The 71,345-nt window shown below is 32.3% G+C and overlaps 8 protein-coding genes across 16 annotated transcripts; 3 read left to right on the forward strand and 5 right to left on the reverse strand.

Moving 5' to 3' along the window:
• Positions 1-3,995: 3,995 nt before the first annotated feature.
• Positions 3,996-5,926, reverse strand: LOC107416342 (protodermal factor 1). Its single transcript, XM_048472071.2, has 3 exons — positions 5,704-5,926; positions 5,089-5,521; positions 3,996-4,667 (listed from the first exon to the last, which is right to left on the reverse strand). Exons 1-3 carry the CDS (start codon positions 5,861-5,863, stop codon positions 4,337-4,339), a joined length of 924 nt encoding a protein of 307 aa, XP_048328028.2. The 5' UTR covers positions 5,864-5,926; the 3' UTR covers positions 3,996-4,336.
• Positions 5,927-11,952: 6,026 nt separating this feature from the next.
• Positions 11,953-14,155, forward strand: LOC107416343 (taxadiene 5-alpha hydroxylase). The gene is made up of 3 exons (XM_016024831.4): positions 11,953-12,964; positions 13,109-13,296; positions 13,454-14,155. Exons 1-3 carry the CDS (start codon positions 12,013-12,015, stop codon positions 13,745-13,747), a joined length of 1,434 nt encoding a protein of 477 aa, XP_015880317.2. The 5' UTR covers positions 11,953-12,012; the 3' UTR covers positions 13,748-14,155.
• Positions 14,156-14,172: 17 nt separating this feature from the next.
• Positions 14,173-17,691, reverse strand: LOC107416338 (probable leucine-rich repeat receptor-like protein kinase At1g35710). The gene is made up of 2 exons (XM_016024827.4): positions 15,072-17,691; positions 14,173-14,699 (listed from the first exon to the last, which is right to left on the reverse strand). Exons 1-2 carry the CDS (start codon positions 17,563-17,565, stop codon positions 14,344-14,346), a joined length of 2,850 nt encoding a protein of 949 aa, XP_015880313.3. The 5' UTR covers positions 17,566-17,691; the 3' UTR covers positions 14,173-14,343.
• A 16,575-nt stretch (positions 17,692-34,266) lies between these two features.
• LOC132803610 (MDIS1-interacting receptor like kinase 2-like) lies at positions 34,267-36,369 on the reverse strand. Its single transcript, XM_060816862.1, has 2 exons — positions 35,063-36,369; positions 34,267-34,795 (listed from the first exon to the last, which is right to left on the reverse strand). Exons 1-2 carry the CDS (start codon positions 35,292-35,294, stop codon positions 34,605-34,607), a joined length of 423 nt encoding a protein of 140 aa, XP_060672845.1. The 5' UTR covers positions 35,295-36,369; the 3' UTR covers positions 34,267-34,604.
• Positions 36,370-45,141: 8,772 nt separating this feature from the next.
• LOC107416346 (phosphatidylglycerophosphate phosphatase 1, chloroplastic/mitochondrial) lies at positions 45,142-50,729 on the reverse strand. 9 transcript variants are annotated; one of them, XR_009638822.1, is made up of 7 exons: positions 50,020-50,729; positions 49,820-49,897; positions 49,598-49,671; positions 49,407-49,514; positions 47,254-47,366; positions 46,893-47,043; positions 45,142-45,490 (listed from the first exon to the last, which is right to left on the reverse strand). XR_009638822.1 is itself a non-coding variant. In XM_060816853.1 (6 exons), the coding sequence occupies exons 1-6, from the start codon at positions 50,690-50,692 to the stop codon at positions 45,484-45,486; spliced, it is 1,053 nt and encodes a 350-aa protein (XP_060672836.1). In that variant the 5' UTR covers positions 50,693-50,728; the 3' UTR covers positions 45,142-45,483. The 9 variants fall into 9 exon arrangements, 8 of the variants coding, with proteins under 8 accessions (XP_060672836.1, XP_060672838.1, XP_048328648.2 ...); XM_060816853.1 differs by lacking the exon at positions 46,893-47,043 and having other exon boundaries at positions 50,020-50,728; XM_060816855.1 differs by lacking the exon at positions 46,893-47,043 and having other exon boundaries at positions 47,232-47,366; positions 50,020-50,727.
• A 3,242-nt stretch (positions 50,730-53,971) lies between these two features.
• Positions 53,972-55,498, forward strand: LOC107416347 (xyloglucan endotransglucosylase protein 1-like). The gene is made up of 3 exons (XM_025072917.3): positions 53,972-54,299; positions 54,439-54,632; positions 54,843-55,498. Exons 1-3 carry the CDS (start codon positions 54,027-54,029, stop codon positions 55,255-55,257), a joined length of 882 nt encoding a protein of 293 aa, XP_024928685.3. The 5' UTR covers positions 53,972-54,026; the 3' UTR covers positions 55,258-55,498.
• Positions 55,499-59,291: 3,793 nt separating this feature from the next.
• On the forward strand, positions 59,292-60,871 carry LOC125421763 (xyloglucan endotransglucosylase protein 1). The gene is made up of 3 exons (XM_048471226.2): positions 59,292-59,818; positions 59,916-60,109; positions 60,278-60,871. Exons 1-3 carry the CDS (start codon positions 59,528-59,530, stop codon positions 60,693-60,695), a joined length of 903 nt encoding a protein of 300 aa, XP_048327183.1. The 5' UTR covers positions 59,292-59,527; the 3' UTR covers positions 60,696-60,871.
• Positions 60,872-64,829: 3,958 nt separating this feature from the next.
• LOC132803615 (uncharacterized) lies at positions 64,830-65,838 on the reverse strand. Its single transcript, XM_060816871.1, has 2 exons — positions 65,144-65,838; positions 64,830-65,045 (listed from the first exon to the last, which is right to left on the reverse strand). Exons 1-2 carry the CDS (start codon positions 65,814-65,816, stop codon positions 65,011-65,013), a joined length of 708 nt encoding a protein of 235 aa, XP_060672854.1. The 5' UTR covers positions 65,817-65,838; the 3' UTR covers positions 64,830-65,010.
• Positions 65,839-71,345: the final 5,507 nt, after the last annotated feature.

The raw sequence follows: 71,345 nt of genomic DNA on the forward strand, positions 1-71,345 counted from the left end.
CTATATGAGCTTGATGTATACCACGGTGCCAACAAATTATCAGCTTAAATATTTGAAATTAATAAACGTAAAAATTATAAAAACTTGAAAAGATAAATCAGCTAATATGTATATTTCAAAAGTTACGTTTATAAGATGAGACTGTGCTGACGTGATAAGTGCAGAGAATGACATAACAACTAATGATTCATATCTAAAATTTAGTTGGATAAATGATAGCCCTTAACGTTTACCTTATCAATAGGTTTTCAAAATAAAGTGGGAATTAAGTTTCCAACATTATCGAAATCCATATTTGAATATTCAATAATTACATTTAGATTTATTGAAAAGGTTGACAGGCGAGTAGAGTACATTTGGGTATAGATTAATTTAGATGTTTCAATAAGATCCTTCTATAGTTATTGTGTTGCTAAAAATGTGATTGGTTGATTATTCTCTTTGGTAAAAACACATATAAATGGGACAAAACGGGAAGGGGATAAAGGAAATAATAAATAATAGTTTACAGATAGTACCGCTAATATTAGAATGGCTATTAGAAATTAAAATAATTTTTAAATGTGAATATATTAGCTATTTTGTATTCTCCTCATTTCAGAAACAATTTATACTGATTAATACTCATAATAGATACATTGATTAATGATGCTGAAATTCCATGAAAGTTAATTAAAAGAAGGAAAAAAAAAAATGTTTTTGCAATGTGATCTTTCCTCATTGAAGCACTGAGGAATGATTGCAGCTTCTAGTATTTGTTTTTTTTTGTTTTTTTTGTTTTTATGTTGTGCTTAATTTCTCTGATAATCATAATTAAAATTAGATATCATTTAAGTTAATTATGTTTAAGGTATTTAGACTTTTATTTTTATTTGTAATCATCATAATAAATAGCAAAAAACTTGATAATTAATAGAAAAATACACTAATGTAATGATATTATCAATATTATAATAACATCATTAATTGGCAAGTATGAAGTTTTTATAAATTTATTATCATTAATTGTGCTAATTTATTTTAATTACAGATATGCTAGGATTGTATAGACTTGTATGATGTTAATTTTAAAAGTATGCATTATGTTATAAGTTTAATACTCTTAAATGATTTAAAAATATAAGAACACCTAGCATATCTAAGTTTGTAGGACTTGAGATTTAACCTCATCGTCCTGTTAGACTTTGAGCCTTTAAAGCTTAATTAGGTTTAAATCTCAACCCATTAATTGTTATTTTATAAGGAAATTATTCTTTTCAGCCTAACATTCTCATCTTGATTTCAAATCTAATATCCTCAATTGCTCAAAATATATAGGTAGGCTTTTAAATTGATTGCAATTTTTTTGTCCATTTTCAAAAGTTGTAGTAGTCAAATATTCAAGTACTCCTGGGAATGGAAAGACCAAAAATAAATAAATAAATAAATAAAATAATCAAATAATTAATGCTAAAAATCCTTATAGGTCGACCAACATTTATGACTCTGTCATCCATCATGGTGAGCGCTCTTTAGCCATAACTATCAACTAGCCCTTGAAACATGAAAAAATCTTTCATGCATCGGTGGTACTTGTTGAGTTGATACCACTTCAAGGAATTAAATATTAGCTATAAAAATTTTGTAATATTTTAATGTCATATGTTAAGATTTGTCATGTTATTTAAAAATTCTTTTTTACTATTTCAAAATGATTTTTATTTCTGTCAACAGCTAAATATTTTGTAGAAAAATAATAAAAATAAACGTTTAGGTTTTTAGGGTTTTATACATATTTTTCAGCCATGGCCAGTAGCAACAGTTGGTGGAGAACATTGGCAGCTGTTGTGAGATCCATAGACGACATTCAAGGCAGCATACTTCGACAACGAATACTGACTTATTTTTGTTTTTATTGTTCTTTTTTCCAGTTTTAGGTATAACTTTTCCATTATCCCTTCAAATATGAAGAGGTGAAGACGATGATGAAAACTCATAAATGTGATCGTCCAACTTCGACATGAAAAATTGCTTCTTCTAATTTCCCTTTTTAAATCAAGAAATGATCAACCACACCTATTCATGGTGATTTATGACGAAAATTCTGTTATATGAACCTTAGATCTAAGATTGAGAAGGAAAAAGATCAAATAAAAAGGTGTTCTAGTAAATTAAAATAAAATAGAGATATTTAAAAATAGAAAAAAAAAGATATAGTAATTTATAAAAAGAAAAAAAATGACATGGTACATTTTTAAACAGCTTAAGTATTTGGAATGGTACTGGCCTAGCACTCTCATTCATGCAAGTTTTCCTCCCGAAATATTATTAGTATTGAACCAATATGGAATATAGAAATTCATGGATACACGACATGTGGCTAGCTGTATTGTGATTTGGTACATAAGGCCAATAATATGAGGCCATGTGGCATTAATTTTACGGTCATTTTAAAAGCCAACCATGTTAATATTGAAAGTAGAGGTGAGTAAAATCCAATCCAACCCGCTCAACTCATCCAGTCCAATTCATTTTTAGTGGTTTGGATTGAATTTTTACATAAATTAGATTGGATTGGATTCAAAAATATCAAAAATTATTTAGATTCAATTGGTTTAGGATTGAAGATATAAAACTAATCCAATCCAAACTATATATTATATAATTAAAAAATTATATATTTTTTATATTTCTTTGTATTCTTATTTATTAATTTTTAATAGTTTTTTAATATTCCTAATTTCCAATTCCCAAATGAAAATATAATGCCCTAAATATGCTTGCTGCCGCCACTACTAGGTCCACCACCAAGTTCATTCTATGCTCTTCAAGACTCGACACTGCCGCATGGTTCGCACCAAATTTGTATTATATATTAATAGACTTATAAGTTTCAAATCGATCATAAATGATTTGGTTTGGTTTGAATTTGAAACTTTCAATGGTCTGGATTGGATTATATATTATGTAAACCGAATAGTATAAATTAGATTGTATTTTGGTCCAAAACAAAAACAATCCAGTCCATGTCCATCCCTAGTTGAAAGTCTTAACGTTGTTTCATTGGCTATTGACTTTTATTTTTTCTTCCCTGTAACAATGTGCATTCTTCCTTGTATATTTGCCAAAAAGTAAGAAAATCCATGACTGAAACAATAAAAAATAATTAAAAAAAAAATCTACCTAAGAGTGAATTGAGGAACACAATGCTCTCATTTTGGATATGTTATAAAGAAAACAGAAAAACAAAAAAAGAAAAAAAAAGAAAAAAAAGAAAGAAAAAAAAACTTAATGAACCTCTTATTCTCTCTTGTTCTTCTTTATTTGTGTCTTTTGAATGCTTTAATTTTTTTTTTCATCTGAATATTTGGGTTTGATTTCTTGTTTAAAAAAAGAAAAAAAAAAAAGAAAGAAAAATAGAAGAGTTATTCATTTTCTATGCCGTTTTCTATTTAAGATTAAGAGCCAATCCATATAACTCCATCAAAAGCAAATCTTGTGGGGTTTTTTGACTTTCCATAACATTAGTTGTGTTAGAATCCAATCCGCATAAGTTTGTGTTAGGATTATCTCATCTCTGAAATGGTCAATTGGATCTTTGTTGCCTAATGAATAAGTCAGAGCCATGGATGAACCTATTCTATATTACAAGTGTACAACTATGAAGGCTTTTATCTTGTATTAGGGGAGGGAATACTGTAGCCGAAAGAGAAATCGAACAAAAAAGGCCTAAGAATCTAACAGATGCATGGATCTGGCTTTAAGAAAAACATTGATGGACAATAAATGCCACTTGGCCAGTTGGCCCTGTACTATTGGTTTTATGTACCTAAACCAAATTCAACTTAATTGTTACATATTGTTCTTGCAAGAATGTCTCAAATACTATAATCTGATATTATTTATTGGGCTTCACAAGCATTTTATGCTGGACGCTTAGACATAAATTGCGGATGGAGTTCAGTACATGAATTCCGTGTATACAATTATTTATATGTTTGGAAAAGATAAAAATAAAACTTTGAATAATTGATATTTATATTATAATTTAAATAAAAACTAAGGGAAGAAAAATTATTAACTAATGAAAACACTAAAAAGTACTTCATGGAATAAAATGTCAACATATAGTATCCCACCCCATCTCATCTTAATAATGCTGTCAAATCACCAACATGGTCTACCAAAAGAAAATTAAACACAATCATCACATGACCAATTATAACTAATAAAAGTATTCAATGAAAGTAAAAGAAGAAAAAGCACACACACAGAGAGCTGGGGAAGTAGTAGCACTAGTACTAGTACTCTTAAACCTTAAAATTAAACACATTTATATAAAAGCTAAATGAAACACTCAGGCTCTGGGCTTGAGTCTTCCTTCATTGGCAAGCTTGAAAAAGCGAGCTTGAGCAGCAGCAGCGTTGTTGGAACCGAGTGCAGAGATGAAACTGTCTCTGACCTGCTTGGTGGTGAAAGGGAACTTGTTGTAAACCATGGAGTTGAGCAACGAAGCAGTTCCTTCCCTGTAGAGCTGTCCAAGGCCGTCTGTACGAGTGTTGGAAAGAGCTTGGTGCAAGTTGAAGTCGGATCCGAAACCTGGAACGCTCGTCACTCCGAATGCATGTCCTAATGTTCCCCACCACCCTACTAGTCCCCATATCATTCCTGGGTGATTCCTCCAGTAACTGCAAAATTTTAAAATTTTGTTATATACATCTTTGTTATCAAATATTAAATTGTTATTTATTTTATAATATTTTAACTTTTAGTTAGGAAAAATAATAAATTAACGGTGTTGAAAATTCAAAATTTTTAATCTAGGATTTTTTTTTTTATTTTTTTTATAGAATGGTCAAGGACAACTTTTTGTATCTAATTTGAAAAATTATTTCCAGTAAAATTTTTCTATGATGGCCGAGGTCACTTAGCTTTTGGTGAGAACAAACGTCCTATTCACCTGTCGAGTAGTGATAGGAGGTAAACATCCATTAAAAACTAAGCTATGTCGTCTACTGTAGCAGGAGAACTGTTTTTTGTAATATATATATATATATATATATATAGAGAGAGAGAGAGAGAGAGAGGAAGGTGAACTTAAAAACTTACTTGCATGTAAAGGGAGGGGTGTTGGGATCAGGAACAGAAGGAGGAGATCCACCAATGGATGGGGGAGAGTAGGAAGGGGTGTTGGGATCAGGAACATAAGGAGGAGATCCACCACTGGGTGGGGGAGAGTAGGAAGGGGTGGTGGGTGGGGAAGTGTTGACAGGTGTAGGAGGGGTTGGGTCAATGGGTGTTGGAACAGCAGGTGTTGTTGGAGTTGTGGATGGAGGGGAGTGATAGTATCCACCACCATGAGGTGGTGATCCACAGTTTGGAACTGAAGGTGTTGGCTCTGAAGGTGTTGGGTCTGAAGGTGTTGGGACTACCGGCGTCGGAACCGATGGCGTCGGTGTCGACGGTGTCGGGTTGTAGCTTCCACCTCCGTGGGAAGGAGTCCCATGTGATGGAGTTGAGTGGTGAGGAGAACCATGTCCTCCTGCATACATATGCATACATATATTTATGTATATACATCAACATTATATATATAGAGGGGGAGAGAGAGAGAGAGAGAGAGAGAGCACATTATTGTGAAAAAAATAGTTAAAAACTTGATATTCTTGGAGAGAAAGAAAGAGAGAGAGAGAGAGAGAGAGAGAGAGAGAGAGAGAGAGAGACCTTTTGGGGGATTTCCAGAGTGTGGGTCTGGACTGTAATAATTCTTCTGATCTTCAAAGCTGGTGGACATAACAATAGGTATGAGCAAGTTTAAGGCGAGGAGAGTCATGATCATGAAGAAAGAAGGAAAATGGGTTCTGGTGATTAGCTTGATCTCCATTTTGTGTTGTTGGCTTTTTTTTTTTTTTTTTCTGTTCGTTTGATTGGAAGGAAAATGATGGAGTGGTAGAGGAAAGAGGATATGAATACATTTATATATAATAGAGATAGAGCGAAAGAGAGTGAAGTAAATATTTGCAGGTGAAGGAGTATGTGGTTAGTTGATGATTTGCAGGGTGCATTTATTCTTATTATTTACTCCTTTTCTCTTCCCTTCTTTGTTTCAATAATGATTCTTATTTTCTAGTAATTTTTAGGCTCCAGCACATGAACTTATCAAATTAATATTGCATTGATTTGTGAAGGTGAACATTTAATCGCCAGGGAGAGAAATGATCAGATTGTATCCGAATTAACAAAGATGATCGTTGTCTGTTTTGTTTCGTTTTTGTTATATTTTTTATTTTTATTTTTTATATAAACCTTGCATAAATTTTCTCATGCTATAGTTAATCTGTCCTATAGCCATAGAAATAGTAGTTTTCTTTTTCATATGGAAGGTGTAAGGATTTAAATTCTGAATTATTATTTAAGAGGCATAATGATTTATTATTGGACTACTTTTGAAAGGACAAATTAAAATAGCTGTTAAATGCATGTATAAGAGAAAAAAAGAAAAACTGCAATACTCCGAAATACTGGAAATTTGTTCGCATAAGAATATGCATTTAAATTGTATAATTCTTACTTGCAAGTAATGAACTAAAACTTTCGTTACAACAATTTCATGAAGAACAAGTCTACCTAACATGTTATATCATATACTGAAATATTTTGAATATGTCATGTCTTATCAAATAGAAGCATGTCACCGACAATTTTTTTTTTCCTTTTTATATTTGAAACAATCTTTAGTTGAATCGAAGCCATTTGGTTCACATTTTGAACTCAAAATTAATCTAACCCTATATCTATAAAGGAAGAAAAATTAGTATCAAGAAATCTCAAACTAATTACTAATTAGGGTGATCTAATTTCTCCACGCTTCCTTCTCGACCTTCTTACCTCTTTATTATTTTTCTATATCCATCTTTCACACCAAACATAGTGTAAGTAAATGACAGTATGGGAAAGAATTGGAAAATATTTCTCTGTTGTAAAATAATAGGTAAATATTTCTCTGTTGTAAAATAATATATTGCAGAACATAAAAACCTGCTGCTATACACTATTACCATATAATAAATAATAATAGTATTGTGCTTGATAAACATATATTTTTTGCATTTTGCATACTTAATTATTAAGTCGTTTTCCACATAGCAATCTAGTCTAATTTTTGGATTTACATATCATAACCTGGCCTGCTGATTTTGACAGCTATATGTATATATATATATACATATATTATATCTATAGCTTTGTATTTTAATGATAAAAGGCAAACTTAATTAAAAGATCCTGATGGACATTTTCAGTAGGGTCCCAACTCTACCAATTCCTGTTTCTTCAACCAATTTTTCCTTTCTTGTTTCTCTTTATATTAAATTAATCTGGACAAGAACTAGCTGGTCCCAAACCAACCAGCAAAATCTTCTTCCATGATGTGCATCTATATGTTTGTTTCAAAAAATTAAACAGAATTATGAATTATTCTCAAGAATTTTCTGCATATGAAAAAGTAACACCATGATTTTTCACTCTTTTTTTGGACTGGATAAGCGAGACATTGAATCCAAGCTACAAAAGCTAGCTATTCCCAATACTCATTATTTATCAAAAATTCTCTTTATTAGCAAACTCTCAAAGTTCATAATTTGTGGACGAAATTTCAACCAAAATTTTTTTTTTCAACCATATACATGATAAAGATCTTTGCCATTATTGTCTGCGTGGTTGTCTAGTTATGGGGTCTCAAATAATGGAAGAAGAAGAAAAGTTTCCATGAACATATCAGCTGCAATTGTTTCTTAGACTTTCCCTGTTTTGGGTGCAAAAAAAAAAAAAAAAAAAAAAGGACTAAAATTTTCTTTACTAGTACCATTAATGAATCCATTTTCATTACTACCAGTTCTGGGAAAATTTTCAATTGGTATTAAATATTTCTATCTGACTTTCTTCACTAGCGGTACTTCATTCATATTTCACAAACGGCATTGCTTTCATCATATCCATTTTCTTCTAATTAGTACTGTTGACAAATAGGCATGGCCTACATTTTATTACTCATATATAATATACATATCCATTAAATATTCTCAGACAATTGTAGACATAGAAAATGGGTGAGAACCAAAATTTGAAACATATAGAAATGGCCACAAAAAAAAAATTGTTGTGTATATATAAAACATGTATATTTTGGAACACATAAAAGAAAATTAAAGGGACCCTCAAAAAGACCAAGGAGACTGAAACTAGAAGTGGGTGCTGTCTAAGATTTAATGACTATTGCAGAGAAGTAGGTGGGGTTGTGCAAAAATGTTAGGAGAAGATAGTAATGAAAGACAGCAAAGGGATTCAATTTTTGGGTCTGTAAATTTAATCACTGTCTCAAACCCTGTCTTTTTGACTTACTAATTTTTTTAGATAATAAAAAAATTTGTATATATAAAAATTTATTAGTTGTGTAAGATAGACAGCTTGATAAAAGCCAAATGGTACTATAACCTTAGCTTAGCTGTCTCAGGGAAAAAGGTGATGAGTCAAAGTTAAAAAAGTGAAAAGATTTTTTTAGCAATGGTGATAATCAAAACACATCTAATATGTTGAGTTTTATGGTAATTTTTATTTTTATTTTTCACTTTTAAGTGGCACTTTATTGTCACAGTTTTGGGAACAGTAAACTTGATAGTTATTGTCACGCTATTTTTTTTGGGACCATTCTTTGAAAACTCTTCTTCTACAATTTATGTAAATTACAGGGAAAAAAATCAGGTGGTAGTTGAAATCCAGATCAGGAAAGGATTTCATTATGTTCTGCAGGTTGAAAATGCAAGCTCAGAATCTTTTAGCTACTACACCGGCTTTGGGTTTGGATTTGGTTTTGCATACATCACAGTTCGCAAAATAAATTTGCTTATTGAAAAGCCTGTCACCATGAATAGTTCAAATATTTGTTTTTGTATTTTGTTTCTTTTTTAATATCTTTTTTTTTTTGGTTTGTTTTTGGTAAAACATTTTATGTTGATAGTATTATACTTTTTGGGCTTCTTATTGTATACAACAGTTGGCAGAGTCCCAAAATCAAAACAATAGGCAGGCCTTAGGCCCGTAGTTTCACAATGAATTTCTATTTTTTTCTTTCAATCTCTTGGAGGGAGGGGGACTTTCAAGATGCTTCCATATAACTATATATATATATATATATATATGCTATCAAGAGATAAATCAACCACCATTTGATGAGGGACAACAATCCACAATTGTCAAATTGCATAGATAGTGTAAATTTAATAGTTATAAATGACTATCATCCATAATAAGCAACAAAATCGAATCGTCATTGGTAAAGAAAATTCTAATTAGTCACTGCTGATGATTTTGTATTGGAAGTAATAATTTAATTGGTATGTACTAGGTAGATAGGACAATGTGTCATATACAACTTGTTATGCAATCAGATTGATATATCCATTATATTATTGTATAACCTGTCATCTAATTTTTAATTTGTTAAGAACATATACAAATTTAGAAATTTAAATTTTGTTTAGCTTTTTAATGATAAAATGAACATTCTTTTTAATCTTTAAAAATGAAACTGTTTTTTTTTTTCTCATATTTTTAACAAACTAAAATAAAAAGAATCAATTAATGCATTTAAATAATAAATTAAATAATTTTAAAACTATAATAATTACATAATTAGAAAAATATCCTTGTTAATAGATTTTTATCATGATTATCCTCTTTTATCTATTAATTTATTAGATTTTTACTAAATTAGATTCGACAAGATATTCTCAATTCGAACACTTGATATCTATTATCATTCGGTGTGTGATTTTGTCACTCCTAGTGCTAAGTTTTTTCTTTTTCTTTTTTTTTTCCTTTTTTTTTTCTTCTGCTTCTTTTTTTTTTTTCTTTGTTTTTAATTGTCGGTTTTTAGTTTTTACACAAACACCCAATTAATTATTGCAACATCAACAGAGATCCCATGAATAACATTCACAAGTGATTGACAATCAGCAAAGCCATTTCGTTAGATTTGTGGAAATAAGCTTAGGATTATAGGTACTGGAACGTAGAAACTAATTCTAATGAAATCTAGCTTTATATTCACTATGAATAAATTCTTTCCAGCTAATAACCATCGTTTTTACAATTTCTATCCATTTATACATCATGATAGTAAAGCTTAGGTTGGCTATATATTTATATATAAAATATTTTGATATGTTAAAAATTTATTGATGTAAAATATTTTGATATGTTGAGAATCTATTGATGTAAAAATATAAAATAATTTTTAATTGTTCGACTAGATTTTTAATTTTAAATTCCTAAATAAGATTGATATTTATAACACTAAACATGTCAATATGTTTTTATATTATATTTCTAACATATAAAGTAAATTAAATTTTATATAAACCTTAAATAGATATTTAAATCAATTACTGCAAGCAATTCAATGATTGATAAAAGAAATCTTGATAGTTTTCAATCACCACAACTTAATAGTATATATATATCTATATATATATAACTGTCATTATTATAAAAATTTAATATTTCATTATATATAGGCTCTCAATATCAATGTATTTAAATCATTAAAAGACTGAAAGTCTAATAATAAAAATTGTGAAAAGAACATGACTGATACATATCTGTATGTGAGATATGATATCATGTTGAACTTTGGGACCGACCAATCTTATATACCCTGAATCCAGAGATAAACTTTAAAAGAACTCCATCCTACAAGTGGTTCTACATAGAATAACAAATAAAATAAACATACTCCATCCTACAAGTGGTTCTACATAGAATAACAAACAAAATAAACATACTTTACTAGGTTTGCCAGTTTCCTAGTTTTTCACACCCAGATCCAACACAAAGAGAGAGAGAGAGAGAGAGAGAGAGAGAGAGAGAGAGAGAGAGAGAGAGAGAGAGAGAGAGAGAGAGAGAGAGCATGTCAAGTTGCATTCATATCTTTGTGGCTAGTCATCCTAGAGAAACTTCAAACGGGGATAGCCTGCAACTTCCATAAATGCATACATAGATTCAGATTTTTACTGTCTACTGCTCTAAATAACACATTTCCCCTGACTATATATGTTTCGCCTCTTTGTTTTGCAAAGTACCAGCATGCAAAACCCACACGCAATTAATCCACTAATTGTATTTATAAAATATGATATTATTTATTATTATTGTTATTATTATTTGTTTCTATACAAAATAACATCATAGATCCAAATTTGCAACTTTTGAATGCCAGGTCAAGTTTCAGTGGCATCTTGCAAACTGATAAATTTATATAATAAGCTTAGGTAACTGCAATATATTCATCTCCAGAGCAACATATATATTTTACGAAAATAAGAGCAAATGGCAGAATTACAAGGTGGATCTTTCTGCCTTATCTTACATATATATTATATACACTCATTCTTGTGAACAGAAATCCTCTGAGGTGTATAAGATTCCAGTTTGTGCAATTTTGACTTTCCAAAATAAATAAATCTCTATCTAGAGAAGCAATGGAATACTCCAGATTTATTGGGATACGATTTTAGATAAAAAAAAGAAAAAAACTATAAGAACATTGACTCTTAGGACAGCAAGAGATTTCTGTGATCCTTCGAGATGTATCTTCTGGCGCATTGTGAGGATGAAGTGGCATTCTATGAGAATTCATATAAATGCAGAATTAATGCACATGCAAGGCACACGGTCACTGCTTTGATACCCTACCTGTGCTACAATTCTTTGTTCCGACTCAACTTAGTTAATAAGAAAATAAGCATTTGATTAATTTAATTGAATGCTGGAATTGTTGGGGTGATCATGGCTTCATGATTGATTGACTTTTAGAATATCAAACTAGGATTTGACTTTCTACTACGTATGTGTATATATATTATTTATGAACACGTTGTATTTATAAACCAACAATCGCTCACCCGATAACAAGCTGAAAAGTATACAATAAGTTCCTATTCTTCCAGTTCATATCCATTTCAGGTCCATCAATTAATGGACATCAAAGAACTTAGCCCATTTCTTCTATGCTTATTCTCTATATTAGCCCCCACAATCTTTATCATCTTGTTCAAATTAAGCCAAAGCAGAAACAATAAAAATGTACCACCAGGGGAAATGGGATTCCCATGGATAGGCGAAACGATCAAGTTCTACAGAGCTCAACGTAAAAACAGGTTATTCGAAGATTTCATCCAACCCCGGATGATAAAACATGGAAAAATCTTCAAAACACATCTTATGGGATCGCCAACGGTGATACTAAATGGAGCTAATGCTAATAAGTTTCTTCTGTCCAACGAGTTCAAGATGGTTGTGAGCTCATGGCCTTCGTCTTCGGTTCAGCTCATGGGGAAAGAATCCATCATGGAAAAGCAAGGAGAGAGACATCAATGCCTCAGGGGTCTTATAGGCACAAGCCTTAGCCATGCAGGGCTTGAAGCCTTAGTTCCAAAAATATGCAACTATGTTCAGCATCATTTGGACCAAAACTGGAAAGGCCAAGACAAGATTAGCCTATACCGTTCCGCAAAAACTTTGACATTTTCTATAGTGTTTGAGTGTTTTGTAGGGATCAATGTGCACCCGGATACTTTGGCAATTTTCGAGAGAGTTTTGGAAGGTGTTTTCGCACCACCTATTCAGTTTCCTGGCTCCAAATTCTCTAGAGCAAGGAAAGCAAGGTTGGAGATAAAGAAGATGCTGGTTGAAGTTGTAAGGGAGATGAGGAAGCAGATGGAAGAAAAGCAGGAAGGAGGAGAAGCAGGAGGGATGTTACTATCTCGGTTGGTTGCTGGTATGATTCGCGGTGAAATCAGCGAAGAAGAGGTTGTTGATAATGTGGTTTTGCTAGTTTTTGCAGCTCATGATACTACTTCTTTTGCAATTGCCATGACATTCAAGATGGTATATCAGCACCCAAATTGCCATGGTCTCCTACTTCAAGGTACAAAGTTTCTCCAAGTTTATGTAGTTCAAGGTCTTAAATTTCAAGCATGAAACAGAATAGAAAACTGGTTTCAGAGAAAGTATGGATTTTATTATCTGATTCTAACTTGTAATGTGATTTCGCATTTTTGTTTTCTTCCAGAACATGCGGATATAATGATGAACAAAAGGCATGGAGAAAATCTGACACTGGATGACATAAAGAAAATGAAGTATACATGGCAAGTTGCTCGAGAGAGCATGCGACTATTCCCTCCAATCTTTGGCTCTTTCAGAAAAGCAATCACTGACATTGAATACGAAGGATTTACCATTCCTAAAGGATGGAAGGTGCATATTTATCCTAGTTCTCTATAGAGAATTTTGTGGATAAGATAATTCAATATCAAGGAAAAAACAAAAAAAAGATCCTGTTTGGAATCTTTACACATACAAATAATGAACAAACGTTTTTTTTTTTTTTTTTTTTCTTGGTGGTTCTGTGCAGGTGTTGTGGACAGCATATGGAACACATTATGATGCAGAGTATTTTCAAGATCCTTTGAGTTTCAATCCAAGTCGGTTTGAAGAGCCAGTCCCACCGTATGTTTTTCTTACATTTGGGGGAGGGCCAAGATTGTGTGTTGGATATCAACTGGCTAAGTTGAATATCTTGATCTTTGTCCATTATGTCGTAACATGTTATGATTGGTCTTTGATCTATCCTGATGAAACTATCACCATGGACCCTCTTCCATTTCCCTCCCATGGAATGCCCATCAACATTTCCCCCAAGTTGTAACAAGCTCACCATACAAAATGAAAGTCATACAGCAGCAAACACTTTACTTTCTGTGTATCTGTTAGCTAATTTTTATTAATTAAACAGCTATTTGAGTTTGCAGCAGCAATAACATGACAAATTTCTGGGTTTAATTCTAAATCAGATGTTAATTATGCTTACTTCTAAATTAATTAGTTGAGATGGATGTGGAATAACTAAGGATTTATCAGACTTAAATAACTGACGAAAAGAAAATAAAACGCACTATAACATGAATGAAAAAAAGATTGAGAATTAACATGAGAAACACAAATGAATTAGCCATGATAAATGCTTTGGCTTTATAAGACATGTAAAGCATCCTTCCTCTTTTCCATTTCTATCTTTTCTTTTCTTCTTTGTTAAATTGCTTGTTGATAATCACTGGCAAATTGATAAAACAGTTGTTAGGAAACAGTTTTGCTTTGATGATTTGTCTTTGAATATCAAGTTCTTGTGAGCTACTTAGAGACAGCATGAAAAAGGTGAAATTATATACAGTGAAATAGCACTAGACCGACACAAAGAACTTACATGAAAAGATGCATTGCAAAAAATCAAGCATTATTAACCAGTCATCCCAAAGTAATCCTGCTAAAAACATTCGATGAAGGAACTCTTTGAACGGATAGCTCCTGTGAAACTTGTTTCATGGTTGGTCGAGATTGTGGATTGATTTGCAGGCATGAAAATGCAAGCTTCGCAATAGAGACCAAATCTTCTGCATCTTGTTTTCTAGGAGGTATAAGGCGTTGGTCCAATACATCCTTCAGTGGTATATCATGGGAAGTTGATGGTGTTGTCAATGATGATAAAGAAAAGAGAGTTGAGACGAGATCTCCAGGGTGCTTTCCCATAATCACTTCTAACGATACCACTCCAAAACTATAAACATCACATTTCTCATTCACTTCTAGTGTATATGCAAACTCTGGTAAGAAAGGAATAAGATCATGTTTTTTATTAGAAATATTTCTTTTTGGACTTTTATGGAATAAGAAACCCCTAGTTGTGTAGCTAGGGTAACATATTAAAAAGCAACAATGGTTTTAAAGTAGCCAGAATCTTTTTGTTTGATGTAACAAACAAGATAGTTCATAAAAATTATTTGAAAACAAGTGGATCATTTAAATGCCTCAGACAAAACAAACAAATTTCGGATGCCTACATACACACAGAATATGCATACATGCATGTATACGTATAAATATATATACTATGTATCATAGATATGTATATATATATTGCATACACGCCATGTATAATGGAGAAAGTGAAGTCATAATAAAACAGGATTGACTACCTGGAGCAGTGTATCCAACTGTGCCTGCAAATGAAGTCCAATTTGAAGAGTTAGGCTCTAAAAGCCTCGCTGTGCCAAAATCAGAAATATAGCCCTCATATTCTAAATCCACCAATATGTTCTTGCTGGATATGTCTCGATGAACCACTGGAGGTAAACAATCATGGTGCATATAGGATAAAGCACTGGCCACACCTTTAATAAGATTCACCCTCTTACTCCATTCAAACATATGAGCCTCTCTGTCGTTGCTTAGTATCTTTTCCAGGCTCCCCCCTTCCACGAATCTGTATACCAAGAATGAGTTTGGTGGATATGAACAAAAACCATAAAGCTTCACAATGTTGCGATGACGAACTTCTAATAATGCACGAATCTCACTCTCAAAAGCTTTAAAATCAGCTACCCTGCCTTCCTCCTGGGTGTTGACTCTCTTCACTGCCACAACCTGACCCGTCTGCAGTCTAGCCTTGTAAACACTTGCATTCCCACCTTCTCCTACACAGTTTCTTGAATGGAAATTATCTGTTGCTTCAACGATGCTTCTATAAGTCATTTTCCCATCATAGCTCCATATTGAAAACAGATCCTCATGCTGTGCTTCTGGTTGGCCATTCAAATTATTTCTTGAAGTCTTACGAATGCAATGAACATAAGCAATCCCACTTACAACTAGAGCAAGAAACAGCATGCATAAGACAAGGACTGTAACCAAAATGACAACGTTGTTATCTTTTTTCCCACTTCTAATGGTTGATGGGCAAGCTTTCAAGCCTATGACCATACCACACAAGCCTTTGTTATTTATAAATGCTTCAATGGGAGCCTCATCGAAGACTTTGCTGTCAGGCAGAGGACCCTCTAATTGATTGGAGGACATGTCAATAGCTGTCAAGCTTAACATTCCAACAAAAGTGGAAGGGATTGAACCAGAGAACTCATTGTGAGAGAGATTCAATACTTCTAAGTTCTTCAATTCCCCTAGTTGTGAAGGCATTTCCCCTGTTAGCAAATTGTAACTAAGATCCAGAACTTGAAGATACTGCAAGCTTCCAATCTCGGGGGGGAGATTCATGGGGAAGCGGTTTTTGCTTAAATTCAAGCTCATTAATTTTGTACATCCATCTAACTGTTTAGGAATTGAACCAGTCAGATTATTTACTGCTATGTTAAGATGTGTAAGATCGGATAATATTCCAATTTCTGGTGGAATACTTCCACTGAGTTTATTGTCACCCAAATTAAGATTGAACAGTGATACCATGGTTCCCAGTTCCTTTGGAATTTCTCCAACTAGGTTATTGGAAGAGAGATCAAGTAAACGAAGCTCAACTGAACCTTCAAGATGAGGAGAAATTCCTCCAGAAATTCTGTTGTTGGACAATTTCAAACTTTGTAAATTCTTGCATTGTCCCCACTTCTGAGAAATTTCTCCATAGAAATTGTTATAGCTCAAATCAATATAATCTAAATTCGGGTATATTCCAAGTTCCTCTGATATATTTCCTGTTAGCCGGTTTCTTTCAAGCCTTACTCTAATTAGACTGGTACAGTTTCTCAAACTCAGAGGGATAAAGCCCACAAAGTAATTGCTATGTGCAGAAAACAATTCTAGCCTTGAATTGATGCATATATTTTGGGGCAAATAACCAGAAAACAGGTTGTCACTCAATGCTAAATACTTCAAGTAAGTGATATTCTTCATGACTAAATCAATGGAGCCATTAAATTGGTTACCTACCAATCCAACATGGGTAAGAAACTTTAGATTTCCGAATTCTGGTGGGATTGAGCCGTACAGTTGGTTATGCATCAGGTACAACTGGGTGAGCTTGGTCAAATTTCCTATACTAGAAGGGATAAATCCATAAAATTTGTTTATAAAAAGGTGTAAAACAGTCAAGTTGTTCAGGTTCCCAATTGACACAGGAATTGGACCATTGAGATTATTTTCAGACAGTTCAAGCACACTGAGGGACTTATTAAGCATAACTATTTCTTCAGGAATAGATCCATTCAAGTAATTTTTACCCAGATAAAGGAATTGAAGACCACTTAGAAAACTTATCTCAGGTGGGATTATTCCAAAAAGTTGATTTGAAGACAAATCAAGGTAGATGAGGCTAGAGAGGTTGGCTATGCTGGAGGGGATAGTTCCATAAAGTGAGTTGTTCCTGAGATCAAAGGTTAAAAGGTTAGGAAAGGATGAGAAAATGAAACCTTGAAGTGTACCTTTTAACCCATAACCTGTGAGATTTAGATGTCTGATGGTTGTGGAATTTTCACAAACAATTCCAACCCAATTGCAAGCTCTGTTGTCTCCAACCCATGAAGATGAGAGAGATGGGTTTTTGTTTTCTAGGCTAGCTTTCCATTTCTGAAGAGCTTCTGCTTCTTCTACTTCACTTGTTAATGAAGTTGCAGGTGGTGCTGAAATGGCAATAACAGTAGAAGTAGAAACCAAGATGAAGAGGATATTGATCATAGACGCCATGATTGTTTAGTGGTTTATTTTCAGTCATATAGTTTGGTTTATTTTGTAGTTCTTATGAAAGAGCTTTTTATCACTTTCGTTTGGTTAAAAAGAAAAAAATAAGAAGTAAAGGACGAGAGCCAATAGATTGAGACACTCAAATATCTATGTTTTTCAGACATTTTTAACTCTGGCTTTTGTATTGACATGATTGAGACATGGCCCATGGAGGACCAAATTTGTGTACTGAAATATATTCATCATTCATTCATTAATTTCTTCGAATGTAATTGAGCATGCATTTCACTCCTTTGAAAAAATAATACTAATAATAATAATAATATCTGACAAATAGTTGAAAACGATATGTGAGATGTTTGCCATGGCATTTATTGCAAACTTTTTTACTTTTTTTTTTCCCCCTTTTTTTTGGGTATGTTTTTATATTTAATTGAGCAAACCGCACGTCAAATACCGTCATTCTGAATAGTGTATGACTACGTTTCCAACTCAAGTCATAGTGTTTTATCCCAAAAAAAAAAAAAAAAAAAAAAAAAAGGAACTCAAATCATGGTGGTACAAAGAGTTGAATTATATCCTCTCAGTCGAAGTTCACACACCGTACAAACCCTTTTTTTTTGGTAAATACCTTACAAACTCATTTGATAGATATTTTTTAAAAAAACTTTGTGATGTGAACCCATAAGTAATGGTGAAAAAGAAAGGATTTTTAATCTCAAATTATGTTTGGTTCTTGTAATGATAATAATCTAGTTTGTATTCAGTAACGTGGAAAAGTTTGACTTGGGCTTTTACTTGGCCGTAAATTTTGACCATCCAATAATTCTAGCCCCATAAAATATCCTCTTGTTTCCTTAAAAAAGATCATATAACCAAAAATCTTCTTGTGATATATAGCCAAAATAAGAGAAATCTCAAAAATACTGAATCCAAAAATCCAGGATTTATTAAAAAGAGTAATTCTATTCAAAAGGGGTCATCAACTAATTTTTCATATTTTGATATAATTTGCAAAAGACTTGGTAAACTAAAAATTTATTTCAGTATCTGGTACTGGTAAACTAGATATTTGTAAAATGTCAAATTGTATACGTCTCTGGTAGACTGGTGACTACAATGACAAATATTTTCCAACAAAAGGAGACAAATTTCTACATTTACAGTTTCTTGCATTACAAGAAAGTCTCCTGAAAACTCTCCCTACTCTTCAAACCTTTTTTCTTTTACTTTCTTTCTTTTTTTTTTTTTTTAATTATTAAAATCTTGGCAAGTATTTTACTTGAGATTAGACCTGGCAATTTGGATCATGACACGGCGACACGACTCGAAAACGACACGGAATAAATGGGTTTGGGTTTATTATAAATGTGTTCGGGTCATAATCGGTCAACCCGTTTAACACGATTATTAATCGTGTCATTTTCGGGTTGACCTGTTTAACTCGAAATTGACCCGTTACGACCCATTTATTAAACGTGTCAATTTCAACCCGACACGATTATATACCTATTACAACCCATTTAAATTTAATTTTAAATTAATATTTTATCACTAATATAATATTTAATAACTAAAAAATATTATAAATTAAAAATTTTATAAAAATAATTTTCTATTACTAATTTTTTAAAAACAAAAAATACATCTTTAATAAAACAAAAACATAAAAATAAAAAATAATAATAAAAAAAATTTCGGATTAATAGGTTAATTTTCGGGTTAACGGGTTAATAGGTTAGTTTTCGGGTTAATAGGTCAATTTCAGGTTAACGGATTAATAGGTCAACACGACCCGTTAAAATAATCGTGTTAAACGGGTCGTGTCGTGTTGACCTGTTTATAAACAGGTCGGGTTAGTGTTTTAGGTACCTGACACGATTAATAAATGGGTCGTGTTCGGGTTAGGCATTTTTGACACGATTATTAAACGGATTGACACGAACACGACCCACCAACCCGAATTGCCAGGTATACTTGAGATTACCTTAGGCACTTCGCTTTAGAACAAAGTTTTTTATTGCAGTAATCTCACAATAGTAGTCATCATTAGTATGGTTCTCCCAAAGGGTTGGAAATGAATTTTCACAAAATTTTTTTGAGCAGAATCCATGTGTTCTGCTTTTACGGATTTTATAGAGTATTTACTATAGGTTATATGTAATTTCTAGAAAAAGTAGATAATTAATGTGACTTTTGAAATCTTATAGGCTTAAAAATAAATAAGCCAACGTGAGGAAATTTAAAAGGCAAGGTTGGAAATTTTGAATGGGTGATGGATACCTAATGTTTGTTTATATGTTCCAACTCATGGTATAATAGTCAATTTTTTTATCATCATATTCTTCTCAGCAATTTCTTTTTTTCACCACCTAAGTTCATGAACAAGATTAATAATCTTTCCAAAGATTTTCTTGGGGAAGAAAAAGAGGCATGGCTGGGAAGATTTTCGTCTTCTTCTTCTTTTTTTGAAGCTTTTAGAAAGAAAGTGAGAGAAATGGAAAGAAAGTATGGGAAACAAAGAGAATAGCTTTGTTCTTTGTCTAATTTTTTCTGTGTGCTTAATATATAATATTTTTTAAAAATGCTTACATATCATATTAGATGTTCTTTTAAATAGTATTATCTGGGGGGTTCTTTATTTTTAAAGCATTTTTAATAGTTTAATTTATTACCCTTTCAAAAAAAAAAATAGTTTAATCTATTACTATATTTTTTTAACGTCATCAAAAAAATAGGTAGATAGGTTATTAAAAAAAAAAAAACTTTTTAATAGATTTGTTCAAATACATTATCATGACAGAAAAAAAAAAAAAAAAACTGACAAGATGACTTTCCCACATTCAAGGAATTTGTTAAATATTTTAAAATTTTCTAAAAAATAATTTTTTTAAAAGTCAAATCTTTCAGGGAAAAAAAAATTAATTAATACACACATATGTAAGTATTAAAAATCTCTTGATACGGAGTTTTTGATTTTTTTTTTTAAATTTTGACTATAAACTAATTAAATATTCCAAAAAGTCTTTTTCTTTTTTCTTTTTTTTTTAATACCGAAGCATCTTTATTTTAAATTTCTTAGACACCAAATTATATATAAAAAAAAAAGAAAAGAAAAAAAAATACTAGGCAACGGTCAAATATTTGAGTTTAAAAAGCATTCTCTCTCTCTCTCTCTCTCATAGAGGGTTTTCTCTGTTTTCTCTGTCTCTCCGCAAAGTTTCCTTACACCGATCCGATCGATTTTGCGGCGATGATTATGGGAATTGCTAGCTTCACGAATCTTCTTCTTCTTCTTCTTCTTCTTCTAAGTAAATGGACAAAAAGGATCGGGGAATCTAGCATCAGGAACCCGAACCATAATCCGACTACCCACCCACCAACAATTACAACCATTGTAGTTGGAAAGAGAGATTTTAGAGATCCGACTTGTAAGCCCTAACCTGGATCAATCCAATCCAATCCTCCAAGGCCCATTGATCCAATTCCTCAGCTAACGGCTAGTTTCGATGCCTCCTACACGTGCTAACGGTTATATCACTATCTCCCAACGGCTAGTTTTTGATTTTGTTGTTAACGGTCAAATGTTCAATAAATCATACTCTTTTATATAAACTATTGTTGTACCTTTTTTTTTTCTTTTTTTAATTTATTCCAATCGTCCTTTGATGAATTTCTGGTCTTTTTTTCTTTTTTTCTTCGAAAACCAAGTTCGTGGTTATGCTTCTGCGAGATCTTCTTCGTTCAGTTTCAAATGGGATAACATTTGAAGAGTCACAACGTTAACTGAAAACATCAACTCTAGGATCGCAGTTGTATCAGGTAAAATTTCTGATCTGTTTTCCCAAAAGACCAAGAAAACCCAGTCGGTGTTTTTTGTTTGTGAATCTATTTTAAGATTGTTAAACTTGGTAGATGGGTTGCCTCCTATTATAGCCATCTTTTTTGTTAGGCTGCTTCAAAGTAAGTAGCAAATAAATAATAGGCTTTGCCTAGTGATCAACTTTTCTCTTATCTAGTACAAGATTATGAATTCTCCTCTATATATATATGTTGGGAAAATATCATATATGAATATATGTAAATACATGTGGACAATTTAATACAAAATAAATAAAAATAAATACAAAATAAATAATATTTTTGAAATTGATCTGCTTTCTAGAAATGTTGATCGAGGCCTGTGTGATACCACAGTGTCCTTAAGACGTTTTACGCCCACCGGTGCAGGAGTTTTGTAGCGAACGTCTCCCAGGATACAACGGCTGCAAAAGCTTTCAGATACAGCACCTCTGAAGCTTTTCTCTTCGAACTCTCTATGTACCTTCACTTTACCACTATTTTTTTTTCTTTCTCTTTTGTTAAACTATGAAAAAACCCTTTTTTTTTCTTTATTTTTTTTTTCCTGTATTTCCTTCCAAAAATAAAAATTGAAAAGAACGTTGCAGTACGTGCAACCTCAAACTCTCACCAAGGAGTTATTTTCCCATAAAACTCTCTCCCACTATTATCAAAAATATTATTTGATTTAAATAAAAATTATTATAACAAAACTCAACAATCGAAAACCCAAATAATTCACACTTGTGGGCCTAGGCTCAACTCTAACAATCCCCCACATGAATGATTTGAGTTAAAAATACAAACATGACTCTAGTGGTAAAGCTTTACAGTCGGAACCTGCATAGGATAGGTAGATGTTACTCTTTAAACCTTCTCTTGAGAGACTACATTTTCTTTACTGACTTATGGTAGAAGCGATATCTTTGAACCATTTCGTCTTTTGTGTAAATGACAACATAGCCCACACATGATTCCTTCTAGGTACACTTCAGTTCTCATTGTTGTGTTCGTTTTGGCCCTGAACACGTCCCTGGATCTGCGAGAGTTTCTAAAGAATTGTGCCCTAAACAATTCTCCTTTGAAGCGGCCACTCTTCTCTCTCCCATAGGTGATTCCTATTTCTTATATAATCAGCATACCTATGCATAGATTACTAAACACACACTTATAGGAATCATTAAAAGCATACTTTTATGCTTAACCTCTTTCTATCACTGTTTCATCATAGGAATGGGCAGAGGATTAACCCTCCACAGTGATCCATACTAGTCTTTACAATTGAGTTGTCCCATTGAACCTAGATCTTGGGATCTCCAGTCAACTAGGTTGGGTTTCCATCGTATTGACTTTATTCACGGGCTTCAATCCCATTCCCCTCGATGACTTCTTAACTAGTTCTCTATTTAACCCTTTGGTTAGCGGATCCGCAATGTTATCTTTTGACTTCACATAGTCTATTGAGATAACTCCAGTTGAGATTAATTGTCTAATGGAATTGTGTCTATGACGAATGTGTCTAGACTTTCCATTATACATAATATTCTATGCCATGCCAATCGCAGATTGACTATCACAATGTTAACTTATTGCTGGCATAGGTTTAGGCCACCTCGGAATGTCCTCTAAAAATTGGCGTAGCCATTCTGCCTCTTCACCACATTTATCTAGAACAGTAAACTCGGATTCCATAATGGATCGAGCTATCACAGTTTGTTTCGAGGACTTCCATGTCACAGCTACACTTGCTAATGTGAATACATAGCCACTAGTGGATTTTGAATCCTTTATATCTGATATCCAATTTGCATCACTGTATCCTTCTAATACAGCAGGATATCTTGTATAGTGCAGTCTGTATTCACGAGTGTATCGTAGATATCTTAGTACTCTAACGATCCCTTTCCAACGATCTTCATTTGGATTACTTGTGTATTTACTTAGTCTACTTATTGCGTAGGCTAAGTCTGGTCTGGTACAACTCATTAAGTACATCAGACTTCCAATCACCCTAGCATATTCTACTTGAGATACACCTTCTCCTTTATTTTTGGATAAGTGTAAACTTATATCTATGGGTGTTCTGGCTATACTAGTATCATTATTACTGAACTTAGCCAGTATTTTATCTACATAATGAGTTTGACTAAGAATGATTCCATTCGAAGTTCTCGTGATTTTCATACCTAAAATCACATCTGCAAGCCCATATCTTTCACGTCAAATTTAGAATTTAATATGGTTTTTGTAGTTCGGACCATATTGTTGTCACTACCTACTATGAGTATGTCATCTACATACAAACATAGAATAACATATCCATTCTCTACATCTTTTACATAGATACACTTGTCACATTCATTTATTTTGAACCCATCTTTTAGCATGGCATTATCAAATTTTTGATACCATTGCTTTGGAGCTTGTTTAAGTCCATATAAGGACTTTACCAATCTACAGACTTTTCTTTCTTGTCCTGGAGCAGTAAAACCCTCAGGTTGCTCCATGTAGATCTCTTCCTCTAGATCTCCATTCAGAAAGGCTGTTTTCACATCCATTTGATGTCCTGCAAGATCCCACAGTGCTGCGATTGCCAGTACCATCCTTATGGAATTTATCATCGTTACTGGAGAATAAGTATCAAAATAATCAAGGCCTTCTTTTTGCTTGTATCCCTTAATTACAAGTCTTGCCTTGTATTTATCTATTGTTCTATCTGCTTTCATTTTCCTTTTAAAAATCCATTTGTAACCCAAAGGTTTACAACCTGGAGGAAGATCTACCAACTCCCAAGTGTGATTCTGTAAGATGGAATCAATTTCACTTTTAACCGCTTCTTTCCATAAATTCCCTTCAAGAGAATTTATGGCTTCTTGGAAGCTTTGAGGTTCACTTTCTAGCATATAAGTAAGAAAATCCGGACCGTAGGAATTTTCCATTCTTACTCTCTTGCTTCGTCTAAGCTCAACCTCAGTTTCTTGTTCTTGATCACTATCATGATTATCATCATCCATAGTATCATAAGTTCATTTAGATGTACTCGGTCCTTCTTCCACGTTATATGGAAAAATGTGTTCGAAAAATGATGCATTTCTCGATTCCATTATTGTGTTCTTGTGTATATCAGAAATTTCTGACCTATACACGAGAAACCGATATGCACTACTATTCTGTGCATATCCTATGAAGATGCAATCAACAGTTTTGGGACCTATCTTCACCTTCTTAGGTGTAAGTACAACTACTTTAGCTAGACACCCCCACACTCGTAAATATTTGTAGGAGGGTTGTCTTCCCTTCCATACTTCATAGGGTGTCTTTACCTTATCTTTCCGAGGCACCTTATTTAAAAGGTCATTTGCCGACAAAATGGCTTCCCCCCACAAGTTCTGGGGTACTCCAGAACTTATCAACATTGCATTCATCATTTCTTTCAAGGTTCTATTTTTCCGTTCAACCACACCATTTGATTGTGGCGAATATGGTGGAGTAACTTCATGTATTATGCCATGTTGAGCACAATACTCTCCGAAAGGAGTTACATACTCTCCACCACGATCACTTCTGATCACTTTAACTTTCCTGTTGAGTTGATTCTCAACTTCCGTTTTATAGAGAATAAATTTCTCTATAGCCTCATCCTTGCTTTTAAGCAAGTATACATAGCAGTATTTCGTGCTATCATCAATAAAGGTGATAAAATACTTATTACCACCTCTAGTCGGTGCGAATTTTAAATCACATATATCACTATGTATTAAATCCAAAGGTTCGTTATTTCTATCAATTGTTTGATATGATGACCTCGTTAATTTTGCTTCCACACAAGTTTCACACTTATGATTGGAATCAATTTCAAATGTGGGAATATGATTTAAGTTAATTAATCTCCGCAGAGAATTAAAATTAACATGTCCTAGTCTACCATGCCATAAAATGGAAGACTCAAGCAAGTAAACAGAAGAACTACTAGCTTTATTCATTTCTTTAGGCTTTACAGTCATTACATTCAGTTTAATTAAACCATTGACTACATAGCCCTTTCCCACAAACATCCCAAATTTAGACAAAATAACCTTATCTGACTCAAACACTAAGCGAAAACCATGTTTTCTCAGCAGCGATCCAGATACCAGATTCTTGCGAATGTCTGGAACATACAATACATTATTCAGAGTCAGCTCTTTCCCCGAGGTCATCTTCAGGATTACTTTGCTCTCACCTTGGATTTCTGAGGTAGCGGAGTTACCCATACTCCTATCCGAACATAGGTGGCGGGTCGCACCAGTATCTATCCACCACTCTCTAGGATTAGACCCCACCAAGTTCACCTCAGATATCACAGCACTTAGGTCAATATCGTCAACCTCTTTAGTGATGTCCTCCATCACTTATGCCTGGTTCCTCTTTCTCTTTGGCAGCCTACATTCAGTAGCTTTGTGACCCATCTTGTCACAGTTGAAGCACCTCCCTTGAAATTTGGCCTTCTTGGAGATTCTTCATTTTGGCCCCAGCTTAGAAGCTTTTCCAATTTGCTTCTTATTCTTGGAGCCCTAACCATGCTCCACAACATTAACCTTCAACACGGCCTTCGAAGTTCTCTTATCAGACTTCCTGTTGTCATCTTCTATGCGAAGCTTGCTAATAAGAGCCTCCATATCCATCTCTTTTCTCTTGTGTTTCAGATAATTCCTGAAGTCACTCCAACTTGAAGGTAGTTTCTCAATCATACAAGCCACTTGCAATGCTTCATTCATTATCATCCCTTCAGCAAGCATTTCCTGAATCAGCACTTGCAACTCATGTACTTGATTCATTATTAGCTTTGCATCTACCATCATGTAGTCCAAGAATTGGCCTGTAATAAACTTTCCTGAACCCGCATTCTCTGTCTTGTACTTTCGGTCCAATGTTTCTCACAACTCCTTTGCTGATTTCGTGCCACAGGATACACCATACAGGGCACCAGACAGGCCATTTAGGACATAATTCCGACATAAGTAATCGAAATTATTCTATGCATCCACCGCCATGAGAGTCTCCTTATCACTCTCTTCATTACTGGGTGGCGCATCTTCAGTTAAGTACCGTGCAAGTCCCAGGGTGGTCAAATAAAATAGCATTTTCTACTGCCACCTTTTGAAGTTTGCTCCATTAAACTTCTCAGGATTTTCTGCTTGACTAGCAGCAGGAGGCATCTCAATTCCAAAAGTCTGAGTGGGCACCACTTGCCATTTCTGTAACATCACAAAACAGAAATTAATTAGCTGTTATTTTCTATATTAACAAACTAATTATAAGCAATTTCCATAAAGAAAACACACACAAAAGTGATTTTTAGGGTTTCTGAATATACGACAAAAATTACTGTATACACCAAAAAATACTATTCATAGTTACTATTCATGGTACTATTTACCGATACTGTTCATGCCACATGTCACTATGCTGATGTGGCAGGTCAGCCACATGGCATCAATGGTTGACGTGGCAACGCCACATGGTAGCTAGGGCTGACGTGGCAACTTGCCACGTCATCATACGCTGACATGGCAACCTCCACATCATCATAAGGCTGACGTGGCACTGCCACGTCATCACTCGGCCGACGTGGCACCATGCCACATCATCAGCCCGTTGATGTGGCCGCCCTGCCATGTCATCATCTTGGTGACGTGTCACATGCCTGATGTGGCACCTTGCCACACTGCGCCGACGTGGCACCGCGCACGTCATCACTTTGATGATGTGGATACGCCACATGGCGATCCTTTTGGCACTATTTATGACACGTGTCACTACTATAGACAGACACGTGTCACCTGTAGCAGGTCGACACGTGGACTGTCCAGAGCGTGACACATGGCCGTCCGATATGGAGACACATGTCACCTGTATCGGGTCGACCCGTGTTCCACCCGTCGTTTACACGTGGCTCGTTGCTTTGGCGATACATGGAAAGCCCATTTGCCATTGGGCCGGTTCTCTTGGGCCTTGATCTCAATCGGGCCTGGGTCCTGGGTTAAACAGTAGCTTGTTCTAACCTGGTCTGGGCTTTGGAACTGGGCCTGACCCAATAGAATTAAAAAAAATCGGCCCAGCCTTTCAGATACAGCCCAAACCCTATTTCTTTTCTTCTTCAACCTTCAACCGGGTCGTTTTGACCCGGTTTCTCTGGTAAACGGGTCATACGACCCAGCAACAATTTTTCTTCTCTTTTTCACTCTTCCAGTGGCCAAAAAATTGCCAAAAATACACCAAAAGGTTTAGAAATTTATGGGCAATTCGATTTTGGAAAAAATTTTGATCAAAAACAAAAAATTAATAATTACCCATAAATTTTTATACCCACGGGTTTAATAAATTTTTTTTTTTCTTTGTTTCTCTTGTTTCAACAGTGAAACACACATGGAAATATTTAATCAATATATATATATATATATATATATATATATATATATATATATATATATATATATATATATATATATATATATATATATATATATATATATATATATAAGCATAAAAATGCAATATATACACAGCAATCAATAACATAATAAACAACTTAAATTTCCACATTATATTTACATATATAAAAATTAGTAAAACGTCTTAAAATTGTTGGGAAAATATCATATATGAATATATGTAAATATATGTGGACAAATTAATACAAAATAAATACAAAATAAATAAAGCATTTTAGAACTTGTAGGTCCTTGAAATTGATCTGCTTTCTAGAAAGGTTGACCGAGGTCTGTGTGATACCACAGTGTCCTTAGGACATTTTACGCCCACCGGTGCAGGAGTTTTGTAGCGAACGTCTCCCAGGATACAACGGCTGCAAAAGTTTTCAGATTTAGCACCTCTGAAGTTTTTCTCTTCGAACTCTCTGTGTACCTTCACTTTACCACTGTTTTTTTTTTCTTTCTTTTTCGTTAAACTATGAAAAAACCCTTTTTTTTCTCTATTTTTTTTTCCTATCTTTCCTTCCAAAAATAAAAATTGAAAAGAACGTTGCAGTACATGCAACCTTCAAACTCTCACCAAGAAATTATTCTCCCGTAAAACTCTCTCACACTATTATCAAAATATTATTTGATTTAAATAAAAATTATTATAATAAAACTCAACAACCAAAAATACAAATCATTCACATTTGTGGGCTTAGGCCCAACTCTAACAATATATATATATATATATATATATATATATATATATATATATATATATATATATATATATATATATATATATTTATATTACAAAAAAATTCATCCTTTTAATTAAATGCTGTTAATTTTACTGTTGTTGAAAAGTGAACTTTCCAGACATCACACCCCTCAATCCTCTCTGAATAATAATCTTATTTGGCTGAATATGGAGGAGGTATTGTATATCTGCAAACGTCATATAAAATACATTATCTTTTCATTGATGTAATAGATTACTATTATATTCTTCAAATTGCATTTTATTTTATTATTATTATTTTCTTTTGAAACAACATTCCGATTTGGCTGAATATGGAGGAGGTATTGTATATCTGCAAACGTCATATAAAATACATTATCTTTTCATTGATGTAATAGATTACTATTATATTCTTCAAATTGCATTTTATTTTATTATTATTATTTTCTTTTGAAACAACATTCCGATTTGTCTGAATTTGGAGGAGGCGTTGTAATATTCTTTTGGACATCACTTTTGGATCGTTAGACTTTCAAACAAAATGATGAATTTTCATTCTTTACTTGTTGCTTGATGGGTCCTCCACTATTGCCATCTTTTGTGTTTGGGTGCTTTCAAGTACAACTGGCAACATACAGATAACCCATCTCCTCCAACTCCCATTCAAGATTATGAATTGAGCTCACTTTAACTTTTTCTTTTTCCTAGATCCTGGTACAAGAAGATTATGAATTTTCCTAAAGCTTATCATTGTGATTTTTCCTCATCCTTTTTCTTATGCTGCTGATTTACTATTACTGAAAACTTGCAGGGCTAAACAACAAGCTAATTTTGATGAGGAAATTGCTGAGTTTGGGACTTGGATACCTCATTATGCATATGCAGATGTTGATCTTGGTTGAAACCTCTGATTTTTTGGAAGTATATCATTGTATCTTTTATATTCCCCATTAAACAAGGCATTGTAAGGAATAATTGTTAATAAAAAAAAAAATTGAGATTTTTTGGTTTTGTGAGGGAAGAGACCGTTCAAGTATTTGACAGGCCCGGCTCTTCCCTCCACTGTGGGTGTGTGGTGTGCGTCCTCTCTCCCTTGTTTTGTTTTTCTCTCTGATTCTTCTCTCTTTTGAATTCTTTCTTCAATTTCTTTTTACTTTCTTTTCTATCTCTGGTTTTTCTTTTCTCTTTTTTACTCTGTCTGCTTGTAATTTTCTTTTTTCTCTCACTTTCTCTCTTTAATTTTCTTCATTTTATCTCTTTGCTCTCTCTTTTTTGATTTGAGCTAGACTTTTTCCTTCTCTGCTTCTTTCCCAAACATTCTCTACTTTTTATCTATAGTTTACTGCTTTGCTTTCTTTTCTTTGCACTTTCTTTATTACTTTTCTTTCTTTCTATTTCTCTCATTAATTTTCTCTTTGCACTTTCTCTAGTTTCACTCTTTACTCTTCACTATTGGAGTGATACTATTGTAATTGGGTATTTGGTTTGTTCCATAGGCTATCAAATTCTATGTATGTCCTAGAAAAGTTAAAATTGAAAAAAAAGAAAAAAATTGATACTTTTAAAATGCCTATATTTTATGCCGAAAAAGCAAAAAAACAAAAGCAAATGATTTTTAGAAAAATTACTTTTCAACATAAGAAATTGAAACTATAAATAGCTATTTAGAGACAACACCAGAAGAAACTATTATAATATTGACTGTGCATAAATTATATGACTATTTCTATTATTACTACATAAATGACTAAATTTTTCTATTACTGTATAAAATTAAAAATAAAATTGGGGAAAAAAACGAAAAAGAGATTACTTTTTTTTTTTTAAGAAAAATTACTTTCAAACAGACAATAATATTTTTTTTGAATAAAATATATATCCAAAAATTGCGATTAAAATGTATATTTTATATAATATGTATTTAATTTAGAGACAACACTGCAAGAAACTAATAAACGACATAAAATTAACAATATATACAAAGTTCTTTTTAAAAAAAAATTAAGACCTAATAAAAGAAACATATAGAAAAAATTTGCATGTAAAATATATAATAATAAAACTAGTAAATATATTAAAATCTAGTTAATAAAATAGTAACTAGTAAAACTAGTAAATATAAAAAGAAATTGCTATTTTGTCTTACATTATTTTTTGAAAAGAAATTATATTTACTTCTCATAAATTTAATGCTAAACAGAAATTGTACAAGTAGAGAAAGTTTACCTTAAATTAGAATTTAATCCATGGCATAAAAAATTTACAAATTTCTAAGCAACTTAATGTGATTGCATTTGTAACGAAATAGAATTGATAATGATTGATAATAAAGGGCATTAGGACATAAATAGGATTTTATAAAATAGATATCGATAGCTTATGGAACAAATCAAATACTTTTATGACAATAGTGTCAAATGGGGAGAAATTATTAGAAGGTGTAGAGATTATTAAAGAGAGAAATTGGAAAAGAACGTAATAAAGCAAATGCAGAGAGAAGAAGTGCAGATAGAAAGTGAAGTGGATATATTTAAGATGAAAGTGGTGAATGCTTAAAGAAAAAGTGGAGAGAAGAAGGTGTAGCAAGAGAATTAAAAAGAGAAGCTGCAGAAGGAATGCAGAGAAAGGAAAAGAAAGGAGATAAAGAGAGGAGGAAAGTAAATAGAGAAAGATGAGGGATTTATAGGTAATAGAGAGGGGAGGGTCTTCTTTTTATTTTTTATTTTTTATTTTTTATTGGGGGTCATTTGAAGCAAATGATGTGTATATTATTCATCAAGTAGTTTATATTTTTGAAAATATATGTATCACTGTGGCTGCTGTATTACTAATTAAATAAAAACTAGACAATTTATTGTCTGGAGTAGTAAACGTTTTTTTATTTTATTTTTTTATTTAAATTTTGTGGTTATAAGTAGCAAGATCTAATTTCCTACAGCTAGCTTTTCCATATCATGAACTAAGAAAGAAGTATGCCTTAGAACAAACTATAACAAATAAGCTAAATGTGTTGGTACTATTAGCATGAAAAATCAGGCGATTATCACAATAGAGTATATATATATATATATATACCGTGGTGGATTCAGGAAATTTTTCCAACGATTCTTTTCCTTTAATAAATTATTCTCAAATTTATACTTTGGAAAGAAAAACATCTACACATCTTTTGTAATGTCATCATACATTAACTAATTAAAATTCACTACTTTACCAAACCAAAAATGAAATCCTCAATAACCTGGGTCAGATTATATATACTTTTTTCATTTTTAAGGAGTAAATTTTAATTTCAATGCTTTTGATTTGCAAACTAAATTCATTACAAACTTAGAAAAGAAAATAAACATTTAGAATCATTGAGGAAGAAAAAAAATAACAGGAAGAAGTGTAATTTGATTTCAAAATTTGGCATTTCAATTTCTATGCAATTAAAACAAAAAAAAAATGTAGATAAATAAAATAAGCATTGTAATAAATTATTTTTGTTTTAATTACATATTTCTTTTGTTATTAAATAATTATAACAAGAAATAATATGTTTAAAATATTGATGAAATAATTATATTGTTTTCATAAAAACAACAATATATATTTTATGAAATAGTTAAATTTTGAGTGTAGGCGGGACACGTCTCCCGTGGATTCCATTTGGTCCGCCCGTATATGTATATATATGCATATACATAGATATTATTTATTTATTTATTTTTGCTAAGGATATACATAGATATAAAATATATATATATACATATATATATATATATATAATTTTGTTATAAAATATATGCATATTTGATATTAAAAATGTAATTGGTCAATTATATATAATTTAGATATGCCCTGTGCATGCCGCTATTGTGGATGTAGCCAATCTCTTAATGCCAAAAGACATAATCACCATTTGATTACATGAAATTATGACTATTGGAATAATAGATGATTATCGTCCATCATTATAATGGAGAACGTCATCTACATTATCATTTATATATATTTAATCTTTTAGAAGCTCTTTTCTTATAAATTGTCATATGTTAAATAAGATTTTTTTAATTTTAAACTACAAAAAATAATTAATGAATTTAGGACATCCTAGTTTTAATAAAGTAAAAATACATATTTATTCACATGTGATAAATATTTAAAGTGAGAGTACAAATATTTTGATGTGAAAATTATTGAATATGATATACATATAGAGAGAGAGAGTCGTATTTTTCCACAAACTGTCTCCTAGATTATATATTGTTAAACATGTCGACGAAGGATATGATATAACTATGAAATCTCAATCACAAGTGGCTTTGTGTGCGTATATAACAAATTCTTCTGGCCTGAATCCCCCAAGTGGGAAAAGAATACTTAAAGGATATAAACTTTAATTACTTTCAATTATTAACTAGTTGTTCTTAAAGGAACTCAATTATAAATCAAATTTAATTTCAAGTTTCAACCAATTATATAGAATTACTGAGTGGGATTCTAGTATCATTCTTGTCCTTAAAAAAGAATTCTTAAAGGATATAAAATACCACTGATAATAGTAAATGTAAAAACTTTAATTAATTACAAGCAATTATTTACTTGTTTATAAAGGAACTTAATTATAAACCAAATTCGGTTTGAACTTTCAACTAATTCTAGTATTATTCAAGTGGGATTCTAATTTCATTCTTGTTTCTTTAAACAAGAATTCTTAAATGATCATAAATAATTTTCTTTTTAAAAAACAAAAATAAAAAATAAAAAATTCTTAAAGGATATAAACTAATACGTAATAAATGTATATTAAAGTGGGACACGTAATTGAAGTTATATTCTTTGAGAAACAAGAATGTAAAATCTTAATAATTCTTTTTCTAATTAAGAAACAAGAATATAGAATCTCATTTAGATAATACTAGGCAAAAGAGTTTGTCTTTTCCTTTGTCTTCCTTTATACACATATATAGCCAAAGCTAGTGTTCAATAGGCTCGACAACGTCCACCCGCATAGATAATCAAAGAAGATCATCACTTTCTGTTCTTCAAAGATTTGAAGGGCGTGTGTGTGTGTATGTGAGAGAGAGAGAGAGAGAGAGAGAGAGAGAGAGAGAGAGAGAGAGAGAGAGAGAGAGAGAGAAAGAAAGAAGGGAAAAAAAAAAAAAAAGAACTAGTTTCCGGGCACTTCGTAATTTTGCTTCATTATTATTATTATTTTGGTAAAAATAATAATAATAATAATAATAAAGTTGACAAGGTAGAGGTTGGTATGCTTTTATAAACCTGAGTTATGGACCGATCCGTATAAATATTGTTATGGACAAAGAATTCTTAGGTTTTTGCTTTTGCTTTGTGAAAATCATAAATATTAAGTTATTATCAGAGAGGAATAGTATTATTAATTGTTAAAACTCATATAATAGTTAAAAGAAACCTAAAAAGAAAGAAAAAGAATTTCACTTAGATAATACGGAAAATCTATTGACAAAAGTTTCACATCCAAAGTGCAAAGATACTGATTTTTCACACTGTCTAGTCACCAAGAAATCAAAATTAATCTCTCCATTAGCAACATCATTTTCACACTATTTAGTCACCAAGAAATCAAAATTAATCTCTCCATTAGCAACATCATGCAGAGTATTTTCAGGATCCTTTTGAGTTTCAATCTTAGTTGGTTTGATAAACTTAAACAGCTATTTTTAAATTAACTCTAACTTAATGTTATGCAAATTAAATCGTAATTGTTAGTATTGATGAAAATAAATACAGTGACATAGAACTAGATCATATACACTACACAAACCATACATGCATAGATGGATGATCCTTAGGAAATCAATGCATTGTTAACCAGATTTTCCAGAGTAATCCTGTTAAAAACATTGGATAATGGTGCCCTCTGAATGGACAACTCCTGTGAAACTTGTTTCATGGTTGGTCTAGATTGTGGATCGATTTGCAGAAAGGAAAATGCAAACTTAGCAATGGAGACCAAATCCTCAGCATCTTCTTTTCTAGGAGGTACAATGGTCCAGCATGTCCTTCAGTGCTATATCGTGGGAAGTTGATGGTGTCGTGGATGATGATGAAGAAAACAGAACTGAGATGAGATCCCCTGGATGCTTTCCCATTATCACTTCTAATGATACCATTCCAAAGCTATAAACATCGCATTTCTCATTCACTTCCAGTGTGAAGGCAAATTCTAGTAAGAAACACAGAATCATGGTTACTTATGGAACAAGTAAAATCTAGCACTGCAGCTAAAGTAAGCTATTATAAGCAATAATACCTCAAAAAGTAGCTACAATCTTCTTTTTTGTACATGTATATTATGTATTATGTATTCTGGTAACATATTATATATACACACACACATATTGCTAGCTTCATGATATGCACTTGATTAGATAGTTTGCATATGGACCATGTGTAATAGAGAAACAAGTAACAGTTAAACAGGAATAACTACCTGGAGCAGTGTATCCAACTGTGCCTGCAAATGAAGTCCAATTTGAAGAGTTGGGCTTCAAAAGCCTTGTCGTGCCAAAATCAGAAATATATCCCTTATATTCTAAATCCACCAAGATATTCTTACTGGATATGTCTTGATGAACCACAGGAGGCAAGCAATCATGGTGCATATAGGATAAAGCACTAGCCAAACCTTTGATAAGATTTACCCTCTCACTCCATTCAAACATGCCTGCCTCTCTATCATCACCTAGTATCTTTTCTAGGCTTCCACCTTCCAAGAAATCATAAACCAAGAATGAATGCTATGGATGTGAACAAAATCCATAAGCTTCACAATGTTGCAATGGCGGATTTCTAATAGGGCACGAATCTCACTCTTGAAAGCTTTTAAATCAACTAGCCCACCCTCGTCTAATGCGTTAGGTCTCTTCACTATGAAAACCTGACCTGTCTGCAGTTTAGCTTTGTAAACTCTTGAATGCCCTCCCTCTCTTACACAATGTCGTGGATGGAAATTTTCTGTTTCTTCAATGATGTTTCTATAAGTCATTCTTCCATCATAGCTCCACATCGCAAACAAATTCTCTGTGAGTCTTTCTCTTCGGTTGTTTGTATTGTTCCTTCCAGTCCAACGAATGTAAAGAACAAAAATAATCCCACTAGCAATGAGAGCAAGGACCAAACTGCCTAAAACAAGGAATACATCCAAAATGACATAATTTTTACCCTTTGTTCCACTAGTTGTGGTTGATGGGCAAGCCTCCAAACCCGCAGCCTTACCACACAAGCCTTTGTTATTTGTGAATGCTTCAAATGGAGAAGCTTGGAAGACTTTGCTATCGAGCAGAGGACCCTCCAATTGGTTCGAGGATAAATCAATTTCTGTCAAACTTAACATTTCATTGAAAGATGATGCGACTGAACCAAAGAACCCATTATGGGAGAGATTCAATACTTCTAAGTTTCTCAGCTTGCCAAGTTGTGGAGGAATCTCCCCTATCAGTGAATTGTAACTAAGATCAAGAACTTAAAGAGATTGTAAGCTTCCAATCTCATAGGGGATATTCATGGTGAATTGGTTTTTGCTTAAATTCAAGCTCAATAACTTTGTGCAGTCATCTAACTGTCCAGGAATCGGTCCGGTCAGTTTGTTTGCTGCTATGTTCAGAAGTGTCAGATTGGATTGTTAGATAAATAAATAATTTGTGGACTTAACATAATCAATTACTCACTTATAAGGCCTATTTATGTCATTAAGAAGACTGGTTTATTTTATTATTATTTAGTAGGATCCTTGGTTACACACTTTCTATAAGACTCCAGTTGGCCCATTAGACTGGAGGACCAACTCTCTTTAAAAGCCCAATGATTTACTCATATTTTTTCTAGTATTATTATATTATTAAATTATTAGTGTTAAAATTAATAGGTAAGTGTGACTTGCAGAGACTATAAAAGGTCTAGGGCAAGCAAACAAACACATGCCATACGGTATTTTGATATTAGGGTTTTCAGAGATCTGAAAGTGGTTTGAGAGTAGTGTGTCCATAGGCACTACTTTACATTGTTTTCTATTTTGCAGGATTAAAAATTTAATTTATCAATGGTTGCGTTTGGAGGTTAGTAATTTATGATTAATGGAATTTATTATGTATATTTAGATCCATAAAATCTAACAATTGGTATCAGAGCAAAGGTTAATATGCATAATAAATTTCTTTGTGATTAGTCTTCGTTGTATCTATGATAATCGGATTGAACAGCATATATTCAGCCATTGATGATCTATACATTGATTACATGATATTTATTTATTTTTTATTGTTTGCTCTTCCTTTATTAATCGGATACTATATGTTGATTGTCTGTGAAATATAATCCGACTGTTATATACTTAATAATAATAATAAAAAAAAAAGAAAAAAAGAAAAAAAATTGTAAATATCGGGCGTGTATTTGTTTTCCAAAATTTTGGGGAAAATTTGTTTTGTATGAATTCATAATCTGGGTTAACTTGGAAATTGTTTTTCAGTTTGAATGGAGTGAATTAGACTAATTAATTTGGTGCAAAACCTTGTAAAATCGATTATTTATGAACCTTCCATGGCCGAACGTTTTCTTGCTTGGGTGTTTGCTTTTAGTTAAATTTGAACAAATTGATTTGTGAAAACTGTTACCTATAGAAAGACGAACCAAAAGCTGCCGGTATTGTCAGAAACGATGGTCGAAACGGCGAGATATGGCCGGGTAAGACTGCGGGTCGAGTGACCCGTTTGGACTGGAACCAGGTCGCCCATGACCCGGTTGGTCGAAGGAGACGAAAGAAACGGCATGCAATTTTCTTTGTGCTGATGTCATCATGCTGACATTAGCATGATGTGTCGTTTGTTGACATCATCATGCTGACGTCAGAAGCCGAAATTTTAAAATAAAATAAAAAAACTTTTTTTTGATTTATTTATTTGTTTATTTCTTTATTTTTCTATTGTTTGATATTATAAAATATATATATATATATATATATATTATTGTTATTTGTTTATTTATTCTATACCAAATTTCTTGAATTAAATTTAAATATCTATGCATGAAAACTTTGATTGTGTTAGCTTTCTCTAAAGAGGCTTTGTGCCTAGTTGGTATAATAGTGTGGAATTTTAGGTACTTACCTGTCGTGAGACTTATTTTATCTGCATTATGTGTACCAATGTAATATATGTTGGCATAGTAGATGAGATGTTTTATATTGGCCTATTTCATGAAATTGCCAATATGTTATTTTTCTCCCACTTATTAACCAGGATCTATACGGGTAACTAGGCTACCCTATCGATAGTTTTAGTTGCTTTGTATGACGCTTGGAATGGCAGTAAAAGTTAATTAAATGCCATGTATCACAGGTTCTAAGTTGCCCTGTCGTGATTTAGTTCAATGCATTTGATTGTGGTTATTTGGTTGACTATCTCTGACCCGCGAAAGGGTATCTTTAGTGCTACAAAGACCCTAACGATATTGATATTTTATGTTTTGTGTTAAGGGGCTGGAAAATAGTTATTGTTTTATATATATTAAATGTTTTATTGTGCTTACTATTTTCACAGTTAGTAGCATCCCGAATGTTCTGCCTATGACTGCCATGATGAAATTGGATGGGACAAACTATCAGAAGTGGAAGAAGACTTTGGTTATGAATTTGACATTTATGAAATTGGATTTGGCTTTAGAGATAGATCCACCAGAGATACCAACTGATGAGAGTAGTACAGTAGATAGGAAACTTTAAGAGGATTTGAAACATTCTAATAAGTGCTGCATGATGATGATGGAGAATTATATGGACGAATCAATTTATGCAAGTATTCAAAAGGTGGAAACTGTAAAGGAACTTCTTGAAGAGATAGAAAAGAAATTTATCAAGTTTGACATTTATGGATGGGACAAACTATCAGAAGTGGAAGAAGACTTTGGTTATGAATTTGACATTTATGAAATTGGATTTGGCTTTAGAGATAGATCCACCAGAGATACCAACTGATGAGAGTAGTACAGTAGATAGGAAACTTTAAGAGGATTTGAGACATTCTAATAAGTGCTGCATGATGATGATGGAGAATTATATGGACGAATCAATTTATGCAAGTATTCAAAAGGTGGAAACTGCAAAGGAACTTCTTGAAGAGATAGAAAAGAAATTTATCAAGTTTGATATGAATGAGAAGCATCATTATTTGGACCTTTTGAATAATACTAAATATGATGGAATTAAAGGAGTAAGGGACCACATTATGTTACTTTCTTCTTATTATGATAAGTTAAAGGACCTTAAGATGGACATTGGAGAGGAGTTCTGGACCTATTCGATAATGAAGAGTCTTCCATCTCAGTTTGATAATATAAGGTCTAGTTTGAATACTAAGAAAGAAGGATGTAGTTTGGAGGAATTAACTGCTATTCTTGTAAAAGAGGAAGATGATATTAAGCTCAGTAGGTCAAGATCTGTTGCTATAGTTTCACATCAGGTAGATAAGTCCAAGAGAGTTTTTCAAAAGAAAGGACAAGGATTTAAGCCTAGACAATGATTTAAGCTTGGACAAGGATTTACGTCTGGACAAGGATTTAAGCCCAACAAGAAGAAATTTTCTAGTATGAAGCCAAAAGCGCCTAGGGATGGAGCTCATCACATAGAGGAAATGAAAGCCTACTTCAATGGAAAGTGTGGCTACTGCAATAAAGTTGGACACAAGAAGATAGATTGTTGGCATTTGAAGGGAAAGCAAGAAAAGAAAGGTAATATTTTAATGATTGAGACCAATATTATTGATGTGCCTATGAATACTTAGTGGTTTGATACTGGAGCAACAATTCATGTTACTAATTCATTGCAGGAGATGATAAGGCAAAGGGGTCCAACCAATCTTGAGCAGCATGTTTATATGGGAGATAACTTGAGAGTGAAGGTGGATATCATCGGAATAATCAAGTTGGAGCTTGCCACAGGATATGTTTTAGAATTACAAGAAGTTTCATATGTACCCTCAATTAGGAGAAATTTGTTATCTATTTCACTTTTGGATAGTCAAGGTTTTAGTTAGACCTGGCAATTTGGATCATGACACGGCGATACGACTTGAAAACGACACAGAATAAATGGGTTTAGGTTTATTATAAATGGGTTCGGGTCATAATCGGGTCAACCCGTTTAACACGATTATTAATCGTGTCATTTTCGGGTTGACCTGTTTAACTCGAAATTGATCCGTTACGACCCATTTATTAAACGTGTCAGTTTCAACCCGACACGATTATATACCTATTACAACCCATTTAAATTTAATTTTAAATTAATATTTTATCACTAATATAATATTTAATAACTAAAAAATATTATAAATTAAAAATTTTATAAAAATAATTTTCTATTACTAATTTTTTAAAAACAAAAAATACATCTTTAATAAAACCAAAACATAAAAATAAAAATAAAATAAAAAAAATTTTCGGGTTAATAGGTTAATTTTCGGGTTAACGGGTTAATAGGTTAGTTTTCGGGTTAACGGGTTAATAAGTCAACACGACCCGTTAAAATAATCGTGTTAAAAGGGTCGTGTCGTGTTGACCTGTTTATAAACAGGTCGGGTTAGTGTTTTAGGTACCTGACACGATTAATAAATGGGTCGTGTTCGGGTTAGGCATTTTTGACACGATTATTAAACGGGTTGACACGAACACGACCCACCAACCCGAATTGCCAGGTATAGTTTTAGTTTTTTGTTTGGGAATAATAAAGTTGATATGTATAAAGATGATAACGTTGTTGGTTTTGGAACTTTATGTGGCAATTTATATAGACTTGATTTATTTAGTAATGGTTTCAATTCTTCTATTAATTCTTTTGTTGCCCCTGTTATTGCTTCTAAACGTCTAAGAGTTAATGATAATTTTTCAATGTTGTGGCATAAGCGTTTGGGATATATTTCTAGGCACAGGATGGAAAGGTTAGTGAAGGATGGAATACTTGCTAATCTTGATTTCTCCGATCTGTTGACTTGTGTAGAATATGTGAAAGGGAAGCTAACTTCCAAGGTTAGAAAGGATAAGATAGTAAGGTGTGAAGATGTTTTGGAATTAATTCATACTGATGTATGTGGACTTTTTACTTCAACTGCTTTGGGTGGTTATAGGTATTTTATTACCTTTATTGATGATTTTTCTCGTTATAGACATGTTAAGCTTATTCGTGAGAAGTTAGATTCTTTAGTTGCTTTTAAGGAGTTTAAGGTAAAGATGGAGCTTCAAAAGAATAAGAAGAAAAAAGCTGTGAGATCTGATAGAGGTGGTGAATTTTATGGCAGATATGATGAGACTGGACGGAACCCAGGGCCATTAGCAATTTATTTACGTGAGTGTGGCATTAATGCGTGGTACACCTCAGCAGAATGGCATAGTTGAGAGGAGAAATCGCACTTTATTGGACATGGTGCGATCTATATTGGCAAATTCTAGCTTGCCAGATTACTTGTGGACAGAGGCTTTAAGGACAACTACTTATATTTTGAATCAAGTTCCAAGTAAATTTGTTCCTAAAACTCCTTTTGAGTTGTGGTCAGGAAGAAAGCCTAATTTGCATCATTTTTGAGTATGGGGTTGCAAAGCTGAAGTAAAAATTTATAATCCCCAAGTTAAGAAGTTGGATCCTAAAACTATAAGTGGGTATTTTATTGGCTATTGTATAAGATCTAGGGATTCAAGATTCTTTTGTCCATCTCATACCACGAGAATTGTTGAATCAGACAGGGCTGTTTATTTTGAAGATGATTTTGGATTTGATGATAGTAATGGTCTAAGGGAGCCTCAATTTAGAGAAGAAAATGTATTTATTCCCAGTGTTATAGTTCCTGATAGAAATATTATTAATCCAGTAGTTGATGAACCAGTAGTTGATCAGGATGAACCCATCATTGAAGAGCAAAATATCCCAGCTATTGTAAATGCTGATGTGCCTTTGAGAATGTCACAAAGGACTAGGAGATTAGCTATTCTTGATGACTATGAGGTTTACTTGCAGGAGCATGATTTTGACATAAGTGATGATTCAGATCCAGTCACTTATGAGGAAGCCATAAGCAGTTCACACTCAAACTTTTGGTTGAATGCAATGGAAGATGAAATGAAATCCATGGCATCAAATGGTGTTTGGGATTTAGTTGAGTTACCATTGGGTAGTAAGTCTATAGGGTGCAAATGGATTTTTAAGACTAAAAGAGACTCTAATGGTCAAGTAGAGAGATATAAGGCTAGACTTGTAGGCAAAGGGTTTAGCCAGAAGGAAGGAATTGATTACACAGAGACATTCTCTCCTGTATCCACAAAGGATTATTTTAGAATCATTATGGCAATTGTGGCACATTATGACCTAGAGTTGCATCAGATAGATGTCAGAACTGCTTTTTGAATGGTGATTTATTTGAAGATGTGTATATGGTTCAACCAGTTGGCTTCCAGCAAACAGGGAATGGTAATTTGATTTGTAAGCTTAAAAAGTCAATTTATGGTCTTAAGTAGGCTTCGAGGTAATGGTATCTTAAGTTTGATGAGGTTGTCATCCAAAATGGCTTTAAGGAGAATGTTGTTGATAGATGCATATATATAAAGGTCAATGGGAGCAGTTTTATATTTATGGTGTTGTATGTTGATGACATACTTTTGGCTACTAATGACACTGACCTGTTGGCTGAGACAAAGCAGATGTCGTGCAACCATTTTGATATGAAAGATCTTGGAGAGGCTTCTTTTGTTTTGGGCATCAAGATTGTTCGAGATAGGACTAATTATGTGTTGCAATTGTCTCAAAGAGCCTATATTGATAGAATCCTTAAAAGATTTGATATGCATAATTGTTCTCCTAGAAGTGTACCAGTCACAAAGAGTGAAAGATTTTCTAAGGATCAATGTCCTAAGAATGATAAAGAAAGGATGGCGATGAGAAATGTTCGTTATTCTTTAGCAGTGGATAGTTTGATGTATGCTCAAGTATGTACACGGCCTGGTATAGTTTTTACTGTGGGTGTGCTTGGTAGATTTATGAGCAATCTTAGTCATATTCATTACCAAGCAGTTAAGAAAGTCTTTAGGTATCTTCAGAGTACTAAAGATCATATGTTGATATATCGACGTACCAACTCCCTAGATGTTGTTGGTTATAGTGATACAGATTATAAAGGCTGTATGGATGATAAGAAATCTACCACTAGGTATATATTTATCATGGCAGGAGATGCTGTATCTTAGCGCAGTGCCAAACAGTTAGTGACAACATCCTCGACTATGGAGGCAGAGTATGTGGCGTGTTATGAGGCTACTCGTCATACAGTTTGGCTTCGGAATTTTATTCGTGATTTGGGAGTGGTTGACTCCATTGAGAGGCCTATTATGATGTATTGTAACAATACTGCAGCAGTATCTTTCTCCAAAAATTTAAAAGGTATCCCTAGTGCGAGGTACATTGATGTTAAGTATTTTATGGTTAAGGAGAAAGTTGAAGAATGACTCATTACTGTAGTTCACACACCTGCTTACAGTATGATGGCAGATCCACTGACCAAAGCCTTACCTATAGGTATATTTTAGGAGCATGTGTCCCGTATGGGATTGTTAGGCAGCTGAGACTGCTGTGGGTCAGTGGGAGTTTGTTATATTTTCTGCAATAATATCCATGTTAAGTATTATTTATTATTTTGATACATTGATGTATGTGGATCATTATATATTTATGAGATATTTTATTACATATATTATTGCTCTTTATATTTACAGGCCTGTTGAGACTATTAGTCTATGTATATGTGTATGTTGATCCACAGGTGCCATGGTGAGTTCCTACTACCTAGTTTTTTGGGTATATTAATGTATCTTGTTGATACACAATGTGCTCGAATGAAATGGTATTGTGTGTTGGAGGGGGGGATTGCACGTGGTTAGGTAAATCTCTACTACTTAGACTGAGTTTATGGCATGCAAAGTACTCAGTTGAAATGGTATCATGTTTTGGGAGATTTACTGAGAGAATCTCTACTGCCTAGTCTAGTATATTGTTGTGTCCTATCGGCATGCTATATATTTAGATGAAATGGTATTATAGTTCGAGAGATTCTATAGTAAGTGAGTTTGGATTATATATAATGATGATTATGCAGTCCAAGTGGGAGAATGTTAGATAAATAAATAATTTGTGGACTTAGCATAATCAATTACTCACTTACAGGACCTATTTATGTCATTAATGGGACTGGCTTATTTTATTATTATTTAATAGGGCCTTTGGTCACACACTTTCTATAAGACTCCAGTTGGCCTATTAGACTGGAGGACCAACTCTCTTTAAAAGTCCAATGACTTACCCATATTTTTCCTAGTATTATTATATTATTAAATTATTAGTATTTTGTGTGTGTTAAAATTAATGGGTAAGTGTGACTTACAGAGACTATAAAAGGTCTAGGGCAAGCAAACAAACACATGTTATACGGTATTTTGATATTAGGGTTTTCAGATATCTGAGAGTGGTTTGAGAGTAGTGTGTCCATAGGCACTACTTTACATTGTTTTTTATTTTGCAGGATTAAAAATTTAATTTATCAATAGCTGCATTTGGAGGTTAGTAATTTATGATTAATGGAATTTATTATGTATATTTAGATCCATAAAATCTAACATGGATAACATTCCAATTTCTAGTGGAACACTACCGCCAAGTTTATTGTCACCGAGATTAAGGTCAAACAATGACACCAACCTTCCCAGTTTCTTTTGGATTTTCCCCACTAGACGATTCGAAGAGAGGTCAAGTAGATGTAGCTGAATTAACCCTTCAAGCTGGGGAGGAATTCCTCCAGATATTCTGTTATTGGACAATTTCAAACTCTGTAAATTTCTGCACTGGCCCCACTTTTGAGAAAGTTCTCCATACAAATTGTTATAACTCAAATCAATGTAGTTTAAATTCGGGTATAAGCCAAGCTCCTCTGATATGTTTCCAGCTAGCTAGTTTCTTTCAAGCCTAACTCTAACTAAGCTGGTGCAGTTCTCAAACTCTTAGGAATAGAGCCCATGAAGTAATTGTTATGCACAGTAAACGTTTTCAGTGATAAACTGATGCATATATTTGGGGGCAAATAACCAGAAAATTTGTTGCCACTCAACATCAAATGCTCCAAATATATAAGATTGTTCATTTCCGAAGGAAGAGAGCCATTTAGTTTATTATTTACCAATCCAACATTTGTAAGAAACTTTAGCTTTCCTATTTCTGGCGGTATGGAACCGTACAGTTGATTATGCATCAGGTATAGTTGGGTGAGCTTGGTCAAATTTCCTATACTGGAAGGTATATATCCATAAAATTTGTTGCTAACAAGGCCTAAAACAGTTAAGTTTTTCAGGTTCCCTATGGAAGCAGGAATTGAACAAGTAAGGTTGTTCTTCGACAATTCAAGCACACTGAGGGACTTAAGTATACCTATTTCTTCAGGGATTCTTCCGGAAAGTTCATTGGTAAGAAGAGAAAGAATGGTTAAGTTGCTTAACATTCCCAATTCATTGGGAATGGATCCATTCAAGTAATTTCTACCCAAATAGAGGAATTGAAGACCAGTAAGAGAAAATACCTGACGTGGGATTTGTCCGGAAAGTTTATTTTAGACAAATCAAGGTGGACAAGACTAGAGAGGTTGGCTATGTTAAAGATAGCCTGTGAGATTTACATGTCTGATGCTGCTAGAATTTTCACAAACAATTCCAACCCAATTGCAAGCTTTGTTTCCAAGCCATGAAGATGAGAGAGATGGGTTCTCGTTGTCAAGGCTAGCCTTCCATTTTAGAAGAGCTTCTGCTTCTTCTACTTCTCTCGTTATTGAAGGTTCAGGTGCTGAAATGGCAACAGTGAAAGTAGAGACCAAGATGAAGAGAATATTGATAAAATTAAACATGATTCTAGTTCGTAAGAAGAATATCATTTTGTTACAGAATAACACAAAGACAGACCAAGAAGGAGCAGGCCATTTGTCAGATAAAATTGCTTTTTCGATTACTTAACAGATGGTTTTCCCACCGGGTTGTCCCCACAGAGGTTGAGCTTTTACATGACAAATTTGTTCACTGAATTAGTATTCACACCATTGGACTATGGACGACCACGCCTAGGATATCAAATTCAGCAACTTCTTGGAGCGTTAATTGATCAACTATTCTCTTTTGTAAAACCAAAAAACTTCCTAAAAATGTTAGATGTTGGATAGAAAGTCATGCATAGTGGTTGGAAATTATTGGATCAATTAACATCCGAAGAAATTAATGGGTATTAGATGACATGTATTTCAAACTCTTCTTTTCCTTTTGATAGGAATCCATTAGAGATATTTCCATTGCTAAGGCTGACCAAAAAAACTGGGTCCCAAAATACGTTGACTCTTGTAGTAATAACCACATATTAAAATTCCGTAATATGGAATTGTCCCATGAAAAAATAATAATAATAAAATAAATAAATAGAAACAAAAGTTCACTCAGAAGGAAAAGGTTGACTTGGGTTTGATTTTCTACCCATTTGTATTCATAAGCATCCAATGCTAGGCGTTTGCAGGCATAAATAAGAATTCAATCAGCTTAAGAAATAAAATTTTCACCATGAGTTTGCCCTTGAATTTTCCGAACTGATGCGTTAGGTTTTGCTCAGTTTCTTGGGAAGTCATTCTTCATCAATTTCTGAAAATTCACTTATGCTGAGTGGGTTAGGTTTTTGCCTAGGGTTTATTAAACTTTTGCTGCCTCTACTTTTTTTTTTTTTTCAATTTTAAAATAAGCCCTGTATTTTTAAACTCAATCAAGTCCTCAATTTTAGTTGTGATTTTGATACGGACTCAGCACTTTCATTTCTTTTTTCTTTTTTGTTTTTTCAATTGAACCTTCAATTTTAATTAACCCTACATAGTTGACTCCTATACTATAATTTACCTCATTTTTATCTTCTTCTTTTAAAAAAAAAAAAAAAAAAAAAAAAAAAAAAAAAACAAATCTTTTGAGTCCTCTATTTTGCCTCAAATTTCATAACTTTGACCCAAGTTTTATCTCAACTTTTTGCCCATACTAAGGTAAAATGTGAATGGCTTATTTTGGCAAATATAACACTGAATTTGAAATGTATCAAACTGGAACGACTTAAGATTTTCTAAAGAAGAACTGAATCTTATTTATTGTTAAATGACCATTCCACCTCAGCCAACAATTTAAATTTAAGAAAATTCTTTTCATTCCAAAAGACAAGTTCTTACCCTTTTTAGAAGCCTTAAATTTCTAAGATGCCCGCGTTCTGTTCGCATACTCTGGAGTGCAAGTTAAGCAGTAGGCACAGACACATTTCAGTTGCTTGTTACTTCATGTTTCAATGAACATGATCCAAATCCAAAGGCAAGTCTCATCTTTCTGTCTAGTGTTTAAGTTTTCTTTAGTTTCCGGCTCGGATTTTGGTGAGATACTAAAGAAGAGATCAGAAGTAACAAAAAGGAAACAATGCTGAAAAAAAAAAAAAAAATTTCCTCCATTTCCTGGGGGAAAAATAATTATATAACCAAAAATGTTAGTGGGATAGCTACAAGAATAATTGCTTTTACCTATTTTCAAAGCAATTCTTACGTATTTGGTGGATCTATCACACACTGCGTGGGATCTAGCAAAAGCCTATGACTGCTTGGCTTCAACCCTCTCCTAGACCAACGTTTGACAAGGGCTGCTTCTAGTTTCCTCACCTACAATTATTATCAATCAGTTTACACTGAAAAAAGAGAAATTTAGATACATAGTAACAACATCATAACAGCATAAGGTAAATATCCAGAGATCTGCGTGAATAGCATATATTTTCAGATATTATTGAGTTTACATCCTCCTTGCTCAAAAATACCAAATCCGTTCCAAGAAGTCCCAACAGTCTAACTTGCACAAAAATACTGAATCCACCACAATTTATTCAAGAGAGCAATTCTATCTAACAAAGAACATCATAATTCTCAAATTAATAGTTTTCGCATCATTCTGACCATCCATATGTAAAGACTTTACAGATTAAACTCCGTCAGTTTCTTCCCTGGAAATCTAGATATCAGAGTCATTTATGCATCTCCGGCAATAGTAATACTTATTTTCCAACACATGTAAAAAAATATTCATAATGTATTTAAGTTATAAGGTTTCATGCAGTACAAAAGAAATTTTCTGGAAACTCTCACTACTCTTCAATTTTTAATGGGCATCATAGAAATCCAATTTTAAATGGGTAACTCTCAGTCAACACAATGAGGTACATCAGTCAACACAACAAGGTACATCTTAATTTCATCATAGGTTTCATATATACTAAGGTCCTACAAGAACCTGGTATAGGATAAGCAATATTTCATGTCAAGGAAAAAAGTTAGAGAATCCATATAAGTTCAAATCAATGATCAGCAGGATCTCAGAATGAGTATATCGGTAGCTGGTCTAGGATGAGTTTTCTATACCATGTATTCACAATTTTCCTTTTCTTTTTATGACAAGTTTGAGGCAGTACAAAAGAAATTTTCTGGAAACTCTCACTACTCTTCTTCAGTTTTTAATGGGCATCATAGAAATCAATCCAATTTTAAATGGGTAACTCTCAGTCAACATACTGAGGTACATCTTCATTTCATCATAGGTTTCATATACACTATGGTCCTATAAGAACTTAGTATAGGATAAGCAATATTTCATGTCAAGGAAAAAGTTGGACGGTGAATCCATATAAGTTCAAATCAATGATCAGCAGGATCTCATAACGAGTATGTCAGTAGCGGGTCTAGGATGAGTTTAATATACTACCATGTATGCACAATTTTCCTTTTCTTCTTATGACAAGTATTTACCTAGGCTTTTGGCTTCGAAGCTAAGATTTTATTCAACTTTTAAGACTATGAGAAGCACCATGCTAGATGGAATGCAATAGAGGCCAACTATTTGCACAGTTCAGCAGTAGTTATTATTGGAATAATTCTCACAAAGAGCTTTCCATATTTGGGATTTGAATCATCATGAATATGTTTTCACAAACTTGTAAGGCAGGATCCATATTAAGAGGAGATAGAAAACTCGGTTGGAATTATATTTACAAGTTTGAGATACAAACATTCCATCTGTTTATCCAGGAACACGTACGCTCCTACTTAAGTAGAAGAAGAAGATTTGGGTTTCTCAATACCTCCTAAAGTAGCATTCTTCATCTCAATGTCACACTCTGGGGAAGATTGTCACCATTGATGAATATTATCAAGAAGGATTAAATTCACATTAACTAGTGTATATATAAATTAAGAATCTATATTTGATTCCAGGCAGTATGTAACTCTAGATTTTTTGTTTTTCATTAGTTCAAATGAGTTAAGCCTCTTTGTTCCCTTCTTGCTTTCATCAAAGGTTATTCTCTATTCTACAACCTATCAAAGGTTATTCTCTATTCTACAACCTATCACAACCTCCAACTTCACCCCTCAGTGAAAGATATCAATTACAGAATATACCACAATCTAAACAAATGGCAATAATGACACCATATATTAGGCATTCGATGAATTAACTTTTAGAGAGGCTCTTATTTCCCCTTCTATGAAAGAGAAAAATCCCTTGAGCCAACAGCATTGCATACATATGACTGTGATATTATGATATCAGCCAATTAAAATCGCTTACTAGCTTGCAGTTAGGAGTTGTCAAAAATGAAATATCATTCACATGCACTTTCAAAGATAAAATCTGCCTATAGGAAAACTAACCTGCCTAACAATGAATGGCTCCCCTGCAAGACTCAAAGGCGCAGTTAAAATTGTCAAGAAACCATTTTGATTCCCATAAACAATGTCAGTAAGAGGCCGATCACCCACCTATACCAAATATAATTATGTTGTTATTGTAATTTGAAAAAAAAAAAAATCAACAAACTAAGCATTATTTGATTATCATCTACCATAATAAGTTGCGAAGATTCGCATCCGAAGTGCTTCTCAATTTCTTCAGCAGATCCAGCCGGTTTCTTCACTCCTATAGTAACATAAAAATACCCATATAAGTTCCTTCACTATCCAAATTTGGCATTCTTTACCAACTGACCTGGTACTTAAGCTATAGAATTTGAAATTTCAAACCTTGCAGCTAAAATTATAGCTTGAACTGAGAAAACAACACTCACTATGCCTTATGACTTTAATTCCAATTGCTCCCTCTAGCGTCCTGGCTCTGGAACCATCATGGTCATACTCATAAAGTCCTAAGCCATCACAAGGATAACGTCAGCACAAGATATTGGCAAAGCAAGAACAGTAACAAACAAGAACAAGAAGAAGAAAAATTTGTCACCCATCATGCCCAAAAAATAAAAATAAAAAATACCAGCAGAGTTGCTGAACACTGCAACATTGGGACCGAAAACAGATTTACATTCCTCCAGCGAAGACGCAAGTGGACCCCAAAGCGTCAAAGAGTAAGGTGCGGTGATAGTATTATCCTTATCAAACACAACGCCCTGAAAACCCCTTCTTCGCAGCTCAACCCAATCAATGTGCCTTATATCTGGCACGGCAACATGAGGGAGAGCCAAGTGCCGATCCTTTGTGAAAACTCCAGCAGCACAAACAATGGCCCCGAAGTTGAATCTCTGCCCCAAAGCCGCTTTCAATTCCGCCCACCACATGTTTGCGAAAAGTGCCTTGTTAGTTATCTTGGTTTCGCATTCCCTTTGTCCTTGTCCTCCGTTTTGGTCTTCTGGGTTACCGTTGTTGGGGTTGTTAGTGCCAGTGGAGAATCGAAATTGGAGAAGAAACGTGTGGTTGTGAAATGGGTCGGAATCGCTTTTCTTGTTCTTGAATGCTTGTTGTTGTTGTTGTTTTCTACAACTGTGTGTTTGACAGAGAGTGAGAGCAGAGAGGTTCCGTAAGCAAGTTTGGGTTTTGTGGGAAGAATATTGGAAGGTATTTCTATTGCTAAGATTGGAATGGTGGAATTGAAGATGAATAGGAATTGGGTAATAGCGACTGGGCAGCGGAGTTGCAGATATTGATTGCATTTCTACCTTTTTTCTTTCTTTTTTTTCCCTATTTTTTAACCTTTTAATTTCTTGGTAAGAACACCATTTTCAAAAAAAAAAAAAAAAATTATGGAAATAGTTTCTTTTGCCGTAAGAGAATCAATGAACAAACCACGCGGTTTTTTTTTTTTTTTTTCTTGTTCTTTTTTTTTTCTCTCTAAAAAGATTTTCTTATTTTTAATTGTTTGTATTTGATTTTAAAAAAATATACATTAGTTGTTTCAAACTTCAAATTTTTTATTTTTTTTTTGCATGTTTCTTTGTTTAATTTATAAAAAATATTTATTTTATTAGTTGAATTATGTATTTATGTCAAAAAAAAATTTTCAAATAATATAATTACAAAGGTTCAATAATTACAGAGGTACAAAAGTATTGAATTACTTTAACGTTTTTTTAATTTCTCTAGCTGTCTTTTTTTTTTTTTTTTTTTTTTTGGTGGGGACGAGTCTAGGTGTCCTAATTAATAGAAGAATAAACACAGTAGCCTGAACTCAAATGTTTTGTGTCACCGTTTTTTTATACTTTCCAATTTGGACTACCAAATGTTATTTTACCCATAACTTGACTCTATATTAGTGATTGACAAAAAAAGAACTACATAAATTTTGAATTCATGTCAAAAGAATTCAATAATACATGATATATTATTTGGTAAACAAATATGTAAAGAGAAAAAAAAAATTGATGTAAATGATAATATATATATATATATATATATATAAATATTATTAAAAGACTTAAACTTTTCAGTTTCAAAAAATAATATTGGTACTAGAAAAACTATTTTCAACACTATGAGTATTTCTAATATCAAACATTGTGACTACAAAAGTTCAGTCCCAACTTTTTCCTTTGACTATAAAATTAGTTTGGTATCAAATACATAAACGTTATTCCTATGTAAAGTATCATCATAAAAAAAGTTTTTATTATTCTTTCTAAACCCATAACAATTACATAAAATTTAAACCTGATTGATTCATTTAATTTTTTTTTCCCAACTCTAATCCAATATATAGTCATGCTATGTAAATTTTAACTTTTCTAACTAGAAAAATTAATTTAATAAAAAAACCTAAAAAACTAATATCTTCTAATAAATTCTAGTTCTTTACTATTTTTTTTATTATTCTTTTTGGATAAACTTCTAAGTTCTAATTTTTCTTTTTGGAGTTAAGGTAGAGCTTTCATTGGAAATATTTAGCAAACAATGCACTTAAAGATACCTTGTATATTAATTACTTGAAATATTGTTGCAGCTACATTAACCTATTCTAGACTGCAACCAATTGCAAATACATAAATTTGGCACCACATGTATTTCAAACTCTAAACTGAAAAAGCCTGAAATATAGATCAATACAGTCTATTATGGACATAATAATTAATTAACTCCACTTAGAGTGAACTTTATTTACTCATTTAATTTTTCAAAAATTATACTTAAAACTCCTTAAAATACTAAAGTTTTATGAGAAACTCTCATATAATACTGACTGCTCGAATTATAAAGTTATAAACTTTTTTAGAACGGAAAATAATTAAACAACAGCCTATACCTATATGCCGTTAATCAGTTGTTACTTAAATAGACTAATTAGTTGCTTTGGAAACAACTCAGATGCATACCAATGACCTTTATAACTAGTAATCAACCCTCCATACCTGTTTATCACCCGAAAAAAAAAAAAAAAAAAATTCCTCAAACACGGTTTCAATAAGATTTTTTAGTGCGTACATATATATATATATATATATATATATATATATATATATATATATATATATTCCCTAATTGAAAATGTATGCAAAAAAATAAAATAAAATAAAAATAGAACAACATAATTTTCGCAAAACCCCTGCAATTTGAAAACCTAATTAAAATATCATTTTTGTTGAATTTATTAATATCACTTAGTATTTATTTATCTGAACACGAAGATAATATATATATTATATAATATCGATATTGTAGTTAGGGAAGTCAAACTCGGGACCTTTGCCAAAAAAAAAAAAAGGTTTGTTATTAGCAGTTTCCAAAGGGATAAAAATATTATTATATATGAAAAATGAAAATTACAAAACTAATTGAATTTTTTTCATTTTCATTTGGACAACGTAAATTGCTTAGCATAAGAATATTAAATATATATATATATATATATATATTGTTCTGAAAAGAATTTAAAAGTTGTCACACATTCACATATGTAACCAATTTGAATGTCATGATAGTAAAATTCAGGAGTATCACGTGCCAAGCGATGGACAGGTGACGTTCACATATATAACCACATAGCATACATGCATGCATACAAATCACGAGTTCGAGTGCCAAGCCATGGTGGATGACATTCACATATATAACCACCACTCATAATGCATCTACATTTAAGCTTACAAATACATACAAAATTTTGACCATCAGGATGATAGTTTAGCAGAAAAAAACTCTTCAATTTTCACAGCTATAAGTTTGAAAATTAAAATTTGAATTTTAACAAATTTTATTATTATCTTGGATGATCCCATACTGTTTGGCACAAGGTTACAGCTTGATGCCTATAATTCTGCTACGAGGCATCTTGTTTTTTGATTTTTGTTTTGTTTTTTTTTTTTTTTAAAGCAAAAATACATACAAAATTTTGCTCTCGTGAGCGTGTTACGCTTACTTTATTGTATGCGTTTAACAACTTACCAATTTGAATAGAATGTGTAGTAAGATACATACATTTGCATTTGGTGCATCCAGCTAGCTCCTCATGATTTGGTTGTCAGCCATGCATGCATGCCATCTTTATACCTGCACATTCAATTTCCTTATCGTCTTCATAATAATAATTTAACAACATCCAAAAGTACTTCACCTTTATTATACCTTGTTCCTATACACGCTCCTATTCTGTTTGTTATAACCTCTCCTCTTCAAAATTTTGGAGAGCCTGTCTGTTTTCCAGCTCTTCAATGACTTGTACGCTTTGCCAACTTTGGAAATTTGCCAGCACACCAATTTAATTCAACATTTCAAATTTATATTCTATTTTCTACAACAAGAACAAATATCCTTATCTCTTTTTGTCACTTTGCAAATCTGTCCCTCGCCCTTTTTTTAAAAAAATTGAATTACATTTTTTTTCTTTTTTGGCCATTATTTTTCCTCTATTTTAAGGAATACTCCCTAAATACTTTCTTAACCTTTGGCATATATAAAAAGGGCTTCCAAACTGAACTTTTCTTCCATACCAAACACCATCCCTATCTTCTTCCTTTCTATCTAACATAATCCCCCAAAAAACAAAAAAAAAAAAAAATGTTTTCTTTTAAGAGGCTTCTACATTGTTTATTCTTCATAATTAGCTCTCTAACGGCTGCAACCTCAGCTGCCAATTTCTACCAAAATGTTGATATTACTTGGGGTGATAATCGTGGTAAGATCCTCAACCATGGTCAACTTATCTCCTTATCTCTCGATAAGGCCTCTGGATCTGGTTTTCAATCCAAGGATGAGTATTTGTTCGGGAAAATTGACATGCAAATCAAGCTAGTCGCTGGAAACTCCGCTGGCACTGTTACTACATACTATGTACGTATGAATTACTATATATCTTCTTCGTTCTAATTCATATCTCTTTGGTTTTAATTTCTTCATTGATACATATATATATTGTTCTCAATGTATAATTTGTCTAACTTTAGAAGTATCAAACAATACATCCATGCAGTTATCTTCTCAAGGTCCAAACCATGATGAGATTGATTTCGAGTTCTTGGGAAACTTGTCTGGTAGTCCTTACACACTCCATACAAATATCTATAGCCAAGGAAAAGGCAACAGAGAACAACGATTCCGTCTTTGGTTTGATCCTTCAAAGAACTTTCATACCTACTCCGTGGTTTGGAACAAATATCGAATAATGTAATTTGAACTTCAAGTTTCTCTCTTAACAAAGTGTAATGTATGTTTCATTGGATTTTAATTTGTTGAAAACCTGCTAACGTGACAACTATTAAATGTTGTGAGTTGCCTAGTTAGATTTTTAACTCGTACATCAAAACGTTCTCATATTTCTAGCAGATCATAAATCTATGTTTATATGAGTTTTTAACTCTATAGAATTTGTTGCAGTTTTTTTGTGGATAGCATTCCAATTAGGGTGTTCAACAACTTGGAAAAGATTGGTGTTCCATATCTTAACAAGCAAGCAATGAGGATTTACTCGAGTTTGTGGGATGCTGATAACTGGGCAACACAAGGAGGGAGAGTGAAGACTGATTGGACAAAAGCTCCTTTTACTGCTTATTATCGGAACTTCAGCGCCAATGCTTGTATTCATTCGCAAGGATCATCATCGTCCTGTGTGTCGTCGACCAAGTCTTTCATGGAGGATGATCAAGCGTGGCAGAATTATGGTCTTGATGCTAAAGGAAGGAATAGACTTCGTTGGGTGCAAAAGAAGTACATGATTTACAACTACTGCACTGACTTCAAACGCTTCCCTCAAGGCCTACCCAAGGAATGCAAGAGATCAAGATTCCTCTAGGAGAATATATATGATGCCAGGTGTATTATTGACTATAAAGGTATAGCCTACTTTAAATCCCGAATCGATCTTTCTAGAGAAGGGCCAATAAAATTCTGTATAATCTGTCCACGAGCTATCGAAATTAAACCAAAAGAGATGGGAGAAATGGCTGCATCTCATATGTTTTTGTATCTTGTTCATGAGATTTATGTCTTATGGACATTCTTTTATTTGTTAATTATGAAATTAAATCATGGCTTTGAAAGATCGACGCATGAGGTATCTTTATGGAAATACATATATATATATATATATATATATATATATATATATATATATATATATATATATATATATATATATATATGTATATGTGGATGCACAACTTGTTCTGTTTATATAATTTTGTAGCATTAAATTTATAATTTGTTCATATACTCACAATAGTTTGTTCTTTGTTTCAACCTTGCAATGTGGTGTATATAACCATTTTATGGAATTTTCCAGCATCTTATTTGCAAATGTTTACAATGGATTCCATATGTGTTTGTAAAATGGGGGCCCAATAGGAGGTAAAAACTTACCTACGACGTTTAGATCATATTGCAACTTTAAAATAAAAGCATATGATCATTTCGACAAAATAATTTTGAGTATCATCGTATTATCTATGCAATATGTAGAGATTTAATATAATAAGGATTTCATGAAGGATTTACATAATGGAATCCTATGTGGCAATGCACCTCAACTAAATAATGACATATCATTTAAAGATTTTTTTTATTTTTTTAGAAATAAAACTTAAATAGAAAAAAAACGACCCACAAAATATATGTGAGACTCATTAATAATTATTATTAGTGGTTGATTTAACTTTTTAAAAATTTATTAAAATCTTTTTTCCTATGTAGCAGTTAACTTGACATGTTTTTCTTCGTAAGTTCCTGATGAGATCTTTAACATCTTCAACAGGAATATAGATTATAAAAATAAATATATCACATAAATAATATGAATCATATTTAAAGAAATTATTTTTATAATGGTATTGTCCAAAATTAACATCAAGCTAATATGATCTTGATATTGTCAAAGTAAACCTATACTTTTAAGCTCTATTAAACATTGTCAAGTTTTCTAAGACTAAAAAAAAAAAATTCCTCAAAAAGTTATTTTTTTAAAACAAAAAAAATGAAAGAGTTAATAAAACATAAATATATAATCAATTAATGGTAACAAATAGTGTTTGTGTACATTAACATTGAAGAATAATTTTGTTATTGATTGTATATTTATATCAACTATATTAAAACAATATCAATTTTTATATTACATAAAAAACAATTCACATTTACTATTGAAAATACTTTCGTCGTATCAAAACTCTATATATGTAAATATATAAGTGTGCCCGCCATAATAGAGTCTACTAAATATATATAAGTCTGCCTCCCATAATAGAGTCTACTAAATATATATAAATAATTTTTCAATTTTAACAATATGGGTAAAATTATGTGACAACCTAGCTATTGTCAAATTCAAATGTTAATTTCACATGTTAAACAACCATATAAAATTACTAATTATTCAGATAATGATTTCAAATTTAAATTTTCAACTAAATATAAGAAAAAAAAAATAACATAAAAAAGTATTAAGATATACTAGTAACGTCGACTAGAAAAAAAAAAAATATATATATATATATATATATATCATTTTTCATATTGTAAGAGCATTTTTGGGAATTTTTAAGATAAAAAGTAAGATTTTTTAGCCAACTTCAATGCAACTTTTTATTTTCATTTTGTATTTTTTATTTTTTAATAAAGAATTATGATTTACTTTACTCTTTCTTTTTTACTTTTTAGTTCTCATTTTTTTTTTGAAATTAAATTTAAAAAATATGAAATTAAGTATAATTATAATTATACATAAAAAATTGTAGATTAGTAAATAAATGTATTGAAAATTTTATATAGAGATTGGGTTTGATTCTTTACTTTTGGAAAGCTAATTTTCACTTTTTTATTTTAACTTTTCAATTTGAAAAATTTGTTGAAGTTAAAAAAATAAATATTACTTTTTAAAATAAATAAATTTAGATTTTTAAAAAATTCATTAAAAATGTTCTAAATAAAATAATTTTAATTCGAATTATTATCTAAAAAATAATAATCTTTAACACTAAATGAGAACGTTTTCCAACTAAGCTATCATGATAAATTAAATAATAATATATAAAAGAGAACTTCTAATTAATGACAACTCCCATTTACTGGAAGAGTCTCATATATCCAACGGTTACTTTCTATTAACAAAAAAAATTAATGATTTCTAGTATATACGAAATTAATTGCCCGTTGACCAAAAAGGAAAGTATGCAATTATGAGTCCAAATTTTCTGTCATCTTTTTCCTATCTTTATTATTCTCCACTGTTAGTATGACACCCATTTCATTTAAAAAATATTAATAAAGAAATAAATTAAATTAAATAAAAAAATCAATGCTTATTAAGATGAAAGTAGGTTTTCATCACTGGATTGGAGATAAGAAAATGAAAGATTGAATCCTGCAGTTAACAATTGATTATCAACAGACAAGCACACAAGTTTTTTTTATGAGCGAACTAATTATAATATTTAAATTAAAGCAAATAAATAAATTATAATATTTAAATATTTGTGAAGAATTTTTTTTTTTTTTTTGGGGTTCTATGCATTATTCATTATTTTTTTAGTCAACTAATTATACATGCATTAATTCGTAGTGAAGACAATAAAATAAGGATCTACATTATGAAAAAATTTAAAATGAAATAAGGTCCTATGTTCAGATTTGGGAATGTGCACGTAGAAAGTACATTGTCAAATATTTTTAAACTTAGAGCATTTAAAAAAAATTAAATAAATAAATAAATTGGAAATATTATATGTCTGCGTGCTATGTTTAACCTGTATCGGCTTTAGGTCTTGCACTGGCCTGTCATGTCCAATGGGCTAATTATTCAACTACATTATTGATCCAATGGGCTAAATCTATTTGGCCCGGCCGGAATATTATAAATAATATGGCAAAGCATAAAAATTTATGCATACTATGTATAAAAGATTCTGTAGATATGGAGGGGAGGAAAAAAAAAAACTAAATTAAATCAATTATATCAATTTCGCTTTACCAAAAAAAAAAAATATATATATATATATATATTACTTACCTAGCTAATTATGAACATGACCGATGGAACTGGTTCGGTTTTTTAAACATAGCGGGTTTAATTAGGCTTGTAAGATGTTAAAATACTTTTATTATAATTAGTTATATTTTTAAATTATTTAGCTTAAATTATAAAAATATTAAACTCAAATTATTAAAAAAATAATAATAATATTTAAAAGAAAAACATTTTAACCCTGACTAAACCAAACCAATAATGATTAGTTTAATTCAGTTTGATTTTTTTTTTAGTGATTCCCGTTTACATGAAAAATAAGTCAAAATCATTCAACAATTTATTTTGTAAAATTTTAATGGTACAAAATTGTAAATAGTTTTGGTTTATGTCATATTTCATAAAACACTTCATCAATAATTTGTCATTTTGTAGCACCAACAATAATAGAATATTTTGTAAATAGTAACATTTGATAATATATTGCGGAAAGGAAATCTTAGATAATATATTATTTAATATGAGTAGTATTTTTTTAATAGTGGAAGTTTGGTGTTTTTTATGACAAAATTTATATTTTGTGTATAGGAAGTTGTAAAGAATTTGAAAAACCTGTCTTTCAAAAATATTGAACTGTAACTCGAGAGAATATATGAAAGTGCAATCCGCGTTTAGCAGTGTTGGCAAATGAAGACCATATTACGCATATAAGTTGTACCAAACCAAAACGTGTCCTTCTCTTTCTTCCTTTGAAACTTTGCCAGCTATTACTCATTTGGTGTCTTTCTTTGACCTGATGATGTGCTTGAATAATGCTTCCCCATTTATACCTCTCCCCAAACCCATCAAATTCTTCTTCACCTCCATTGCAAGTTTCCTATGATACTTCCCTTCTCACTAACATACTTTGCAAACCTGTCTCCAGCTCTTAATAATTAAATTCACAACTTGGGTTTTTTTTTTTTTAATTTATTTATTTTGTTTTCGTTGAGACTATATAAAAGTTCTAAACCTTTCAAACTTCTACATCAAACAAAATTTATATCCATCTTTCATTCTCAATTCAAACACTCTTCCCTATTGTTTTCAAAAAGCGAAAAAAAGAAAAATGGTGTCAACCTCCTGTAGGAATAATATTTTGAAAGTGTTTGCGCTTTCTATGTTTTTGGTATTCAGTTCTTTACTTGTTGTTGCTTCTGCTGATTTCTACCAAGACTTTGATATCACTTGGGGTGATGGCCGTGGTAAGATACTCGAAGGAGGCCAATTGCTTACACTTTCACTTGACAAAGCTTCTGGTTCTGGTTTCCAATCCAAACACGAGTACCTCTTCGGTAGAATCGACATGGAAATCAAGCTTGTTGCTGGAAACTCAGCTGGCACTGTCACTGCATATTATGTATGTCTCATATCTCAAACACAAAGTTCTTCAAAAATTTGATTATTTTTTCTCTGTCATTGCTCATGAATCATTTTGAATGAATATAAATTTGCAGTTATCTTCTCAAGGACCAACCCACGATGAGATCGATTTCGAGTTCTTAGGAAACTTGTCCGGAGATCCATATACACTCCATACCAATGTTTTCAGTCAAGGAAAAGGTAACAGAGAACAGCAATTTCACCTCTGGTTTGATCCTACAAAGGCCTTCCACACCTACTCTCTTGTCTGGAATCCTCGACGTATAATGTAAGAACAAATTCTTTGTTGAGCGTCTACCACCCAATTACATATAATTTATGAGATATATTAAATTACATGTAATCGGATGTATAGTAGATCCATAACTTTGATTACAAACTTCAAGTATTTTCTTATGTGTGTTTTTGTCAACAAAAACTTTGTCTGGTTTTTCAGATTCTTGGTGGATAACATTCCTATAAGAGTGTTCAACAACTTGGAATCCCATGGAGTTTCATTTCCAGGCAACCAACCAATGAGGATTTACTCAAGTTTATGGAATGCAGACGACTGGGCAACCAGAGGTGGATTGGTGAAAACTGATTGGACAAAAGCTCCTTTCACAGCCTCTTACAGAAACTTCAAGGCCAGTGCTTGTATTTGGTCACCTAATTCTTCATCATCCTCTTGTTCCTCCAAGTCTACAGCTTCAGTGCAGGATGGGAATTCATGGATGAATCAAGAACTGGATGCTCCTGGAAGGAATAGAATCAGATGGGTGCAGAGCAATTTCATGGTTTATAACTACTGCACTGATTTCAAAAGGTTTCCTCAAGGTCTTCCTCTTGAATGCAGAAGATCAAGGTTTCTTTAAAAGAAAAGACAGCATAAAAAGTAGTTTTTTGGGTGCATTTTGTTAAGAGTTGTTGAAATTCTTTGTTCTTTATATAGATAGATAAATGTGATTTGAAATTTGATCGATTCTTTATTCATTATGCAAATATTGTGTCAATTGTAATCTCAAATAAATAAATCTCGTCTTCATTCTCATTTAAGTCTGTATAATCTGTTAGAAATTTTATGGATCTAAATATACATAATAAATTCCATAGTTCATAAATTACTAACCTCCAAACGCAGCCATTGATAAATTAGATCTTTAATCCTGCAAAATAGAAACAACGTAAAGTAGTGCCTATGGACACACTACTTTCAAACCACTCTCAGATTTCTGAAAAACCCTAATATCAAAATACCGTATGGCATATATTTGTTTGCTTGCCCTAGACCTTTAAATAGTCTCTGCAAATCAGACTTATCCATTAATTTTGACACACATAAAATAATAATAATTTGATAATATAATTATACTAGGAAAAATATGGATAAGTCATTGGGTTTATAAAGAGAGTTGGTCCTCCAGTCCAATGGGCTAACTAGAGTCTTATAGAGTGTGTGTGACCAAGGGCCCTACTACAAAATAATAAAATAAGCTAGTCCCATTAATGGCATAAATAGGCCCTGTAAGTGAGTAATTGATTATGCCAAGTCTACAAATATTAATTTAATTCAACATTCTCCCACTTGGACTGCATAATCATCATCATATAAAATCCAAACTCACTTACTATAGAATCTCCCGAACCATAATGCCATTTCATCCAAATATATAGTATACCGACAGGGCACAACAATATACTAGACTAGGCAGTAGAGACTCTCTCAGTAAATCTCCCAAAACATTATACCATTTCAACCAAGTACTTTGCATGCCATAACCTCAGTCTAGGTAGTAGAGATTTACCTAACCATGTGCAATCCCCCAACACACAAAACCATTTCATTCAAGCACATTGCGTATCGACAGGATACAACAATATACCCAAACTAGGTAGTAGGGATTCACCATGGCACTTGTGAATCAACATACACATATACATAGACTAATAGTCTTAACAAGCCTGTAAATATAAGGAGCAATAATATGTGTAATAAATCATCTCATAAATAAATAATGATCCACATACATCAATGTATTAAAATATTCAAAGAAATAAATAATTCTCAACATGGATATTACTACAGAAAACATAACAACCTCCCACTAACCCACAGCAGTCTCAACTGCCTAACAATCCCATACGGGACACATGCTCCTCAAATATGCCTACCGGTAAAGCCTTGGTCAGTGGATCTGCCACCATGCTATAAGTCGGCGTGTGAACAACAGTAATGAGGCCCTCTTCAACTTTCTCCTTTACCACAAAATATTTCACATCAATGTACTTCGCACCAGGAGTACCTTTTAAATTATTGGAGAAAGACACCGCTACAGTATTATCACAATACATCATAATAGGCCTCTCAATGGAGTCAACCACTCCTAAATCACGGATAAAATTCCGTAGCCAAACTGCATGACGAGTAGCCTCATAACACGCCACATATTCTGCCTCCATAGTCGAGGATGCTGTCACTGACTGCTTGGCACTCCGCCAAGACACAGCACCTCCTGCCATGATAAATATATAACCAGTGGTAGATTTCTTATCATCCACACAACTTTTATAGTCTGCATCACTATAACCCACTACTTCAAGAGAGTTAGTGCGACGATATGTCAACATATGATCTTTAGTACCCTGAAGATACCTAAAGACCTTCTTAACTGCTTGGTAATGAATAGGACCAGGATTGCTCATAAATCTACCAAGCACACCCACAGCAAATGCTATATCAGGCCGTGTACATACTTGAGCATACATCAAACTACCTACTGCTGAAGAATAGCGAACATTCTTCATTGTCATCCTTTCTCTATCATTCTTGGGACACTGATCTTTAGAAAACTTTTCACCTTTCGTAACCGGTACACTTCCAGGAGAACAATTATGCATATCAAATCTCTTAAGAATTCTATCAATATAAGCTCTCTGAGACAATTGCACTACATAATTAGTCCTATCTCGAACAATCTTGATGCCCAAAACAAAAGAAGCCTCACCAAGATCTTTCATATCAAAATGGTTGCACAACATCTGCTTTGTCTCAGCTAATAGGTCAGTGTCATTAGTAGCCAAAAGTATGTCATCAACATACAACACCAGAAATATAAAACTGCTCCCACTGACCTTCATATATATGCATCTATCAACACATTCTCCTTAAAGCCATTTTGGATGACAACCTCATCAAACTTAAGATACCATTGTCTTGAAGCTTGCTTGAGACCATAAATAGATTTCTTAAGCTTACAAACCAAATTACCATTCCCCGTTTGTTGGAAACCAACTGGTTGAACCATATATACATCCTCATATAAATCACCATTCAGAAAAGCAGTTCTGACATCCATCTGATGCAACTCCAGGTCATAATGCGCCACAATCGCCATAATGATTCTAAAAGAATCCTTTGTGGATACAGGAGAGAAAGTCTCTGTATAATCAATTCCTTCCTTCTGGCTAAACCCTTTAGCTACAAGTCTAGCCTTATACCTCTCCACTTGACCGTTGGAGTCCTTTTTAGTCTTAAAGACCCATTTGCACCCAATAGGCTTGCTACCCTCTAGTAACTCAACCAAATCCCATACTCCATTTGATTCCATTGATTTCATTTCATCTTCCATTGCATCCAACCAAAAATTTGAATTTGAACTGTTTATGGCTTCCTCATAAGTGACTGGATCTGAATCATCACTTATGTCAAACTCATGCTCCTGCAAGTAAACCTCATAGTCATCAGGAATAGCTGATCTCCTAGTCCTTTGTGACCTCCTCAAAGGTACATCAGCATCTGCAATAGCTGGAATATCCTGCTCTTCAACAATGAGTTCATTCTGACGAACTACTAGTTCATCAACTACTGGATCAACAATATCTCTATCAGGAACAACTATACTAGGAATGAAAACACTTTCTTCTCTAAATTGAGATTCCCTTGGACCATTACTATCATCAAACCCAAAATCATCTTCAAAATAAATGGTCCTGTCTGATTCCACAATCCTAGTGGTGTGAGAAGGACAAAAGAATCTTGAACCTCTAGATCCTATACAATAGCCAACAAAATATCCACTAATGGTTTTAGGATCCAACTTCTTAATTTGGGGATTATAAATCCTTACTTCAGCTTTGCAACCCCATATTCGAAAATGATGCAAATTAGGCTTTCTTCCTGACCACAACTCAAAAGGTGTCTTAGGAACGGACTTACTTGGAACTTGATTCAAAATATAAGCTGCCGTCCTTAAAGCCTCTCCCCACAAATAATCTGGCAACCTAGAATTTGCCAACATAGACCGCACCATATCCAACAAAGTTCTATTCCTTCTCTCAGCTATGCCATTTTGCTGAGGTGTACCAGGCATCGTATATTGCGCATCTATGCCACACTCATGCAAATAAATAGCGAAAGGCCCTGGGTTCCTTCCAGTTTCATCATACCTACCATAAAACTCACCACCTCTATCAGACCTTACAGCTTTTATTTTCTTATTCTTTTGAAGCTCCATCTTTACCTTAAACTCTTTAAAGGCAACTAAAGAATCTGACTTCTCACGAATAAGCTCAACATGTCCATAACGAGAGTAATCGTCAATGAAGGTAATAAAATATCTATAACCACCCAAAGCAATTGGTGTAAAAGGTCCACATATGTCAGTGTGGATTAACTCCAAAACATCTCCACACCTAGCTAACTTATCCTTTCTTACCTTGGCAGTTAACTTCCCTTTCACACATTCAACACAAGTCAATAGATCAGAGAAATCAAGATTAGGAAGTATCCAATCCTTCACTAACCTTTCCATTCTATGCCTAGAAATATGTCCCAAACGTTTATGCCATAATATTGAGGAATTGTCATTAACTCTTGGGCGTTTAGAAGCAACAATAGAATTAACAGAGAAATTAAGACCATTATTAAATAAATCAAGCTTATATAAATTGCCACATAAAGTTCCAAAACCAATAACTTTGCCATCCTTAAATAATTTAACTTTGTTATTTCCAAACAAAAAACTATAACCTTGACTATCCAAAACAGAAATAGATAACAAGTTTCTTCTTATTGAAGGTACATAAGAAACTTCTTGCAACTCCAAAGCATATCCAGTGGAAAGCTTCAACTTGATTGTTCCCACAATGTCCACCTTCACTCTTGAGCTATCTCCCATATAAACATGCTGCTCAAGATTGGTTGGGCCCCTTCGGCTTATCATCCCCTGCAATGAATTAGTAACATGAATTGTAGCTCCAGTATCTAACCACCAAGAATTCATAGGCACATTAATAATATTTGTCTCAATCATTAAAATATTACCTTTCTTCTCTTGCTTTCCCTTTAAGGTCCAACAGTCTATCTTCTTATGCCCAACTTTATTGCAGTATCCACACCTTCCATTGAAGTACTCTTTCCTTTCTCTAATCTGAAAACCACCATCCCTCGGCCCTTTAGGCTTCATACCAGAAAACTTCTTCCTATTGGGGTTAAATCCCTGTCCAGGCTTGAAACCTTGTCCTGGCTTGAATCCTTGTCCCTTCTTTTGGAAAAACTTCTTGGACTTATCTACCTGATGTGAAACCATAGCAACAGACCTAGACTTACTTAATTTAATATCATCCTCTTCCTTGACAAGGATAGTAGTCAATTCCTCCAAACTACAACCTTCTTTCTTAGTATTCAAACTCGACCTGATATTATCAAACTGGGATGGAAGACTCCTCATTATAGAATAGGTCAAGAACTCCTCTCCAATGTCCATCTTAAGATCCTTCAGCTTATTATAATAAGAAGAAAGTAGCATAATATGGTCCCTTACTCCTTTAATACCATCATACTTGGTATTGTTCAATAGGTCCAAATAATGATGCTTCTCATTCATATCAAACTTGATAAACTTCTTTCCTATCTCCTCAAGAAGTCCCTTTGCGGTATCCACTTTAGGAATACTAGCATATATGGCCTCATCCATGTAATTCTCCATCATCATCATACAGCACTTATTAGAGTGCTTCCAATCCTCATAAAGTTTCTTAACTGCTGCAATACTCTCATCAGTCGAAATCTCTGGTGGATCTATCTCTAAAGCCAAATCCAATTTCATGAAGGTCAAATTCATAACTAAGGTTTTCTTCCATTTCTGATAATTTGTCCCATCCAATTTCATCATGGCAGTCATAGGCATAAGATTTGGGGTGCTACTAGCTATAAAAATAGTAAACAACAAGACATTTAAAAAATTTAAGACAATTCAATTACTATTTTCCAGCCCCTCAACACAAAAACACAAACATAAATATCGCTTAGGGTCTTTGTAGCACTAAAAATACCCTTACGCGGGCCAGGGACAGTCAACCAAATAACCACAATCAAATGCATTGAACTGAATCACCAACAGGGCAACTCAGAACCTGCAATACATGGCATTTAATTAACTTCCACTACCATTCCAGGCGTCATACAAAGCAACTAGAACTACCGACAGGGTAGCTTAATTACCCGTATAGACCCTGGTTAATAAGTGGGAGAAAAATAACATATTGGCAATTTCATGAAATAGGCAAATATAAAACATCCCATCCACTATGCCATTATACATTACATTGGTACACATAATGCAGATAAAATAAGTCTCACGACAGGTGAGTACCTAAAATCTCACACTACTATACCAACTAGGCACAAAGCCTCTTTGGGTAAGCTCACACAATCCAATTTTCCAATCACAAATATTTAATTTAATTTAATAAAATTGGAATGTGATAATTAAACAAATAAACAAACAATAAATAAATAAATTGAACAATTGAATCACTAAATTAATTAATAAATAAACAAAAATAAATCAATAAAAATAAATAAGTTTTTTTTTTTGGCCTGCTGACGTCATCTGCTGACGTCAGCAAACGTTTCTCTCATCTTCTTCAACCAACCGGGTCACGGGTGACCCGGTTCCAGTCCAAATGGGTCACGCGACCCGCTATGCTTACCCGGCCAAAACTCACCGTTCCGGCCACCTTTTCCGACGATACCGGCGGCGTTAGTTTCGTCTTCCCTTGGGCAACGTTTCCCACAAACAAATTTGATTCAAAAACAACTCAAAATAAACATCCAAGCTAGGTTTATTTTCGGCCAAAACACAAACAAAAACCCATGGAAACACAAGAAATTCGAGCAAATTTTAGTCAAAATTGATGTTGTTTGTTTCGTTTATTCTTGGGAAACTTTTGGTCCAAAACCCAGAAAATTAGCATGTGAAATTCATGGCCGAAAACCCAGTTTTTTTTTTTTTTTTTTTTTAAACAAGCCCGATATTTACAAATAAATTTTTTTTTTTTTTTTTAAAGAACAAACAAAACGACCATGAGTATATACATCTACGTAAATAACATAATCTTGAATCTCAAAACTTACATATGTACACAATTCAAGAAAGGAAAAATTAATGTAAAACAACGTGTATATATATATATATCTAGAACACTGATAATAATGGCAAAAAACACAGATCAATATTCATATGCTAGCTGCAATAAACTATAAAGAAATTTACTATGCATATTAACCATGTGCTCTGATACCAATTGTTAGATTTTATGGATCTAAATATACATAATAAATTCCATAGTTCATAAATTACTAACCTCCAAACGCAGCCATTGATAAATTAGATCTTTAATCCTGCAAAATAGAAACAACGTAAAGTAATGTCTATGGACACACTACTCTCAAACCACTCTCAGATTTCTGAAAAACCCTAATATCAAAATACCGTATGGCATATATTTGTTTGCTTGCCCTAGACCTTTAAATAGTCTCTGCAAGTCAGACTTATCCATTAATTTTGACACACATAAAATAATAATAATTTGATAATATAATTATACTAGGAAAAATATGGATAAGTCATTGGGTTTATAAAAAGAGTTGGTCCTCCAGTCCAATGGGCCAACTAGAGTTTTATAGAGAGTATGTGACCAAGGGCCCTACTACAAAATAATAAAATAAGTCAGTCCCATTAATGGCATAAATAGGCCCTGTAAGTGAGTAATTGATTATGCCAAGTCCACAAATATTAATTTAATTCAACATAATCTGCCCACCAGCTATTGAAATCAAACCAAAAGAGATAAGAGACATGGCTGCATCTCATATGTTTTTGTATCTTGTTCATGAGATTTATGTCTTATGGACATTCTTGTATGCGTTAATTATGAAATCAAATCATGATTTTGAAAGATCGATGCATGTGGTATCTTTATGGAAATACATACACACACACACACACACACATATATATATATATATGGATGCACAAATTGTTTTGTTTATACAATTTTGCAGCATTAAATTTATAATTTGTTCATATGCTCACAATAGTTTTTCTTTATTTTAACCTTGCAATGTGGTATATATAACCGTTTTATGGAATTCTGTAGCATCTTATTTTTAAATGCCGACAATGGATTCCAAAGCCGGATTCGATATGTGTTTATAAAATGGGAGCCCACCAACAACGTTTAGATCATATTGCAACTTTAAAACAAAAGCATATGATCATTTCTACAAAATAATTTTGAGTATCATCATATGACTAGTGCAATAGTTATACATATGTGTATGAATGTATGGATTTAACCTCATGAAGGACTTATAGAATGGAATACTATGTGGCAATATACCTCAACTAAATAATGACATATCATTTAAAGACTTTTTTTTTATTATTTTTAAAAAGAAAACCTAAATAGGGAAAATTAATATAAAGCTAATATAACCTTGATATTATCAAAGAAAATATATACTTTTAGGCTCCACTAGACATTATTAAGTTTTCTAAAGCAAAAAATAAAAAATAAAAAAATTTTCTTAAGAAGTCTTTGTCTTAAAAAAAGTTAATAAAACATATATTTGATCAATTAATAGTAACAATAGTGTTTGCATATATTATTATTGAAGAATAATTTTGTAATTGGCTGCATGTTTATACTACCAATATTAAAACACTGTCAATTTCTATACCACATAAAAACAATTTACACTCACCATTAGAAATGTTCTTCTCTTATCAAAACTCTATATATGTATATATGCAAGTTTGCCTGCTATAATAAAGTCCACTAATATATATAAGTTTGCCTCCCACAATAGTCTACTAAATAATTTTTCAATTTCAACAATGTTGGTAAAATTATGTGACAACCTAGCTACTGTTAAATTCAAGTGTTAATTTCACATGTTAAACAGCCAGATAAAAACTTAACTATTCAAACAATAATTCCGAATTTGAATTTTCAATTAAATATATAAAAGAAAAAACAAAAAAAGTATGAAGACAAATTTATGACGTCGACTATAAATTAAAAAATATATTTACATATATCATCTTTTATCTTGTAAGAGCATTTTTTATGATTTTTTTTTAATTTCAAAAAATATAATTTTTTAAATTAAAGAGCAATCTTGAGAATCTTATATGATAAAGAGTAAGAATTTTTAGCCAACTTTAATGCTACTCATTATTAATATTGTTTTAATTCTCAATAGAGAATTATGATTTACTTTTCTCTTTCCTTTTACTTTTTGGCTCTCTTTTTTTATTTTCTTTTGAAATTAAATAAAAAAAAGAAATATAAAATTAAGAATAATTATAATTCTGCATTGAAAATTATAGAGTAGTTAATAAATATATTAAAATTTTTATATAGAACATGAATTTAACTTTCTAATTTGAAGAGCTAGTTTCCATTTTTATTTTTATTTTTAATTTAAAAATTTATTGGAGTAAAAAAAAAAAAAAAGATATTACCATTTAAAAAAATGGATATTAGTATTTAACTAGATGAGAACGCTTTCCTACTAGGCTATCATGATAAATTAAATAATATATAAAAGAGAACTTCTTGTTATTGACAACTCCCATTTAATGGAAGAGTCTTATACATCTAATGGTTACTTTCTATCCAAAAAAATAATTAATGATCACTAGTATGTACGAAATGATTGACCAAAAAGGAGAGTATGCAACAATGAATCCAAACTTTCTCTCATCTTCTTTCTATCTTTATTATTTTCCATAAGACACCATCTTATTTAAAAAAAAAAATATATATATATATATATATATTGATAAAGAAATAAAATAAATCAAGTGAAAAAAAAAAATCAATGCTTACTATAAGATGAGAGTAGGATTTGGATTGGGGATAAGAAAATGAAGATAGAATCCTGCAGTTAACCTTTGATTATCAACAGACAGCACACAAGTTCTTCTGATGAGCGAACTAATTATAATATTTAAATTAATGCAAATAATATTTAAATATTTGAAAAGAATAATTTTTTTTTTCTATGCATTACTTTTAATTTTTTTACTCAACTAATTATATATGCATTAATTTGTAGTGAAGACAATAAAATAAGGATCTATATTATCAAAAAATATAAAATAAAATAAGGTCCTATGTTCAGATATTGGGATGTGCACGTAGAAAGTACTTTGTCAAACATTTTTAAACTTAGAGCTTCTAAAAAAATAAATAAATAAATAAATAAATTGGGAATATTATATATCAGTGTGCTGTGTTTAAGCTGTTTCGGCTTTGGGTCTTACACAGGAGCACCTTGGGTGGTGGCCTGTCATGTCCAATGGGCTAATTATTCAACAACCTAATTGCTCCAATGATTTAGCCCGGCCGGAATATTATATATAATGTTGCAAAACATAAAAAATTATACATATTCTTTACATATGGAGGGGAAAAAAATTATACTAAATTACATCAACTATAACAATTAGTTTCTCTTTACCAATAGATATATATATATATATATATATTACTTACCTAGCTAATTATGAACATGACCGATGGAACTGATTTGGTTTTTTAAACATAGCCGGTTCGATTAGGCTTGTAAGATGTTAAAATATTTTTATTATAACTAGTTATACTTTTAAGTTATTTAGTTTAAATTATCAAAATATTAAACTCAAATTATTAAAAATGATAATAATAATTTAACAAAATACATTTTAACCCTAACTAAACCAAACCAATGATAATTAGTTTAGTTCAGTTTGATTTTTCTTTAATGGTTCATTGACATAAAAAATAAGTCAAAACCATTCAACAATTATTTTGTGAAAATTTAACGGTACAAAATTGTAAATAGTTTTGGTTTATCTCATATTTTATAAAACACTTTATCCATAATTTGTCCTTTTGTGGCACCAACAACTATAGAATATTTTGTATATGAGAGGGCATGCAAATAATAAAGCTATATATATATATATATGCATAATAGAAATTTCTACAATGTACCTATCTCTGTTATAATATATCTGCTTGATCATGTAATATATTATGGGATCGAAATCTTAGATAATACATTACTTAATATGAGTGGCAATTTTTTTTATAGTGGAAGTTTAATGCTTTTTTAAAGCAAAAATTATATTATAAAAATAGGAAGTTGCAAAGAATTTGAACAACTTATCTTTCAAAAACATTGAACTGTA

The sequence above is a fragment of the Ziziphus jujuba genome, chromosome 4 (assembly GCF_031755915.1).
Source record: "Ziziphus jujuba cultivar Dongzao chromosome 4, ASM3175591v1".
NCBI classification, from domain to species: domain Eukaryota; kingdom Viridiplantae; phylum Streptophyta; class Magnoliopsida; order Rosales; family Rhamnaceae; genus Ziziphus; species Ziziphus jujuba.

Bases quoted from the DNA above. Each gene is read 5' to 3' on its own strand.
- LOC107416342 (XM_048472071.2), bottom strand. From the start codon at position 5,863: ATGGAGATCAAGCTAATCACCAGAACCCATTTTCCTTCTTTCTTCATG. The intron at 5,522-5,703 runs GTCTCTCTCTCT...ATATGTATGCAG, and splicing joins CTCTGGAAATCCCCCAAAAG to GAGGACATGGTTCTCCTCAC. The intron at 4,668-5,088 runs GTAAGTTTTTAA...AAAATTTTGCAG, and splicing joins ACCCCTCCCTTTACATGCAA to TTACTGGAGGAATCACCCAG.
- LOC107416343 (XM_016024831.4), top strand. From the start codon at position 12,013: ATGGACATCAAAGAACTTAGCCCATTTCTTCTATGCTTATTCTCTATA. The intron at 12,965-13,108 runs GTACAAAGTTTC...GTTTTCTTCCAG, and splicing joins CCATGGTCTCCTACTTCAAG to AACATGCGGATATAATGATG. The intron at 13,297-13,453 runs GTGCATATTTAT...GGTTCTGTGCAG, and splicing joins CCATTCCTAAAGGATGGAAG to GTGTTGTGGACAGCATATGG.
- LOC107416338 (XM_016024827.4), bottom strand. From the start codon at position 17,565: ATGGCGTCTATGATCAATATCCTCTTCATCTTGGTTTCTACTTCTACT. The intron at 14,700-15,071 runs GTAGTCAATCCT...CTTTCTTACCAG, and splicing joins AGTTGGATACACTGCTCCAG to AGTTTGCATATACACTAGAA.
- LOC132803610 (XM_060816862.1), bottom strand. From the start codon at position 35,294: ATGTTTGAATGGAGTGAGAGGGTAAATCTTATCAAAGGTTTGGCTAGT. The intron at 34,796-35,062 runs GTAGTTATTCCT...GTTTCTTACTAG, and splicing joins AGTTGGATACACTGCTCCAG to AATTTGCCTTCACACTGGAA.
- LOC107416346 (XM_060816851.1), bottom strand. From the start codon at position 50,692: ATGCAATCAATATCTGCAACTCCGCTGCCCAGTCGCTATTACCCAATT. The intron at 49,898-50,019 runs GTATTTTTTATT...GTGATGGCTTAG, and splicing joins AGTGTTCAGCAACTCTGCTG to GACTTTATGAGTATGACCAT. The intron at 47,367-49,406 runs GTTAGTTTTCCT...TAATAATTGTAG, and splicing joins AGCCATTCATTGTTAGGCAG to GTGAGGAAACTAGAAGCAGC.
- LOC107416347 (XM_025072917.3), top strand. From the start codon at position 54,027: ATGTTTTCTTTTAAGAGGCTTCTACATTGTTTATTCTTCATAATTAGC. The intron at 54,300-54,438 runs GTACGTATGAAT...ACATCCATGCAG, and splicing joins GCACTGTTACTACATACTAT to TTATCTTCTCAAGGTCCAAA. The intron at 54,633-54,842 runs GTAATTTGAACT...AATTTGTTGCAG, and splicing joins TGGAACAAATATCGAATAAT to TTTTTTTGTGGATAGCATTC.
- LOC125421763 (XM_048471226.2), top strand. From the start codon at position 59,528: ATGGTGTCAACCTCCTGTAGGAATAATATTTTGAAAGTGTTTGCGCTT. The intron at 59,819-59,915 runs GTATGTCTCATA...ATAAATTTGCAG, and splicing joins GCACTGTCACTGCATATTAT to TTATCTTCTCAAGGACCAAC. The intron at 60,110-60,277 runs GTAAGAACAAAT...CTGGTTTTTCAG, and splicing joins TGGAATCCTCGACGTATAAT to ATTCTTGGTGGATAACATTC.
- LOC132803615 (XM_060816871.1), bottom strand. From the start codon at position 65,816: ATGATGATGATGGAGAATTACATGGATGAGGCCATATATGCTAGTATT. The intron at 65,046-65,143 runs GTAATATTTTAA...AATTCATTGCAG, and splicing joins GGGAAAGCAAGAGAAGAAAG to GGGATGATAAGCCGAAGGGG.